We start from the raw sequence: 65,065 nt of genomic DNA, 5'->3' as shown, positions 1-65,065 counted from the left end.
TGTTTCCTCAGCTCCAGATTTCCTCCACTCCTGCCCTCCCCTCAGTCTGTTTCTCAGTCTCTCTCTCTCTCTCTCTCTCTCTCTCTCTCTCTCTCTCTCTCATAACCTCATGTAGAGAAGTGCTCAGTTTCTGCTCACTTCAGACACAAGGGGGAAGATGTTGATGCAGAGACAGATAGAGTTCCCAGCTCCAGAAAAGTTCTCGGCCACCCCTGTCCCCTCTTTGCCCTGTTCCTGCCTTTCATGGTCTCTTCACGATGTCCAGGAAACCAAGGCCAGTGGACACTCTCTCCCTGGCTGCTCACTGCTCCCGAGTCTATGACTTCCCTGGGCTTCTCGTGATCGTCTCCCTCACCTCCACAGTGACTCCAAATCTACTCCAGTTCCTGAAGGAGCCTCTCTGCCTCCTACCGTCCTTATCACACACTCAGAAGAGGATGCCGAGCATCAGAGGAGCCCTGGCACATGTCACATGACTGGCACATGGGGGGTTCAATGGACATCTCTTCCTTTAAATACTTATAGTCGTTCTCTCCACACAGACTTCCGGCTGCCTGCTGGTGCAGCCTCTGAACTCCCCTCAAAGGCAGGGATCTGCTACTGGGCTCCCCTGAGGCTGATCCCAGAAATTATTTAGTGACTCTTTCTAGTTGTGGCTGTTCTTCTTTGGATGAAGTAGGAAGGGACAGCTCAGAACAACAACGTGTCACTCTTGACATTTCCCCTAGGACATCTCTGACAGTGGCCACAGCTGGCCCATGATTAAGGTGGAGGTGTGGAAAGTGGTGGCAGTTGCTGTGTGGCCTCAGGGCTGGTTCTGTAGGAGGCTCATCCTACTATTCCCAATGATTAGTTTCCCTCAGGTCCCCAAAGGCCAGGAAGACATGATTGTACCAGAGGAGGTGGCATCCTTCTCCTGAGTGACCTGTGCAGACACGACTCTCCATTTCCTTTGATTCCCTGCATGGAGTGCCTTCTCCACGCTTCGCTGGAAGTGGCTATGCAGCCCACCCTCCCTCATTCTCTGCCTTCCTCACAGTCATCATTGTCCTCAGAGCCCTCAGCCTGAGCCAGACACAAACTCTCGTGGCCTCAGGGGCAGTTGCACATGGACACACTTCTTACACTTCTTCATCCATCCACCATGCCCTTGGAGACACCAAAGTCCAGAACCTTTGGGATAACTTTACCAGAGATGGACAGTCAGTCAGGAGAGGGACAGGCCTACTGCACCTCCCAGAAAGCCTCCCCTCTTCTATTGGGTGTGGTCTCGAGTAGCCCAGGCTGGGCTTTGGACTTGTTATGTAGCCAAGGATGACCATGAACTCCTACAGGTCTTCCTCTCTGCCCTCCAGTGTGCTGGGGTGACAGGTGTGCTCCATCCATCGGGCTCTGTGTCTCCTGCTGGAGACAGACCCCGGGGTTCTGTGCATGCCAGGCAGGTAAGCGTTCTAGGAGATGACCCACATTTTGAGCTCCAGTGAGGTCAGAGAGGGGGCCCTCCTGGTCACAAGTGCTCACCTGCAGACTCTCCTGGCTTTGACCTACTGTGTGTGGTCTTTGGGTGAAAGGTCACCTGATTTGTCTGTTACCCAGGATGGGCTGGACCTGATGTTGCCGCCATATGACAGTTGCTGGACCCCAGCACTTTACACAGCAGGCTCTTGTTGGTGCCTCAGGATCCTGGCTGCCCCTTGCTCTCAGACTCACTGCTGCCACCTGCTGGTCCCTTAATCCTAAGTCATGGGCTCTGTTCTAGTTTCAAGTCAAGGACTCAGCTGGATCCCCATAGGGACCCTCTGTGGGATGATTACTGTCCTGGATGCTGCCATCAGTCTCCTGCAGGGACAACCATGTTTCTCCTATAGCAGTGACTGGGCTCTGCCCATGATGCTGTCACAGGGGAGGGGCACTTTCTGTGGAGGAGCAGCCTGGGCTGTGCTGTGCACACATGGGTCTTGTATACATGTGACCATGGAGGGTGACAGGCTGCAGGGTTAGAACCTGCTGCTGCTCAGCTGTAGCAGGAGTGTGCCCTGTCCCCACAGAATACAGAAGTAGGGTAATTTTAAAAATTGAAAGCTAGGGAGGGTAGGCGTGGTGCTGTATGCCTTTAATTCTAGTTTTGGGAGGTAGAGTCAGAGGCAAGTGGGTCTCTGTGAGTCTGAGTACAGCCTGATCTACATATCCAGTGATTAGCCTGCAATGGCTACATTGTCCATGTGCACTGAAAACCCCCAAACAAACAAACAAAAAACAAATCCTGAAATCAAAACAAACAAAAAACCCAGGGTGATTTGTGTTCTGAGTTGTAATGCCTGAGTTTGTCTGATGGCCTCCACGAGGATAGGGCACACTTCCACATACATGCACCTGAATGCAAACACACACACATATCATGCAAAGAGATTTGCATAGCTGATGTGCCAGCACATGCTTACCCAGTCCTCCTCCTGAGTAGACATGGCCTCCTAGGAGAGGCACTGTGACTCTTCAGACTCCTGTTCCTGACAGTGTCCCCAGCAGTCAGACTCTGACTTTATACCCAGCTGTGTTTTCCCATGACAGTAGTGGCAAAGAGCAGGGTCAACCCTTCCTATTTCTGTCTGAATCAACCAATTCCAGAAACTTCCATCAAATAACCTGCAGTAGAGGCCCTGTGGGCCCTGACTCAGCAGATACTCCCTTTGATGAAAATGTCTACTTGGAGGGACTGGTCCCTACTCCAAATGACTTGACAGGTTTTGATGATCCCTCCTGGAAGGCATCACCCTCCCTGTGGAGTGGATGGGGAATGGGATGGGAGGGGGGTGAGGGAACTGGGATCGATATGTAAAATAAGAAAAAAATATATATATATATATGTATGTATTATGTATGTATGTATATAAAAACAAATGCCAAAGTTGAAATTAACAGTGAAATTTGAGCCCCACTATAACATGTGGCTTTAAGGGGTTCAAGATCGCGTAGATAGAAGTGGATGTAGATGTGGTTGTAAGAGCAAGAATTTGAATCCTCATTGGGGTGTGAAGATATAACTGAGTTGTTTCCATCTGGCGATGAAGTGTAAACAGGGAAGGTGCTCCTGCTCTTGGGAGAGGTGGGAATGTGGTTTCTTGAAACCACAGTCTACTCATGATGAAGAAACTGGGTTCAGTGAGCCGTGGGTTGCTTGAGAGGATTTATTGTTTTATGTGATGGCTTTAACCACCAGTTAAGCAAACACACAAGCCATAAGATTATTATTTTAAGACATTGCCATAAACACCCTCACTCAAAAATCATTCTCTGTAGACACTGAAGCAAGAATAATACCAATAAAAATATAACACTTACTGAAGCTGGAAAACTTTAGCTAATAATGTATTTTAGTCAGTATATTCACACTGTTTTAGATACAATGTTCCTACATAAAAGAAGATTGTGATGTGCAGGAAGCATAAATTTCATGTGTACTTGGAAGACAAAAATGAATGTGATTTGCTTTATTGAGATACACATTTTTAACATAGTATTATAGATATTGCAATGTGTTGAACTATGCCTGTTGTAGATAAAAATGTCTGTAATAGTTCTAAAATATGTGTTATATGCAAGTTTTAAAAACCATATAATGGAGCAATAAAGCAAAAATCATGGTACCATCGTTCTACCTATCCCATAACACCACCTACTCTCCCACTGCTTGAAATTTTTTCTCTTTTGACAACATAAACCCCAGATTAACCCATGCAGATTGGACCAAGCAGAAAGTGGAGGGAGATGCTAGAGTCAGGGTGTTAGAATCGAGGCCTGTGGTGTAGACAGGACCCTCAGGCTGCAACTGCAGTTTTACAATATCACAATTGTCCCAGCTCCATTTGATCCCATCTGTCTCCCAAGGATGACACCACCATCTTCATCTCCTTCATGTGGTGCCCAACCACAGCATGAGCACTCCCTGTACCCCTGCCTGGGGGAGCCCCAAGAAGAGGCTCTGCAGTGTGTCCTAAAGGCCCAGTGGGTGGGTCTGGGGGACCAGCTCAGTCTTCTGGTGCTCAGGTATGAAGTGTCTCAGCCTGTGCAGATACAAAGGTCAGAGGAAGAAATTCACACATCATTGAGTGTGAGGTCACAGAAATGGAGAAACTCAATTTCCTCTTCAACATTATATATATTGTTTTAAAGAAAATATTCAAAGTCGCAAAGTTTGCATACGTGTATCTAATGAGAAAACTCTGGGCATCTTCAAGTTCTCTGCCTCCAACCAAAGTGAAGTAACACATGAGCAGCCTCTATGGCCTCTCTGTAGTGTTTGGAGCTTTGGTGAGCTTCGCTGTTTGTTTGGTTTTAAGACAGGTTTTCCTGAAGCTCAGGTTGGCCTCAAATTCAATATGTACTAATGATAGTCTCTAATTCAAGGTCTTGCTCCTGTCAATCATTGGGATTACAGGCATATGCCACAAAGCCTGGGTTTCTCTAGTACTTCTTTAAACTGACTAGCTGAGTCCAGGGGACACAAATCACAAACAGTGGCAGCCATGCCTGAAGTGAGGTGTGCTGTGATGTGGGAATACAGTGTTCCTTCACCCTGAGGTGATCTGATGTAAAAGCTGAGATTGTGGGTTCTGTGTGAGTCTTTGCTGTGGGCCCCTTTGTTGTTCCCCCCTTTTGAACAATGGAAACTGACACGACACATCACATGACCATCGAGTGCCATCCATAATGTCCCATTTCCGTGACAAGCTGTCTGGACGGAGGAGCTGATGAAGGAACCCTGCTTTAGATGATACTAAGGAGTAGGTTTTTCTGCCCGCCATGTCTGGTCCCGCAGCCACACCTGCCCCAATTAATGCACAGAGACTCTGTATTAGATATAATGCTGTTGGCCAGTTACATGTTTCTTATTGGCTAGCTCTGTCATTTCTGTTAATCTAATATTTCCACGTGCTCTTACCGGAGAGCCGGCTGGCATCCAACTCTCTCCAGACTCTCCATCTTGACTCCTCCTTCCTACTTCCTCTTTCCTCCTGGTCTTCTAGTCCCACCTATCTAGCTTTCCTATTGCCCAACAGTGCTTTATTCATTAACCAGTATGAGAAACATATTTACAGAATGACAACTCCCATCAGATGACTGGCAGTCTGCTTGTGTGAACACCTCAGAGATGCTCAGAGAAGACAACCCTCAGCAGCCAAAATCACTGTGACCATGGCTGCTGCGGAGTACAGTCTCAGGAGGCTTGGATCCAGTGACACCTCTGCAGACATCTCACAGCTGCCCGAGGAGCCTTCACTTTAGCCATGAGAGGCCTTGGTGACTTCTCCATGACCCCGCCATCTCAGCTAGTCTCATGGGGATGGAACCTTTACTCAATGACTCAGTAAGGCCCATGATTGATAGACATTTGAGGATTGTGATTGGTGGGAATAGAGCTGCAACTATGCAGGACTCTGATGGGTGGATGTCAATCAAGCATTTCTGTCTTAGGGCTCTAATGCTGTGAAGAGACTCCATGAGATGACAAATCTTACAAAGGAAAAGATTTAACTAGGGCTGGTGTACAGTTTCAGAGTTCTAGTCCATTTTCTTCATGGTAGACATGGCAGCATGTAGTCAGACATGGTGTTGGAGGAGGATCTGAGACCTATATCTTGATCCCTAGGCAACAGGAATCAACTGTGTCTAACCTGAGCATAGACTGAGCATAGAAGACCTTAAACCCCATCCCCAAAATGACACACTTCCTCCAACAAGGCCATACCTACTCCAACAATTTTATGTCTCCTATAGTGCATTCCCTGTGAGCCTATGAGGGCCAGATACAGGCAAACAGCCACAATGTCCGTGTGGCTGTCAAAGCAGCATGGTTTTCATTCTTTTCTTTTTAAAATATACTCTAGAAACAATCTTATTTTACATATCATTCCCAGTGCCCTCTCCCTCCCATCTTCCCATGGCCCTCACCGACTTCCCCCATCTCACCCCCCCATTTACTCTCAGGGAGGGTGAGGCCTTCCATGGGGAATCATCAAAGTCTGTGACATCATTTGGGGCAGGGTCTGGGCCCTCCCCTCCGTATCTAGGATGAGAGATTATCCCTCCATAGGGAATGGACTCTGAAAGTCCATTTGTGCACTGGGGATAAATACTGGCTCCAGTGTCAGAAGTCCCATCAACCGCCCAGCCCTCCTAACTGACATCCACATTCAGGAGGCTTGGTTCAGTCTTATGCTGGTTCCCCAGATGTCTGACTGGAGTCTTGTTCAGGCCAGCTGTTTCTGTGGGTTTCCCCAACTTGGTCTTGACTGCATTGCTCATCACTCCTCCCTGTCTACACCTGGATTCTAGGAGTTTGCTCATTGCTTAGCTGTGGAACTCTGCTTCTGCTGCCATCAGCTACTGGATAGCATTTAAAGTAGTCATCAGTCTCATTATAGGGGAAGTGCATTTAAGGCAGCCTCTCCACCATTGCTTAGATTCTTAGGTGGGTTCTTCCTGTGACTCTCTGTTCATTACCCTAATGTCAGATATCCCTTTAAAGCTATAAAGGTTGTTATTCTTATTTGTCAGGCTGGAAGCTGTCCTCATGTCTCAGAGGCTCTTTGGTAGAAGCTGACCCTCTGACTATCAAATGTGAAGACAGACCATCCTTGAGAAGGAAGTCTTATGCTAGAGGAGACCCCAGAGGACAGAATATGAACATGGCAGGAATCAAGGAAAGAGACTGCATGTAGATGACCTGTGAGGAAAGGAAGCTCAACATGGAACCCAAGCAAGTCCCAGTCTGTCACCTGAGGAGGAGCATGGAGGGGTCAGGGGCTGTGGATGACATGGCGGTGACCATGGAGAAAGGAAGAGAGATACCAGGACCCTCATGCAGTGGTTCTCAGTGTGGACTCGCTGTGTGCCTTGTCCTGGACACAATCTGCAACTCTCTAAGAGGTCTCGTGTGTGTGTGTGTGTGTGTGTGTGTGTGTGAGAGAGAGAGAGAGAGAGAGAGAGAGAGAGAGAGAGAGAGAGAGACAAGAGCCACACTGAGATGATTGTTGGGAGTAAGACATTTATTGAAAAGTGTTATTACTTCTCCAGACAGACAGAGAACAGCACCATTGTGTTCTCAGGACCAGAGTAGACAAGGCGACCTTGGTTCTGAGGAGAGGATATCAGAGTCCACATGTCCAAAGTGTGGCTTCTCTTCTTGTACCTGTCCAAGGAAAGGATCTATCACAGCTCCCTCCTGCAGCCTCTCTGGTCTTCACTAAAGAGTCAGGGGAAGGGAGGGGATGCAGGATGTGTGGCCAGCAACCCATACTTTTAAGTAAACTCACTTCCCTGGTGACAGATGCTGGTCTGGAGTCTGTTAGCAGGGGACTAACAGACAGTGTCTCATCAGGTGCCTGTGGGTGACCCTGAGATGGAGAGGACGATTTTCCAGTTTTCTCCTTGTATCAGTTAGGTCCCCAGAAATGGAAGCCAGGTTCTTTGGGCTAGGCGGCCAACATCATTCCCACTGAGCTATCTTGTTTGCCCACACTATTTTTTGTTCTTTAATAAGTAATTTAAAAATTCTTCATTTAAATAAGAATTAGAAAATGTTGTTAATATGATTTATCTTTTTGGGTTTTTTTTTTTTTTTTGTGACATAGCCTCTCACTGGCTTGGAACTCTCCTATTAGTGTTGAGTAGCTGCACATCGAGCCCTATGACTCTGCTCTGTTCTCGCTTGTCCAGGGCTGAAGGTACAATTTCCTGCCATCTGCTTTGCTAATAATGTGTGTTTTCTGGATCAATCTCAGGTCCTCCTGTCCATGTTCGAGGGTTTCCTGACTGAATCATCTCTCTACTCCCTTGCATGTCTCTCAGAGCAAACATCCTGAAAGGCCCCTCACCTGCTCGCTGGGATGACGGGGCGCCCACCTGGCTGGGCTTTGGCTTTAGGGTGCTGGCCTGTAGGAGAAGAAACGGTGTCAGTGTGGCAGCCATGCTGACCCTCCCTCTGCCTCTCAGCTGTTCTCTGTGTTCAGACAACATTAGGGGCCCAGGGCAGCAAACAGCTCTGCAGCAGCCATTCAGGGACAGGATGAGAGTCACCAGGACCTGGGGCCAGTCCTCAGCTGTCCTTCAGCACAGCACAGCCAATCAGGGGAAAGCTCTCCTGGTCCATTGCTCCTTGTCCATCCCCTTTCCCTTTACTTCCTTCCCCCTGCCTTGAACTCCTGTCCCTTCCCTGCTTTCCCTCTCTGCACTCACCATGCCTCCCCTTTGCCTCCCTGGGAACCAGCTCTGTAGCTTTCCCTGTGAGTGCAGCCTGCTGCAGCCCTGCCAGTTCAGCCTCAGGGCTGGAGTCACAGTCAGACTTGTGCTGTGTCTGAGGCTGCTGCTCTCCAGAGCTCAGTTCCTCTTCTTCCCTCATTGGAGGGCCGGGCCCTTCTGAAAACCAGGGGCTACATGGTTAAGTCTGTATTTCTGCACTTTCTAGTATATTCTAGTCTTTACTGATCTCACTATACATCTGTAGTCTTCTACTCACTGTAGATTTAAATCTACACTGAACACAGTCCACACTTGGCTCTTGTTTTATGTGTACAAGGTCAATATGAGCCCAGGTTGGCCTTCAACTTTCTATGTAACTGCAGATGGCCTTGAACTTGGGATCCTTCTCTTTCCATTTCTCAAATGCTGGGATTAGAGATGTTCCTAGGTGTGTTCCCATATTTATTTTTTAGAATCCTTAAGAATGTTAGAAGACAAACCATTTGTCTTCACAAAAATGCAGTTGGAAATGAATAGGGATTGCAATGAATTTCTTGATTGTTTTGCCTTGTAAGGACTTACAGTATATATTTTACAGTATGTAAATATCCTTACATATTTTAGTGTTTCCCAAAAAATTTTAAAAGATTTTTGGGCAGTATATATGTGAGTATGTATATTTTCATATGTGAAAACATGTGTATGGCAGAGGACAACCTTAGACATTGACCTGCAAGAGCTGGACCACCCAAATGCCCCCTTGACTTCCACAGGAACAGGCTCTGTGTATATCTGTACTTGATCCACATGGTTTCTAAGGCAAGTAGGTGCCAATTTAGTCTTTGTTGAGTTCAGCCATTTTACTTTACTTGTGTCCCTTGGACTCTGCCCTGCACAAGCTCATCCTTCCCCATCCCCCCACAGCTGAGAGAACTCAGAGGGGAAGCTCAGGTGAGGGCCTGTCCTGGACACTTACCTTTGCTCCCAGCACAGGAAGATCATCAACACACAGACGGGGGTTATGAGCACAGCCGTGGCCACCACCACCCCGACTGTGGCTGCCAGGTTCACAAGTGAAGGATTGCTCTGACCCTCTGTGTCCTCCAGGCCAGCTGTGGTGACTGCAGAGGTGACTAAGGAGGGAGTTTTCATGGTGGTGCTGACAGCTGGGGAGAGACTAGAGTTAGCACTTCTTCCCTGGATGAGGGAGGGATGGGGTGAGTCCCACCTTGTCTCCTCTGTGGGATGTGGGACGGGAACAGCTCTTAGAAGTTCACACAGAGAGGGGCACAAAGGCTGAGACTCTAGGAGAGCAAGGTCAAATGCACGCTCTGCACCTGTCCTGGAGGTGTGTCCTCAGATCTTCATTTGGTCACAGGTAAATAAGTCACAGAAGTAGTTGTTTTGTTCTAAACGTAGGTAATGTACACAGATCTCTAAATCCATAGAGTGTTTGGTCTCTGCAGTTTAGAACCTGAGATTAATCCCAAGAACCCATATGCAGAGCCTGGTGAACCCGACATGGCCTTTACTCTTAGCCCTGGAGGCAGAGGCAGGACATCTGTGAGATAAAGCCACCACCCTGTCTGTGTATTCAGTTCCACACCAAAACAGCTGAGTGAGCTGTGATCCCAGGACTGAGGAGGTGGAGACAGCATGTCCCTAGACTCACTGGCCATCCAGCCTAGCCTACTTGGCAATCTCAAAGCCAATGTGAGACCCTGACACACACACACACACACACACACACACACACACACAAAGGTGGATGACACCTGAAGTTGTCATATAGTCTCACATGTGCTCATGAACAAATGTGTACATTCCTGCATTCACAAACACAAACACACACACACACACACACACACACACACCTGTGTTAACAGACCCACATCACACATACAGAATACACAAAAATGTATAACAGAAAATATACAATTCTGGCTGTAAGTGTATAGCTCAGTGCAGAGCAGAGTACATTAATTTCCTCTACAAACATCACTGAGGTCAATTTCTGTAACATATTCCTATTGGGAAATCCTAACCCAGCTGTTCTCTACTTGTGTGTCCCTAAGCTCACAAGGGCCGGATTATCAGGTATCCTGCATATCATGTATTTACATTACAAGTCATAAGAGCATCAAAATTAAAGTTGTGATGCAGCAACAAAGAAATTGTATGGTTGGGGATCATCACAATAAGAGGAACTTTTAAAGGGTCACAGTAAAGAAGGTTGGGAACTCCTGCTCAAGAACCATGAAACAGCTCCTTCCCTTTTCTGAGCTCTGGAAACTACTGTTTGACAATACACCAGGTCAACATGGCCATCACAGAGACTGCACAGAGAACTGCGCTCAGGGCGTCCTCTCAGAGGTTGACCTCAATATAATCAAGAGCCACAGCTGGGCGTCGCAACATATGACTATCTCAGCACTTGGGAGCCAGAGGCAGACAGATTTATGTGAGGTCCATGCCAGCCTGGTCTACTTGTGAGCTTGGGGACAAGCAAGGCTAAGTGGTGAGACCCTGTGCTATAAAACAAAAATATAAATAAAGAAATTAACATCTACACAGCAAGGTTGTGAACAAGAACCAAGTACATCGACTCCTGCGGCTCCAGGATGGCCATGTTCAGGACCACACAGTGACTGGGTTGGGTATCAGTACTCCCAGTGCATGGGCCTGCAGTCCCTTCTGCCTCGGATGAGCTGCTCTGTCTTCAGACACATCATGAAGGAGGCATTATTTTGAAAATCCCAAGGGCTTCTGTGGGAAAGGTGAGGGCAAGGGAAGGAAGGAAGGGGGTTGGGAAACCGAGAGGAGGGGGTTTGTAGGGCTGAGGTGAGGGATGTGTCCTGGGAGCTAGCAGGACTAGTGGGCACTGTGGTGACGGGTGGCAGTTTACAATTGGATTGTAGGACATGAAGAACATCCAGTGGGCACCTACTGTTTATTCTGGGCTTAGGTGGGAGCTGTGTGGAGACCTGCCACAGGACCAAGTGAGTCAGCTACATCCTGGAGACGTCAACCCACCTGGAGGTCATGGGGAATGGGGGCAGTGGGCAGAGCCGTGGTGTTAGACTTGGAACAAAAGGGGATGAACTAGGGTAGAGGGCCCATCATGAAGCCTAGTTAGGTGTGGGGTTCTCTCTGAGCAGAGAATGGCAGACAAGGTCAGAGACGGCAGCAAAAGCTTGTCACAACTACTAGGACAGAGGCATGGGCAGAGCCAAGGAAAAGGAATATGAAGCCAAGCTCAGAGGTGTGGAGCCTGAGGTGACATCTAGTGGAGAGGAAATCAGAGGCATCAAAACCTAAGCCAGCATGGCTCACCACGGGTGATGGTAAGTTGAGTCCCTTCAATTGACTGCCAACTCTCCGTGCCTTTTGTTGTGTTCAGATGAACTCTGCAGAAGTACACTGTCTGGTCCTCCTCCTTCAAGTCCAGGATTCTGAGGACTCCGGATGTCTGAGGCTGTGTCCAGTTCAGGATGAGCCGGTTCTTGAAATGTTTGTGTATGAAAGGTGGGGAGGAGTTGTAGATAAATTCCCCATGGAAGACTTTCCATCTCCAGAGAATCCTCATCTGCCGAATCTTTGTCAACTCCCAGGGGAAGTAGAAGGAGAAGGGGATCTCGATGGAGCCGTCCTGGACACCGGAGAGGCGTGTTGGTTGGTTAACCGCAAAGGATCTTTCTCTGTTGGATCCTGCTGAGTTACCTGGGCAGGATGGGGAGAATTTGGAGCCACTGCAGGACATGGAAAGAACAACTCACAGGCAGGTGTGGGACACAAGAAGGACTGTCCTATGGCTGGTGGGACAGAAAAGATAGAAAGGTTGGGTTGGACCAACTCTGAAGATGAGTACTCTCTTGGGGCAGAGAAGACTGGCTGCTTGCTAGGGCAGTCACCAATCCACATGGCAGTCCACTCTTCCCAGCCCCACTGGCCCACCCTGTGGTTAAGGCAGATAGCAAAGTCCCTCCACTCACCAGCTTGCAGGCATGGTGCTAGCAGCAGCAAAAGCAGGATCCAAGCCATGATCTGATTCCCTTCAGGAATCGAGAGCAGCAGAGCCATCAGGCAGGGGAACAGGCCCTGTGGAGGGACCCTGGGGTGCTCAGGACTCAGGAGAGAATCTTGTTAAAATGACCCACACCCTCCAGGCCTTCTCATGTGGAGAACTGAATGGGGACAGGACCTCCTTATCTGCACCTCCTTGTGGCCACCAATTTTTTTTTTTAATCATCTGACTTCCTCTTTCTCATGTTGCAGAAGATCTGCCCTCTGATCACTGACAACATGACTGCGCCTTGAGCCCAGCCCCCCCATTTTTGGCTAGAAGATATGGCCTTGACATCACCATGGAGGCCTCTTTCCCATCTTGACCTCCTGTCTATCCAGGCTGTCTTTCTCTTCCTCCCTCCTTATCCTGCCTCCCCTCCCCAGTCTCTCATATCTTCCTGTCTTGATGGTTCTCTGTTCTCTGTGTCTCAGCCTCCATCATCTCAAGGAAGGGGCTTCCTGGACGAGCATGTGCTCTTTCCGGGAGAGAAAAGCTGAGCAGCTGAATCCCATACTCAGCTAAGAGATGCTAATGATGGAGATGCTGGAGTGGATGCTTCCTCAGTTCCCAACTCTAGAACGTGGTTTCTTCCTTCCTTCCTTCCTTCCTTCCTTCCTTCCTTCCTTCCTTCCTATTTTTCTTATTTTTACATATCAATCCCAGTTCCTTCTCTCCCTCTCTCCCACCCATGCCCCCTGACCACCCTCCCATCTCACCCCCTCCACACACACACACACACACACACACACACACACTCCACAGGGAGGGTGAGGCCTTCCAGGAGGGATCATTAAAATCTGTCAAGTCATTTGGAGTAGGGCCTAGGCCCTCCCTCCTGCCTCTAGGTTAAGGGAGTATCCCTCCATGGGGAATGTGCTCCCAAAGTCCTTTTGTGCATCAGGGATACATCCTGGTTCCACTGTCAGAGGTCCTGTAGACTGCCCAGGCCTTCTAACAGAGACCCATGTTCAGGGAGTCTGAGTCGGTCCAATGCTGGATTCCCAGCTATCTGTCTGGGGGTCCATGAGCTCCTCCTTGTTCAGGTCAGCTGACTCTGTGGGTTTCTGTAGCCTGATCTTGTTCCCTTTTCTTATCACTCCTCTCTCTCTCTCTCTGCATTTGGGTTCCAGTTCGGCTCAGTGTTTAGTTGTGGGTGTCTTCTTCTGTTTCCATCAGCTACTAGATGAGGGCTCTATGATGTCACATAATTTAGTTATCAATCAGGGAAGGGCATTTAAGGTAGCCTTTCCACTGTTGCTCAGCTTGTTAGTTGGGGTCAGTCTTGTAGGTCTATGGACATTTCTCTAGAGTCAATTTTCTATTCAAACCTATAATGGCTCCCTCTTTTATGGTATCTCTTTCTTTCTTTTTTTCTTTCTTTCTTTCTTTCTTTTTTTCTTCTCTTGTCTATTCCTCCTCTGACTCAATCTTCCTAGTCCCATGTAGAACATGGTTTCTTATTCTGCTCTTTGAGCCCTTGCCCTTCTTCAGCAACTCCATATAGTCCTCAGGATGAACCAAGTCATGGTAGACCAGCACTTCCCTGCCCTGCCCTGCCCTGCCCTGCCCTGCCCTGCCCTGCCCATTTCACAATGTCCCTAGCCTTCCCAGACATGGATTTTAAAGCTTATTCTGTTTCTGAAAGAGCCTGCTGCCCTCCCGCCCACAGAAAGAGCCCTGGCTCCGGTCATGCCAGCATCAGATGAAGGACCTCACTAAGTCCTTGTAGGGTTCTGCTCTGCACTGAGTTGTCAGCCTGGCCAAAAGGCATCACTCAGCCTTACCTTAAAGGCCAGGAACAGGTGACACCTCCCTTGAAGTTCTAGAGATGACTTGGTCTAGCTGTGGTCATTCCAGAACATTCTCTGCACTAATTGGGAAAACAAGGCTCTGAGGAGCAATGTGTCACTCATGACATACTTCATGGGACATCTCTGAGAGGCAACACAGACTGTGACTAGGATGGAGACATGAGAGATGGGGGTAGAGGTTGTCGTGGCCTCTGGGCTGGTTCTGTAGAAAGGTCATCCTACCCTTCCCTGTGACAAGGCTCCATCAGTTCCCTGATGAGCAAGAAGACATGATTGTACCAGAGGAAGTGGCATCATTCTTCCTGAGTGACATGTGCAGAGGTGAATTCCCATTTCCTTAGGTTCCTGGCATTGATAGCCTTCTTCCCTGTAGCTGGCTATGCAGCCTGCCATCTGTCATATCTGCTTTCTCTGCCTTCCTCACAGTCCCCACAGCCCTCTGATCCCTTGACCTGAGCTCTTATGGTCATGGACCTCATTCTCATGGCCTCAGGGCTAGCTGCACATGGACACACTTCAAGATGCATCCATTGTACCCTTAGAGATGCAGGCAGAGCCTTTGGGATGAGTTGGCCCCAGATGAACAGTCAGTCAGGAGAAGGGACAGGGTATCTGTCAGGAAGTGGTCCCTCTTTATTGGGTGGGGTCTCAAGTAGCCCAGGCTGGACCTTGAACTTGTTATGTAACCAAGGATGACCTTGAACTCCTACTGACCCTCCTGTCTGCTCTCCCAAGTGCTGAGGTGACTTGTGTGCCCAACTGCACACCTTTGTGTCCTGAAGCAGATGGAACCTAGGGTTCTGTGTGTGCCAAGCACACACAGACTCTACCAGATGACCCACATCTTTAGACTCCATGAGGTCAGAGACAGGGGACCTTCTGGTCCTGAGCATGCCCCTCCAGGCTTTATCTGGCTTTGCCCTACTGTCTGGGGTCGATGGATAAAAGGTCGCTCAATTTCTAAGTCACCAAGGATCATCTGGCCTTAACAAGACTGTCATATACTAGTGTATGGGAAGTATAATTTAAAAAATTAAAAGCCAGGTGGTGTAGGCATGGTGTTGTACACCTTTAATTCTAGCATTTGGGAGGCAGAGGCAGAGGTAAGTGGGACTCTGAGTTTGTGGCCAGCCTGGTCAGTATATTCAGGTCCTGAACTGGAGTGGCACAGAATGAGATCTTTTCTCAAAAAGCCAAAAACCCTTTAAACAAACAAACAAACAAACAAGCCAAAAAATCAAGCTGGGTATTGGTGGTGCACGCCTTTAATCCCGGCACTCGGGAGGCACAGGCAGGTGGATCTCTGAGAGTTAAAGACCAGCCTGATCTACAAAAGCTATTTTCAGGATAGAGTCCAAAGCTGCACAGAGAAACCCTGTCTCGGCTCCAACTAACAATCTGAGCAACAGTGAAAAGGCTACCTTAAATGCCCTTCCCTGATAATGAGATTGATAACTAACTTATATGCCATCATAGAGCCCTCATCTAGTAGCTTATGGAAACAGAAGCAGACACCCACAGCTAAACACTGAGCTAAACTCCTGGAATCCAGTTGCAGAGAGGGAGGAGTGATAAGAAAAGGGGTCAAGACCAGGCTACAGAAACCCACAGAGACAGATGACCTGAACAAGAGGGAACTGGGATCGACATATAAAATAGTAAATTAAATAAATAATTTTAAAAAGCCAAAATTCAAAACAAACAAAAAACCACAAACAACAAAAACCTGCAAACAAACAAAAAACTCAAAGTAGATGGTGTTCTGAGTAGTGAGTGATACCTGAGGTTGTCCTCTGGCCTTCACATACATGCACACATTTACTTACACACGCGCCTACACAAACACACACACACACACACACACACACACAAATCATGCAAGGCACCTTTTACATTGGATCCACCACCACACATTTACCCAGTCCTCCTCCTGAGTAAACATGGTCTCCAGGGCAGGCTCTGTGACTCTTCAGACTCCAGTTCCTGATGCTGTCCCCAGCATTCAGACTGATTTTATATCCAACTGTGTTATCCCATGAGAGTGATGAAAACCAAACCATCTAATTCCAGAAACTTCCCTCAAATAACCCACACTACAGGCCTTGTGGGCCCCAACACAGAAGATAACTATTGATGTTTAATAAGGATCAGGAGAAACAAACAGGCCGAATAGATGTTTATTCAGGAAGAAATAACTTACAACATAGACAGATGAACACCAGCAGGTTCCTGGTCCCAAGGATGCCTCCGGATGTTCTCCTATCCCTGTGCTGCAAGCAAGAGAGTGCTCCAAGCCCCCTCCTAAGACTTAGTTCCCCCAGGTAATGTCCAGCCCTGTCTCCACCCCCCAATGGGCGTGGTATATGCCACAGGTGCAGACAGATAACCTCATTGACACTACTTCCGATCCATCTGCCCACCCCTCCTGTCACACCATGTATCCTCCTACTCCTTGATTTCTCTTGTCCCATGACAACATACAGACCCAGATTAACCTTCCCAGCCTGGGGCCTGAGGGATTGCCAGAGTAGAAGGATGGTGGATGAGGGTGTAGACAGGACACTGCAGCTTTATAATAACAAGTTGCCCCACCTCCGCCTGACCTCTTCTTTGTCTCCTAGGATGGCATCATCATCATCTTCATCTTCATCTCCCTCACGTGCTGCCCAACCTCAACGTGAGCACTCCCTGCACTCCTGCTCAGGGGAGCCCCAAGAAGAAGCTCTGCACTGTGTCCTAGAGGCCCAGTGGGTGGGGCTGCGTGACCAGCTCAGTCTCCTGCTCCTCTGGTAGGAAGTCTCCCAGCCTCTGCAGATACTGAAGGGCAGAGGCAGGACTTCACACATCATTGAGTTTGAGGTCACAGAAACTGAAACACTACCAATTCCCTTTTCAATGTTATGTCTGTTGCTTTAAAAAACATAATTAATACTTACAAAATATGTACCAGTGACTTTCAAGACATAACTGGTGACATCTTCAAGTTCTCTGTCTCCATACAATCTGATGTATGGAGCTGATGGACAATCTACCTCCACGTTCTCTCTGTACTGCTTGGAGTTTTGGTTAGCTTTGTTGTTTGTTTGGTTTTGAAACAGAGTCTCATAGAGCCCAGGCTGGCCTCAAGCTTAATATGTAGCAATGATAACTTTCAGTTCATGATCTTCCCATCTCTGATGTCAATTATTGGGATTACAGGCATATGCCACCATACTCAGCTTCCTCTAGTATTTTTTGTTACTGACTGGCTCAGGCCAGGGAACACAAATCCTAAACACTGGCAGCCATGTTTGACTCATGTCTACCATTTACTTGAGCAGTAATGTTCCTTTAAGGGCATTTGGCCAGAAGTGAAGTACCTTAATGATGTTCCAGGATAAGCTTTTGCTGCTGGACCATTTGATGTTTCTCCCTTGTGGACACAGAAAACTGAACCGGTAAGTCACATGACCATTTGAGTAACAGCTTTGAGGTCCCTTTTCTGTACCCAGCTGCCTGTGGGGAAGAGATGAAGAACAGACACCCTTTAGGTGACTGGCAGCTTGCTTATGTGAACACCTCAAAGATGCTCAGAAGAGACAGCACCTCAGCTGCCAAAATAACTGTGACCATGGCTGCTGCAGAGTTCAGCCTCAGGAGGCTTGGATGCAGTGACACCACTGCAGACATCTCTCTGCTGCCCCAGGAGACTTCACTTTAGCCAGGAGAGGCCTTGGTGACTTCTCCATGAGTCCTCCATTTTGAGCTAGTCTTATGGGTTTGGGGACAGTTTTCCCATGACTCAGCAAGGCTGATGATTGGTAGGTATTTGAGGATTGTGATTGGTGGGAATAGAGCTACACCTATGCAGGACAGTGATTGGTGGATCGCATTCACCCATGCCTGCCTTGGGGTTTCTATTGCTGTGAAGAAACACCTTGAGCATGATAGCTCTTATAAAAGAAAAGATTTAATTGGGGCTGGCTTACAGTTTCAGAGGTTTAGTCCACTATCATCATGGTGGGGCGTGGCAGCGTGCAACCAGACATGGTGCATCTTGATCCCCAGGCAACAGGAAGTGAATGAGTCTAAACTGAGCATAGACCGAGCATAGGAGAATTCAAACCCCATTCACACAATGACACACTTCCTCCACCCAGGCCATACCCACTCCAACAAAGCTAAGCCACCTAATAGTGCCACTCCCTATGAGCTTAAAGGGAGCCATTTACATTCCAACTGCCACATTGCCCTTAATTGTCTTCCGGCTTTGAAAGCAGCCTAGTTTTCATTGATCAGTCCTTGGATGCTGTCCTTATATCGCAGAGGCTCTTTAGTAGAAGCTAACCCACTGACAATCAAATGTGAAGACAGACCGGCTTTGGGAAGGAAGTCTTGTGCTAGATGCGGCCCCAGAGGTCAGAATATCAACATGGCTGGAAATAAGGAAAGCAACTGCATGTAGATGGCCTGTGAGGAAAGGAAGCTCAACACGGGACCCAAGCAAGCCATGTCTGTCACCTGTGGAGCAGCATGGAGGGGTCAAGGAGAAACAGATGGATTGCTGGGAGTAACCCATGTAATGAAAGTGTTATTAATTCCATAGACTGAAACGGCTTCATCCGGTTCTCAGGACAGAGGAAGATATTATGACCTGGGCTCGGGAAAGGCCATCAGAGCTCACGTGGCAGAACTGTGGGGTCTCTTCTTACACCTTTCCAAGGACAGGGTGTTTGCATGGCACAGGCCTGCAGACATGCTCTCTGATTCCCAGCCTGGGGCAGGGAGGACAGTTGGGAGCAGGATGTGTGGTCACTACTTTGCTGTAAACTCTCCTCCCAGGAGAGAGGTCCTGGCTCCTGGACATCTGTAATCTGGGGTCTCATAGACGATGTCAGGTGTGTGCAGGTGTCTGTGAGAGGGAGAGGACAGTTTTCTTGCACCCACTTGTGTGCCCTGGAATTGAACCCAGATTCTTGGGCCAGGCAGCAGGCTCCTTTTTCCTACTGAGCTATCGCTCTTCTCCTGGTGTTTCTTTCATCCATTAACATATAACTTTAAAATAATTGATCTAAAATAAATTTAGGAAATGTCATGACCATGTTTGTCCCCTTGGGAATCCACAGGCTATTACATAGCCTGCCGTTGCTCTGGAACTCAGCAATTAGGCTAGACTAGCTGGACAGACAGCCCATGACTCTGGTTGACTCTTGCTTGTCCAGGGCTGGGATTGCAAACATATGCCACCTGCCAGGTTCATAATGTGGGTTCTGGAGATCAAGCTAAGATCCTCATGTGTCCCCCTACCCCCCCCCCCAAAGCGTTGCTGGCAGAATCATCTCTCTAGCTCTCTTGCATGCCTCTTACAACAAATTTCCCCAAACAGCCTGTCTGAATCAAAGACCATTGCTGTGAAGAGACACCATGACCACAGCAACTCTCACAAGGGAAAACATTTAATTGGGGCTGGCTTACAGTGTCAAAGGTTTAGTTTATTATCATCATGGTGAGAAGTTTCGTGGTACACAGGCAGACATGGAGCTGTAAATGTACCTAGGATGCTGTTCATTCTACATCCAGATTGGAGGCAGCAGGAAGAGGGAGGGAGACACTGGTCCTGGCTTGAGCATTTGGAATGGCAAAGCCTAACAGCAATGACCCACTTCCTCCCCTGTGTGCCATTGCTGGAGACACAGCATACACATGCTTGTCCTTATGCTGACCACCACACCTGCTCGCTGGGATGACGGGCGCCCACCTGGCTGGGCTTTGGCTTTAGGGTGCTGGCCTGTAGGAGAAGAAACGGTGTCAGTGTGGCAGCCATGCTGACCCTCCCTCTGCCTCTCAGCTGTTCTCTGTGTTCAGACAACATTAGGGGCCCAGGGCAGCAAACAGCTCTGCAGCAGCCATTCAGGGACAGGATGAGAGTCACCAGGACCTGGGGCCAGTCCTCAGCTGTCCTTCAGCACAGCACAGCCAATCAGGGGAAAGCTCTCCTGGTCCATTGCTCCTTGTCCATCCCCTTTCCCTTTACTTCCTTCCCCCTGCCTTGAACTCCTGTCCCTTCCCTGCTTTCCCTCTCTGCACTCACCATGCCTCCCCTTTGCCTCCCTGGGAACCAGCTCTGTAGCTTTCCCTGTGAGTGCAGCCTGCTGCAGCCCTGCCAGTTCAGCCTCAGGGCTGGAGTCACAGTCAGACTTGTGCTGTGTCTGAGGCTGCTGCTCTCCAGCTCTCAGTTTCTCGTTATATCTCATTGGAGGGCTGAGCCCTTCTGAGAACCATGGGCTTAAATAGTTCAAATCACTACTTCTGAGCTTTCTATAACTCTCCACTTTTCTTTGTACTTATCCTGCAGTCTTCTTACCATGCAATCGAATCTCCTCTGAAACCAAACAACACTTGGTGTTTTGTTTGTTTGTTGTGTGTGTGTACAAGGTCTCAATGAGCCCAAGTCACTTTTAACTTACTACATTACTGCAGATGGCCTTGAACTCCTGATCCTATCTGTGTACTTCCCTAGGGTTGGAATTACAGGGTTCTTCTAATGTGTCTGCAGTTTTATTTCTTAGAGTCCTTATGAATTTTAAAAGATAAGTCACATATCTCTACAAAAATGAAATTGGGATTTGTATAGGAGTGTGTTGGGGGACGTCCTTCTGTTTATATGTTTCTCTTATTGTTTGATGAATAAAACATTGATTGTCCAGTAGCCAGGCAAGAAGCATAGGAGGGCTACCAGACCAGGAAAATTCTGGGAAGAGGATGGAGAGAGAGGTTTTGGGGGGAGAAGCTATGTAGCTGCCAAAGGAGTAACATGCCGGATTATGGGTAAGCCACAGCCTCGTGGCAATACATAGTTCAATAGAAATGGGTTAATAATTAAGAAAGAGCCAGCCAATAAAAAGCCTGAGCCTTTGGTCAAACAGTTTAAAATTAACATGCCTCTGTTTGCTTGTTTGAGGCTAATCGGCTATGGGACCAGGCAGGAAAGAAACTCAGACTACAGGTGTGTATTAAAATTTTAGAGAATTTTGCATTATAAGGACTTAACGTCTAAAATTTTCAATGCTGAAAATACCCTTATATTTATTTATCTAAATTTAAAAATTTATTTTTGTGTAGTACTCCAAGAACACATGTATACATTTGCATTGTGCACACTCTTGTGGATGTTAGAGTACAATGATGGCTGTGGTTGTGAATGGCAGGGGGCTCAGCAATTATGCAGGGCTGGCAGCACAGTGAGCCTCAGGGATCCTAATGCATCTGCCTATCCAAACATCTGCAACATGGCCAACTTTTTACGTGAGTTCTTGTGTTTGTGTGGCAACCAATTCATCACCAGAGCTACCCTGCAGGCTTTTCTGTAATTTCTCTCAGCAGGGTTTTGTTTTTAGGGCACGTATTTATGCCTCTTTTAGTGTAGGTCATTTCCATACATGTTCTTTCATCTGTGGGTTTAATATTCACCATTGTCTTAATTCCCGTTATAAGACCGTATCCCCAACACAAACAGTTGTCACACAAACAGTTGTCTCATTTTAACCCATTTCACTTCCTGTGAGCTGTGGTCCTTGAATGCTGGTCTACCTCAGACCTTGTATAGAAGCTACAGGTCTTTCCAAATGAGCAGCCAGCCCCTGAGGCTCCCACATGCCCCATGAATTCCTCAGGAGCAGACTCTGTGTCCATCTGCACTTGATCCTCTAATTTCCAGCTGGGACTCTGGGACAGTGGGCACAGATTCAGCCCTGGTTGAGCTCAGCCCCCTTCCTCCTGCCCTTGTGTTCTCTGGACTCTGCCCAGCACAAGCTCATCCTTCCCTATTGCCCACAGCTGAGAGAACTCAGAGGGGAAGCTCAGGTGAGGGCCTGTCCTGGACACTTACCTTTGCTCCCAGCACAGGAAGATCATCAATGCATAGGCAGAGGTTATAAGTGCAACTGTGGTAACCACCACCCTGACCATGGCTCCCAGGTTCACAAGTGAAGGATTTCTCTGGCTCTCTGTGTCCTCCAGGCCAGCAGAGGTGATGATGGAGGGAGTTTGTATGGTGGTTCTGACAACTGGGGAGAGATGAGAGTTACAGATCTTCCCTGGATGCGGGAGGGATGGGGTGAGAATCACATGTTGACTCCCCTGTGGGATGTGGGATGAGGAACAGCTCTCAGAAGTTCCCACAGAAAGAGGAACAAAGGCTGAGACTCTAGGAGAGCAAGCTCCAATGTACGCTCTGCACCTGTCCGTCCTGGTGGTGTGTCCTCAGATTTTCATTTGGTCACAGACGGCTAAGCCACAGCAATACAGATGTTCTTGTCATAAACGTCAGTAACTTTCATAGATGTCTCAGCCCACAATGTTTGCTCTTGGGAACTTAGAACCTGATATTGATCCCTAGAATCCATGTGAAGACCCTGGTGACCTGGGCATGATCTTTAATCTTAGCCCTGGAGGCAGAAGCAGCAAGATCTCTGTGAGGAAAACGCACGCGTGTGTGTGTGCGCGCACACACGCGCACACACACACACACACACACGCACACATGCACATACTCACACACATACACACATGTGCACATACACACGCACACGCATGCATGCATGCACATACATGCACACACACACACACACACACACACACATTCAGTTCCACACCCAACACAGCTGAGTGACCTGTAATCCCAGCAGAGAGGAGGTGGAGACCGCATGTCCTTGGGGCTCAAGGCCATCCAGCCTATTCTACTTGGCAAACTTGAAGCTAGTGAGAGACCCTGTCTCACAAAATAAGGAAATGTCACATGAAGTTGTCCTGTAGCTTCCACATGCACATGAAGAAATGTGAACACACACACCTGAATAACAGACCCTCATGATCACATACAGAGTATAAACGTGTATAACAGAATATATATAATTTGTCCTTAAGTGTACAGCTCAGTGCAGGGAAGAGGGCATTCATTTCCTCTACAAACATCACTAAGGTTAATTTCCACAAAATGTATCTATTTGAAAAACTAGACCAGCCATTCTGAACCTGTGGTTTGCCACCCCCACAGTGGTGGGACATAAGATATCCTGTATATCAGATATTTACAGAACAAATCGTAACAGTGGCAAAAGTATAGTTAAGAAGTAGTAATGAAATAACCTTTTAGTCTATGTGTGTGAGGGGGAGGGGACTACCATGAGGAACTGTTTTGAGGGTGACAGCATTAGGAAGGGTGAGAGTCACTGCTCTAGATCCTAGAGGCAGCTCCTTTCTCTCCCTGCCCTGAGCCCTGGCCGCTGCTGTTTGATGTGACATCAGGTGAACATGGCAGCCACAGAGACTGCACAGGAACGGGGCTGTGGGCGTCATCTCAGAGGTTAGCATTAGTCCAGTCAAGAGCCACAGCTGGTTGTGGTGGCGTGTGACTCTAATCTCAGCACTTTGGAGGTAGAATCGGACAGATTTCTGTGAGTTCCAGGACAACCAGGGCTAAACGGTGAGATCCTGTCTTCTAAAAGCCAAACACCAATATATAAAGAAATAGCCACAGAGCAAGGCTGTGATGGACAAGGAAGCACACAGAGCCCCCGGCTCCTGTAGGGCCACACGAAGAACTGAGGAGTAAAAGCCACTCAGTGTTCCCAGAGCACGGGACTGCAGTTACTTGTGTCCCAGAGGAGAGGCAGGGATCAGAAGACAGAGCAGTCACAACATGACAATGTGGACATGATTTCCCAAGACATTTGGAACTTGTGTGGGAGTGGGGAGGGCAAGAGGGCAAAAAGAAGAGAGAGGAGTTGGGAAATGAAGAGAAGACAGGAGTGGGTAGGGAGAGGTGAGGGGTGTGTGCTGTGGAGCTAGGAGGGGGAAATGGGGGGCTGTGGTGACAGGTGGCATTTCACACTTAGACTTCAGGACATCAAGAACACCCAATGGGCACCTAGTGTTCATTCTGGTCTTAGGTTGGAGCTGTGTGAAGATGATCAACACAGGGACCAGTGGAGACCTGAAACAGGACATAGTGAGTCAGCGACATCCTGGAGAAGTCTACCCACCTCAAGGTCATGGGGAAGGACAGAAGTGTTCAAGACTGCAGTGTCAATGGTGAACAGAAAATGGTGAACTGAGGGGTATAACACAAGATAAGGATTAGAGAGGGGGTGGCGTTCCATCTGAGCAGAGTGACAGACAAGGTCAGAAGAGACAGCAAAGGCTTGTCCCAACTACAAGGAAAGATTTTGTTGGCAGAGCCAAGGAAAGAAATATGAAAGAAAGCTCAGAGGTGTGGAGCTGAGGTGACATCTAGGGGACAGGATGTCAGAGGCACCAAAGCCAGAGCCAGGGTGGCTCACCATGGGTGATGGTAAGGTGAGTCCCAACTACAAGGAAAGATTTTGTTGGCAGAGCCAAGGAAAGAAATATGAAAGAAAGCTCAGAGGTGTGGAGCTGAGGTGACATCTAGGGGACAGGATGTCAGAGGCACCAAAGCCAGAGCCAGGGTGGCTCACCATGGGTGATGGTAAGGTGAGTCCCGCCAATCGACTGCCAGATCTTCATGCCTTCTGTTGTGTTCAGATAAATTCGGCAGAAGTACACTGTCTGGTCCTTCTCCTTCAAGTCCAGGATTCTGAGGACTCCGGATGTCTGAGGCTGTGTCCAGTTCAGGATGAACCGGTCTTTGAAATGCTCATGTATGAAACCCGAGGAGGAGTTGTAGATAAATTCCCCATGGAAGTGCTTCCATCTCCAGAGAATCCTCATCTGTGGTTCATCTGTCAACTCCCAGGGGAAGGAGAAGGAGAAGGGGATCTTGATGGAGCTGCCCTGGATACCAGGGAGGTGCGCTGGTTGCTTCATCCAATAGACATGTAATCTGTTGGATTCTGCTGAGTTACCTGGGAAGGATGGGGAGAATCTGAAGTCTCTGCAGGGGATGGAAAGGACAACTAAGAGTTTTCCGAGCCATCATCCACAGGTGGATGTGTGACACAGGAAGGACTACACCTATGTCCCACTGTCCCATTTGGGATAGGACGGACAAGGACGGCTTGGTCTGGACCAATGCTAGGATGAGCTCTTTCTTGGGGTCTTAGCACTGGCAGGCTCCTCTAGCATACGCCTGTCCTCATGACAGCCTGTTCTTCCCAGCCTTATGGGTCTCTCCTGTGTTTAAGGTCCCAATATTGAGGTCCCCATCACTCACCAGCTTGCAGCCATGGTGCTGGCAGCAGCAGAAACAGGGTCCATGTTATGATCTGGTTTCCTCTAGGAATCAAGAGCTGCAGAGCCATGAGGCAGCAGAACAGGCCCTGTGGAGGGACCCTGGGGTGCTCAGGGCTCAGGAGAGAATCAGGGTACAGAGGCTCACAACCTCAGGGCCTCCTCATGAGGAGGACTGAGTGGGGGCAGGACCTCCCCATCTCCACTTCCTGTGGTCAACAACTTCCTTTACCATTTTTTTCTTTCTCTTGTAGCAGATGATCCACCCTTGTGGTCACTGACAAGATGGCTGTGCCCTTGAGCCCAGGTCCCATTTTTGACAGGTAGAGCCTTGATCACAGCGTACCAGGATCTCCTCTCTTCCACCTTCACCTCCTGTCTGATCCAATTCTGTCCACGTCCTGTGTGGACTGTGATCACTGATTCCTCACCTCCACATTTCCTCCACTCCTGCCCTCCCCTCAGTCCATTCCCAATTGTGTCTGTGTCTCTCTAAAAACCTCAGAGAAGTACTCAGTTTATGCTCACCTTGCTATCAAAGTGCCCTCTTCCTGCCTTTCATGCTCTCTTCACGATGTCCGGGAAACCAAGGCCAATGGACACTCTCTCCCTGGCTGCTCACTGCTCCCGAGTCTATGACTTCCCTGGGCTTCTCGTGATCATCTCCCTCACCTCCACAGTGACTCCAAATCTTCTCCAGTTCCTGAAGGAGCCTCTCTGCCTCCTACCGTCCTTATCACACACTCAGAAGAGGATGCCGAGCATCAGAGCAGCCCTGGCACATGTCACATGACTGGCACATGGGGGGTTCACTGGACATCTGTTCCTTTAAGTACTTATAGTCGTTCTCTCCACACAGACTTCCGGCTGCCTGCTGGTGCAGCCTCTGAACTCGCCTCAAAGGCAGGGTCCCAGGAGGCTGTTCCCACAAAGCACTGAGTGACTTCCTCTGTGGCTGTTCTAGAACCTTCTTTGAACCAAATGGGCAAAGGAAGCTCAGAGCAGCAATGTGCCACTCATGACATATTGCCTGGGACATCTCCGAGAGTGGACACAGCTGGCCTGTGACTAGGATGGAGGTCTGAGAGGTGGGACTGAGGCTGTTGGTGACCTCAGACATAGTTGTATAGGATGGTTGACACACTCTTCCCCATGACAAGATGCCATCAGCTCCCTGAAGAATAAGAAGACATTCTTGCCCTAGAGGACCAGTCGTCAATCTCCCTGAGTGACATGTGCAGAGGTGGCTTCCCATTTCCTTAGGTTTCCTGGTATTGACTGCCTTCTCCACGCTTTCCTGCCATAGTCCCCCATTCTGTCATATCTGATTTCTCTGCCTTCCTCACAGTTCCCATAGCCCTCTGATCTCTTGACCTGAGCCCTCATGGTCATAGACAGAATACCCATGGCCTCACTAACAGCTGGACACAGACACGCTTGTACATTCCTTTTACGTTTTGACACACCAAGGCACAGAATCTTAAGCATTAGGTGGCCCCAGTAGTACAGTCAGTCAGGACCCTGGACAAGGCTATCGTGCTAGTCTAAAAGGGCTTCCTGGGGGTGGGGTGTCGGGCTTTGAACTTGTTATGTAGCCCAGGATGATCGTGAACACATACTCATCCTCCTCTCTGCCCCCTCCCATGTGCTGGGGTGACAAGTGTGCCACATTGTGCCCTATATTCCCTACTTCAGATAGAACCTAGTGTTCTGTGTGTGCCAGATAGGTAAGGGCTCTATTACATGAACCTTGTCTTTATACTCAGTGAGGTCGGAGAGGGGACCCTCCTGGTCATGAGTACTCACCTCCAGGCTTCATTCGCCATACTGTCTAGGGTCTGTGAATGAAAGTTCACTGATTTCTAAGTCACCTAGGAGGGGTGGAACCTGATGAGGCTGCCATATGTCAGTTGTTGGACCCCAGCATTTTTACACAACAGGCTCTGGTTGATTCCTCAGGATCCTGGCTGCCCCTTTGTGCTCAGACTCACTGCTGCCACCTGCTGGCGCCTTAATCCCAAGTCACCGGGCTCTGTTCTAGTTTAAAGTGCTGGACTTAGCTGGATCCCCATAGGGACCCTCTGTGGGATGATTTCTGCCCTTGGTGCTGTCATCAGTCTCCTGCAGGGACAACCATGTTTCTCCTATAGCAGTGACTGGGCTCTGCCCATGATGCTGTCACAGGGGAGGGGCACTTTCTGTGGAGGAGCAGCCTGGGCTGTGCTGTGCACACGTGGGTCTTGTATACATGTGACCATGGAGGGTGACAGGCTGCAGGGTTAGAACCTGCTGCTGCTCAGCTGTAGCAGGAGTGTGCCCTGTCCCCACAGAATACAGAAATAAATGTAATTAAGAAAATTAAATCCCAAGTTAGGCAAGGTGGTACATGCCTTTAATTCTACCATTTGGTAGGCAGAGGCAAATGGGTGTCTGTTAGTGTGAATGTACCCTGGTCTACATATTGAGTTCCAGGCCAGCTAGGGCTACACAGTGAGAACTTGTCTCTCCCACAAAAAAAAAAAAAAAAGATCTGCCCCCACATGTTTACGCAGTCCTCACCTGAGTACACAGGGTCTCTCCAGGCATGCTCTGGGTTTCTTCAGACTGCAGTTCCTGATCGTGTCCCAGAGGTCACACTCTGATTTTATACCCAACCTATTTCTCTCTGAATCATCCAATCCCAGAAACTCCACTCAAAATATCCACAGTGCAGTCCCTGTGGGTGCTGACCCTGCAGACACCATCATCCATGAGAACTGTCCATCTGTCCGCCCATCCTGTCTCACCACCCACCCTCCCACTCACTCCTTGATTTGTTTACCCCAGAGACAACATGCAGACCCACAGTAACCACCCAGACTGGGGTCTGGATAGAGTGGAGGAGAGGCTAGAGAGGGTGGTGTAGACAGGACACTCAAACTGTAGCCGTGGCTTTACAATAGCACACAGATGTCCTGTCCCCATATGGCACCTTCTTTGTCTCCTAGGATGACACTGTCATCTTCATCTCCCTCATGTGCTGCCCAATCTCAGCATGTGCACTCCCTGACACCTGCCCAGGGAGCCCCATGGAGAGACTCTATAGTATGTCCAGTAGGTGGGCCTGGGTGACCAGCTCAGTTTCCTATTCTTCTGGTGGAATCTTTCAGCCTCTGCAAATACCCAAGGCCAGATGGAGAAATTCACAAGTCATTGTATTTGAGGTCACAGAAATGGAGAGACTCTCAATTTCCTCTTCAACATTATATATATTATTTAAAAGAAAATATTAATAGTCACAAAATGTGTTTAAATGAATCTAATGAGAAAATGCCGGACATCTTCAAGTTCTCTGTTTCCAACCAAAGTAACACATGACCAGATCTATGGCCTCTCTGTAGTGTTTGGAGTTTTGGTGAGCTTTGCTGTTTGGTTTGAGATAGGGTTTCATGTATCCCAGGTTGGTTTCAAACTCAATAGCTACAATTAATAGCCTCCAGTTCATGGTCTTTCTATGTCTACTGTCTATCACTGGGATTGCAGGCATATGCCACCCTACCCAGCTTCCTGTAGTACTTCTATTAAGTGACTGGCTCAGGCCAGAGGACACAAATCACAAGCACTGGTAGCTAGACTAGAACCCAGGTCTGCTCTGCAATCAGACTATAATGTTCCTTCTCCTGAGGGGATTGACCTAAATGTTGAGATTGTTGGTTCTGTGTGAGCCTTTGCTGTGGGCCCCTTTGTTGTTCCTCTTTGAACAATGGAAACTGACATGACAAGTCACATGACCATTTGAGTTCCACCCATGAGGCCCCTTCTCTGTGCCCAGATGTCTGGAGGAAGAAGATGATGACTAAACCCTTCTGTATATGACTGGCCAGACCATCAGCATGGCATCCTGCTTGTGTGAACACTTCAGGGATGCTCAGAGACACCACCCCAGCTGCCCATATCACTGTGACCATGGCTCCTGCAGAGTTCAACCTCAGGAGGCTTGGATCCCGTGGCAACCACTGCAGACATCTCACAGCTGCCAGGAGACTTCACTTTAACCATGAGAATTCTTGGTGACTTCTCCATGACCCCTGGTATTTTCAGCTAGTCTCTTGGGGAAGGTACACAGTCCCTTCCCCACCCCAATGACTCAGAAATAACCCTGTGATTGATAAGACATTTGAGGCTTGTGTTTGGTGGAACTAAAGCAGCATCAATGCAGGATGGTGATTGGTGGATCTCATTCATGCATGCCTGTTGCTATTTCTGTCAAGAGGCACTATGACCAAGGTAACTCTTACAAAGGAAAAGATTTAATTGGGGCTGGCTTACAGATTCAGAGGTTTAGTCCATTATCATCATGGTGGGACATGGCAGCATGCAGTCCGTCATGGTGCCGGACGAGTTGAGAGTTCTACATCTTGATCTCCAGGCAAAAGGAAGTGAACTGTGTGTACCCTGAGAGAAGTCTGAGTAGAGGAGAATTCAAAGACCACCTCCACAATGACACACTTCCTTCAACAAGGTCATACCTACTCCAATAAAGCTAAGCCCCCTAATAGTGCCCCTCCCTATGAGCTTATGGGGGCCAGTTGAATTACATTCTAACTGCTACAATGCCCATTCATCTTTTCTGTCTGTGAAAGCAGCCTGGTTCCATTCTTTTTGGTCAGTCTGGATGCTGCCCTTATGTCCCAGCAGGCACTTGGTAGAAGCTGACCCACTGATGATGATCAAATGTGAAGACAGACCGTCCTTGGGAAGGAAGTCTTGTCCTAGAGAAGACCCCAGAGGTCAGAATATGAACATGGCAGGAAATAAGGAAAGCGACTGCATGTAGATGGCCTGTGAGGAGAGGAAGCTCAACATGAGGCCCAAGCAAGCCCCAGTCTGTCACCTGAGGAGGAGCACGGAGGGGTCAGGGGCCGTGGCTGGGATGTCAGTGTCCAAGGAGTATGGGAGAGAGGACCTAGGATCCTCATGCAGTGGTTCTCAGTGTGGACCATGGTCCCTGACTCTCTCCCTGTCCCTGCTCTCTCTGTCTCTCCCTGTGCAGGACACAGTCTGCTACTCTCTAAGAGGTCAAGATAGACACCGAGGTGGAGTGCTATGAGGAAGACCTTCATTAAAAAGTATTAACTCCATGGGCAGAGAAGAGCACACACAGTTGGTCTCTCAGGACCAGAGCCAGAGAACATGACCTGGGTTCCAAGGAGAGGGCATCAGAGCTCCCATGACGGGAGTGTGGTTTCTCTTCTTGTACCCATCCAAGGATAGGATATTTTACAGTACAGTCCTGGTGCCATGCTCTCTGGTCTTCAAACAGGAGGCAGGGGATGGGGTGGGATGCAGGATATGTGGCCAGCAAACCCATACTTTCAAGTGAATTCACTTCCCTGGTGCGAGATCCTGGTCTGGAGTGTTAGCAGGGGACTATCAGACAATGTCTCAGCAAGTGCCTGTAGGTGACCCTGAGATGGAGAGGACAATTTTCCAGTTGTTTCCTTGTATAATTTGAGTCCCCAGAAATCGAACCCAGGTTATTGGGCTAGGCAGCAGACACCTTTTCCCCACCAAGCTATCTCACTGGTCCACTTGAATTTTTTGTTCGTTAGTATGCAGTTTTTTAAAAGATGACATTTTAAAAAATTAGAAAATGTGATGATCACGATTTATCATGTTGGGGAGTTCACATCATTTTTTATGGTATAGCCTCTCACTGCTTTGGAACTCACCAATTAGGCTGGAGCAGCTGGACAGACAGCCATATGGTTCTGCTTGGCTCTTGCTTGAGATTACAAAGTCCTGCCACCTGCCTTGCTTATAACGTGGGTTCTGTGGATCAATCTCAGGTCCTCCTGCCCACGTGGCAGGGTTTCCTGACTGAGTCATCTCTCTACTCCCTTCCATGTCTCTCAGAACAAGCTTCCCCAGGCAGGCCCTCACCTGCTCCCTGGGATGACGGGCGCTCACCTGGCTGGGCTTTGGCTTTAGGGTGCTGGCCTGTAGGAGAAGAAACAGTGTCAGTGTGGCAGCCATGCTGACCCTCACTCTGCCTTCAGATTCAGGCTCAGGTTTCAAATCCAGAATTCTGCTTCCTCTCAAGTCTCCTGCTCCGTTCCTGCCCTGTAGTCTTCTTCTTACCATGGATTTCAATCTGCTCTGAACACAGTCCATACTCAATTCCTGTTTTGTGTCCCTTCAAGGTCTCATGGAGGACAATTGACCTTCTACTTTCTGTGTCACTGCATGTGGCCCTGAACTTCAGATCCTCCTGTTTCCACTTCCAAATGCTGGGATAGAGATGTCCCCAGCTGTGTCACAAAACTCATGTCTTAGAATCCTTAAGAACGTTAGAAGACAACCCATTTCTCTTTACAAAAACGCAATTGGAGTTGTTTAGGGATTACACTGAATTTCTATATTGTTTTTCATTATAATGACATAAATTTCTCCACTGCAGCAGGGTGGTGGCGACACATGCCTTTAATCCCAGCGCTAGGGAAGTAGAGGCAGGTGGATTTCTGTGAGTTTGAAGCTGGCCTGGTCTAGAAAGCTACACAGAAAACCCTGTCTCAAAAAACAAACAAACAAAATTTCCATTGTAAAGGTATATATTTTTCCATTGTGCATAGCCTTACTTTTTTTTTTTTTTTTTTTTTTTTTTTGGTGTTTCCATAGGGTTTTTTTTTTGTGATTTATTTTTGGGCAGTATGTATGCGTATATTTACATACGTGCACACACATGTGGACGGCAGAGGACAGCCTTGGGCATTGACCTGCAGCAGCTGTCTGCTTTAGTTTAGGATTCAGGCTTGTATTTAGCTTGGGACTCATTGATTGGGCAAGCCTGGCACCACATTGAGCCTCAGTGTATTACTGTCTCTGCCTGTCCAAGTATCTGCCAACTTTTTATGTGTGTCGTGAACCCATGTCCTCATGTTTGTGGGACAACCAGTTGACCAACTGAGTATCTTCCCAGCTCTTCAGTGAGTTTTCTCGGCAGTGTTTGGTTTTTGGTGTACAAATCTTTGACCAGTTTTAGTGTAGGCTCTTCCTAGACATACCGTGATTGTAATTTCCGTGTTTACACCATATCTTCAACTCAAACAGTTGTCTCTTTCCATAGGTTTCACTTCCTGAGAGATGTTGTCCCTGGATGCTGCTCTGCCCTGAATCCTGTTTAGCAGTCACAGTTCTTTCCCATGAGCGGTTAGCCCCTGAGGTACCCGGATTCCCCTTGATTTCCTTAGGAGCACGCTCTGTGTTCATCTGCACTGGACCCAGCTGGTCTCTAAGGAAAGTAATCGCCAGTTCAGTCTTTGTGTTGAGCTCAGCCACCTTCCTGCCCTTCTGTTCTCCTCACTTTCCCCTGCACAACCTCCTTCCCCATCCCCCACAGCTGAGAGAACTCAGAGGGGAAGCTCAGGTGAGGGCCTGTCCTGGACACTTACCTTTGCTCCCAGCACAGGAAGATCATCAACACACAGACGGGGGTTATGAGCACAGCCGTGGCCACCACCACCCCGACTGTGGCTGCCAGGTTCGCAAGTGAAGGATTGCTCTGACCCTCTGTGTCCTCCAGGCCAGCTGTGGTGGCTGCAGAGGTGACCTGGTTCTCTGTGTCCTCCAGGCCAGCTGTGGTGAGTGCAGGGGTGACCTGGTTCTCTGTGTCCTCCAGGCCAGCTGTGGTGGCTGCAGAGGTGACCTGGTTCTCTGTGTCCTCCAGGCCAGCTGTGGCGACTGCAGAGGTGACTAAGGAGGGCATCTGTTTGGTGGTGCTGGCATCTGTGGAAGAGAAGAGAGTGAGCAGATCCTCCCTGGATGAGGGAGGGATGGGGTGAGAGTCACACCTTGTCTCCTCTGAGGAGTGTGGGATGGGAATAGCTCTTAGAAGTTCACACAGAGAGGGGAACAAATGTTGAAGGCTGAGTTTCTAGGAGAGCCTTGTGGTGTATCCTCAGTCTCTACATGGTCACAGATAACTAAGTCATAGAGATACAGTTCTTTTGTCATAAATATATAAAACACACACAGATGCCTCAGTCCATAGAGTGTTTGATGCTCAGACCTTAGAGCTCAGGATTCATCCGTGGTATTCACAGGAAGAGCCTGTGGAACTGGGTGTGGCCTTTAATCTTAGTCCTAGACTCCAGAGGCAGAGGAATATCTGAGTTAATGCCATTCTGCCTATATATCTAGTTCCATACTAAACTGAGTTGACTGGGCTGTAATCCCAGTACCAAGGACGTGGGGACAGCATGTCCCTGGGGCTCACTGCTCATGCAACCTAAAACTTGGCAATCTCAAAGCCAGTTGAAGACCCCATCTCAAAAAATGAGGTGAATGAGGTTATTCTCAAGCCTTGACAGGCACATTGAACAAATGTGAACACACACACACACACACACACACACCTGAATAACAGACCCTCACTATCATACACAGAATACAAAAATGTATAACAGAAAACACATAATTCTGGCTGTAAGTGTACTGCTGAGTGCAGGGCAGGGTACATTCATTTCCTCTACAAATGTCACTAGGTTAATTTCCATAACATTTACATATTTGGTAACACTAGTCCAGCAGCTCCCAACCTGTGGTTTGTCACCCACAGTGGACATAAGATATCCTGCATATCAGATATGTATAGTATGATTCATAACAGTAGTTCAAATATAGTTATGTACTAGCAATGAAAATAATTTTATGGTGGGGTCTCCACCACATGAGGAATTGTTTTGAGGGTGACAGCATTAGGAAGGGTGAGAGTCACTGCTCTAGATCCTAGAGGCGGCTCCTTTCTCTCCCTGCCCTGAGCCCTGGCCGCTGCTGTTTGATGTGACATCAGGTGAACATGGCAGCCACAGAGACTGCACAGGAACGGGGCTGTGGGCGTCATCTCAGAGGTTAGCATTAGTCCAGTCAAGAGCCACAGCTGGTTGTGGTGGCGTGTGACTCTAATCTCAGCACTTTGGAGGTAGAAGCGGACAGATTTCTGTGAGTTCCAGGACAACCAGGGCTAAACGGTGAGATCCTGTCTTCTAAAAGCCAAACACCAATATATAAAGAAATAGCCACAGAGCAAGGCTGTGATGGACAAGGAAGCACACAGAGCCCCCGGCTCCTGTAGGGCCACACGAAGAACTGAGGAGTAAAAGCCACTCAGTGTTCCCAGAGCATGGGACTGCAGTTACTTGTGTCCCAGAGGAGAGGCAGGGATCAGAAGACAGAGCAGTCACAACATGTCAATGTGGACATGATTTCCCAAGACATTTGGAACTTGTGTGGGAGTGGGGAGGGCAAGAGGGCAAAAAGAAGAGAGAGGAGTTGGGAAATGAAGAGAAGACAGGAGTGGGTAGGGAGAGGTGAGGGGTGTGTGCTGTGGAGCTAGGAGGGGGAAATGGGGGGCTGTGGTGACAGGTGGCATTTCACACTTGGATTGTAAAACATCCAGTGGGTACCTACTGTTTGTTCTGGGCTTAGGTTTGAGGTGTGTGGAGATGCTCCACACAGGGACTCATTGGAGCCCTGCTCCAGGACCAAGTGATTCAGCTATATCCTTGAAACTTTAATCTCCCTGCAGGTCCTGGGGGAGGGGGAAGTGGCCAACACCACAGTGTTAGTTTGGGACAGAAAGGGCATGAATTAAGGGGAAGGTCACATGATGAAGCCTACTGTGGGCTTGGCATTCCCTCTGAGCAGAGGATGACAAGCAAGGTCAGAGATGGCAGCAGAGAATTCACAACTGCAAGGGAAAGATTCATTTGGCAAAGGCATGCAAAGAGCCAAGGGAAAAGAATATGAAAGAAAGCTCAGAGTTGTGGAGCCTGAGGTGACATCTAGGGGACAGGATGTCAGAGGCATCAAAGCCAGAGTGGGGTGGCTCACCATGTGTGATGGTGAGTTGTGTTCCATCAACTGACTGCACAATCTCTGTCTTTTTTCTCATGTTCAGATGAACTCTGCAGAAGTACACTGTCTGGTCCTTCTCCTTCAAGTCCAGGATTCTGAGGACTCCGGATGTCTGAGGCTGAGTCCAGTTCAGGATGAGCCGGTTCTTGAAATGCTCATGTATGAAACCTGAGGAGGGGTTGTAGATAATGTCCCCATGGAAGTGCTTCCATCTCCAGAGAATCCTCATCTGCCGAATCTTTGTCAACTCCCAGGGGAAGGAGAAGGAGAAGGGGATCTCGATGGAGCTGCCCTGGACACCGGAGAGGCGTGTTGGTTGGTTGACCCCCAAAACATTCAATCTGTTGAATCCTGCTAGGTTACCTGGGAAGGAAGGAAGGGGAGAAACTTAAATCTCTGCAGGGGATGGAAAGGACAGCCCAGAGCTTCCTGACTCTTCACCCACAGGCAGGTGTGTGACACAGGGCAGAACTGTCCCTATGGCTGGAACAGGAAAGACAAGGAAAGCCTGTGTTGGACCTAGTCTGAGGGCTGGTCTCACTTGGGGACAGAGATGAGTGTCTGTTCACTTGACAGTCCATTCTTCCTAGCCCCACTGGTGTCTCTTGTGGTTAAGGCAGAGTCCCTGCTGGCAAGGTCCCACCACTCACCACCGTGCAGGCATGGTGCTGGCAGCAGCAGAAGCAGGACACATGTCATGACCTGGTGTCCTCCAGGAAATGAGAGCAGCAGAGCCATCAGGCTGGAGAACAGGCCCTGTGGAGGGACCCTGGGGTGCTCAGGACCCAAGAGAGAATAATGCAAAGGAACACACAACCCCAGAACCTTTTCATGTTGAGGATTGATTCAGGGAAGGACCTCCTCATCTCCACCTCCTTGTGGTCAGAAACTTCCTTTGTTATCTGGCTTCTTCTTTCTCACGTTGCAGAAGATCCACCCTTGTGGTCGATGAGAACAAGGCCATGCCCTTGAGCCCAGCACCCATATTTGTGTGGAAGATGTGGCCTTGACCTCACCATGCCTGACCTCCTGACTACCCAGTCCTTCATATATACCATGTTGTCCCCCTCTCCCTCCCTCCCTCCCTCCCTCCCTATCTCTGCCTCCCTCTCATACCTCCTCCTCTCTTGCTGGTTCTCCTTGAGTCTGAGCCTCTCTCAACCCAAGGAAGAGGCTGCCTGGACCAGCACGTGCTCTTTCAGGGAGAGAAAAGCTGATACAGGTCTCTGAGCAGCTGAATCCCATGCTCAGCTAAGAGATGCTGATACTGGAGATGCTGATGCGAGAGGATGCTCCCTCAGTTCCCAACTCCAGAACGTGGTTTCTTATCCTGCTCTTTGACCCCTTCCTGTTCTTCAGTGGCTGCTGATTGTTCTCAGGCTGAACCAAGTCATGGCAGATCCTCTTTGCCCTGGTCTGCTCCATGCTCCCCATCGACATTGTCCCTAGGCTTCCCAGGTGACAGTCCCCCTCACCCGACATGGGGTCTGGAGTTTATCCTGTCTCTGTGAGAGCCTTGCTGCCCTCCAATCCGCAGAGGGAGCCCTGGCTCAGGTCATGCCAGCATCGGATGGCAGGGGACTCCAGTCTCACTAAGTCCTTTGTTCAGCACAGAGGTGTCAGCATGGACCCAAGGCATCACTCAGCCTTACCTCAAGGGCCAGCAACAGGTGATACCTCCTTGAAGTTTTAGAGATGACTCTGTTCTGCCATGGTCATTCCAGAACCCTCTTTGTTCTATAAGCAAAGAAGGCTCAGAGCAGCAATGTGCCACATTTTTGAGAGTGGAGGCAGAGGGACTGTGATTGGGTGGGGACATGAGAGGTGGGGACAGAGGCTGTGGTGGCCTGAACACTGGTTCGTCAGGAGTGTCACCCCACCCTTCTTTAATCGTCAGCTATGGCAGAAAGACATGATTGTACCAGAGAAAGTGGCATCATTCTCCCTGAATGACACACGCAGAGGTGACTTCACACTTTTGACACAGATTGCCTTCTCCATACTTCCCTGCAGGTGGCTATGCAGCCTGCATTCTGTCATATCTGCTTTGGATACCTTCCCTCACAGTCCCCATGATTCTCTTATCCCTTGTCCTGAGCCCTCATGGTCATGAACCTCATTCTCATGACATCAGTGACAGCTGCACAGGGATACACTTCTATATCCTTCCATCCTGCCCTTTGAAAGGCAGATGCAAAACCTTTAGGACAAGTTCACCCCAGATGGACAGTCAGTCAGGAGAGGGGACAGGCCTACTGAACCTCCCAGAAAGCCTCCCCTTTTTATTGGATGGAGTCTCAAGTAGCCCAGGCTGGGCCTTGAACTTGTTATGTAGCCAAGGATGACCTTTACTCCTACAGATTTTCATCTCTGCCCTCCCAAATGCTGGGGTGAAGGTGTGTTCCAGTGTGTCCCTTTGTCCCCTGCTGGAGATAGAACCCAGGGTCCTGTGCATGCCAGGCAGGTAAACACTTTACCAGATGAACCACAATTTTAGCCTCAGTGAGGTCAGAGAGGGGGCCTCCTGGTCATGAGTACTCACCTCCAGGCTTCATCTCAACGTGCCCTACCGTCTGGGGTTACGTGTAAAAGGTCACCCATGGTAGGGCTGTACCTGACTATGACTGCCTAATGTCAGGTGCTGGACACCAGTGTTTGCTTTGTTTGTTTATTTTTTTAAATTAATTTATTTTATGTCCTGACCAAAGCCTCTCCATCCTCTTCTCCTACCACTCCCTACCCCACTTCCTTGCCTCCCCTCAATCCACCCCTCCCTTGCTCAGTAGAGGCAGGCTGCCCATGAGTGTCTGCAAAGTATGGCACACCAAGCTGCCTTAACACCAAGAACCTCCCCCTGTAGTTGGGTTGTGCAAGACAACCCAACATGAGGAATAAGTTTGGAAGAGCCAGCCAAAGCACCAGGGACAACACCTGTTCCCATTGCCAGGAGTCCCCCAAACAGACCAAGCTACACAACTGTCACACATATGCAGGGTGCCTAGGTCAGTCCCATGCAGGCTCCCTGGTTGTTGGTTCAGGCTCTTCTGTGGGGTTTCCTTGGATGTCTTTGACCCGGACCCCACCCCAGCCCCTGCTGTCAGAACCTTTCCCCTTCCTCAGCAGGACCCCCCACCCCCAAACTCAGCCCAGTGTTTGGCCTTGGGTCTCTGAATTGGCATCCTTCAGTCACTAGATGAAGGTTCTACACTGCCAACAAGGCTAGTCACCAATCTGATCACAAGGGATGGGAACACTGGCATTTTTACACAAAAGGTTATTCAGGTGTTCAGCCTCGCTGCTGCCATCTGCTGGCGCCTTAATCCCAAGTCATGGACTCAGCTGGAATTCCATAGGGACCCTCTGTGGGATGATTTCTGCCCTTGATGCTGTCATCAGTCTCCTGCAGTGACAACCATGTTTCCCCAGAAGCAGTGAGTGGGCCCTGCAGCCATGATGCTGTCACAGGGGAGGGGCACTTTCTGTGGAGGAACAGCTGTGCACACGTGGGGCTTTGTATCCATGTGACCATGGAAGGTGAAAGAACCTGCTGCTGCTCAGCCTATAGCAGGAGTGTGCCCTGTCCCCACAGAATAAATAAGTAAATATAATGAAGAAAATTAAATCCCAAGTTAGGCAGGGAGGTACATGCCTTTAATTCTACCATTTGGTAGACAGAAGCAAGCTGGCATCTGTTAGTTTGAATGTAGCCTGGTCTATATAATGAGTTCCAGGCCAACTGGGTTACACGGTGAGAACTTGTCCCCCCAAAACAAAGAAAAACAACAAAGGAACAAACAAACAAATGAAATGAATCACAAAGAAACCAAGCAAAACATCCAAGGCACATGGTGTCCTGAGTGGTAGTGATGTCTGAGCTGTCCTTGGCCTCCACATCCATGAGCACACACTTGCACACACATGACCTGCACACACACACACACACACACACACACACACACACACACACACACAGTCATGCAAGGCACCTTTCACAGCTGCTCTGCCCCCACATGTTTACGCAGTCCTCACCTGAGTACACAGGGTCTCTCCAGGCATGCTCTGGGTTTCTTCAGACTGCAGTTCCTGACCGTGTCCCAGAGGTCACACTCTGATTTTATACCCAACCTATTTCTCTCTGAATCATCCAATCCCAGAAACTCCACTCAAAATATCCACAGTGCAGTCCCTGTGGGTTGACTCTGCAGACACCATCATCCATGAGAACTGTCCATCTGTCCGCCCATCCTGTCTCACCACCCACCCTCCCACTCACTCCTTGATTTGTTTACATGACAACATGCAGACCCACAGTAACCACTCAGACTGGGGTCTGGATAGAGTGGAGGAGAGGCTAGAGAGGGTGGTGTAGACAGGACACTCAAACTGTAGCCGTGGCTTTACAATAGCACACAGATGTCCTGTCCCCATATGGCACCTTCTTTGTCTCCTAGGATGACATTGTCATCTTCATCTCCCTCATGTGCTGCCCAATCTCAGCATGAGCACTCCCTGACACCTGCCCAGGGGATCCCTAAGAAGAGACTCTGCACTGTGTCCTAATGGCCCAGTGGCTGGGATGGGTGACCAATCTGTCACCTGCTCCTCTGGTGTAAAGTCTCCCAGACTCTGCAGATAGCCTAGGCCAGATGGAGAAATTCACAAGTCATTGTGTTTGAGGTCACAGAAATGGAAAGGCTGCCAATTTCCTCTTCAACATTATATATATATTATGTGAAAGAAAATATTGTCACAAAATTTGTTTAAGTGAATCTAAAAGATTTGTTTAGTGAACAAAGAGGAAACTCATTATATCTAAGTTCCCTGTCTCCATCAAAAATGAAGTAACAGAGATGACCAGCTTCTTTGACCTTCTGTAGTATTTGCAGTTTTGGTGAGCTTTACTGTTTGTTTGGTTTTGAGAGAGGGTTTTCTGTAGCCTCGGTTGCCTCAAACTCAATAGGTACAAATGATAGCCTCCAATTCCTGGTCTTCCTAGCTCTACTGTCAATCATGGGAATACAAGCACATGCTACCATGCCTGGCTTCCTCTAGTACATTTTGTTATATGACCATTTGAATAACAGCTTTGAGGTCCTTTCCATGTGCCTGGCTGCCTGGAGCCTGGAGTGTATTAACAGTCATTTATTTAGATGACTGGCCAGACAATCATCATGGCAGCCTCAGGGATGCTCAGAGACACCACACCAACTGCCAAAATCACTGTGACCACAGCTGCTGCGGAGTTCAGCCTCAGGAGGCTTGGATCCAGTGACACCACTGCAGACATCTCTCTGCTGCCCAGGAGACTTCACTTTAGCCAGGAGAGGCCTTGGTGATTTCCCCCATGACCCCTCCATCTTCAGCTAGTCTTGTGGGGTTAGCATAGTTTTCCCAATGACTCAGCTCAGGCCCTTTATCACTACACATTCAAGGATTGTCATTAGTGGAGTAAGAGCTGCACCTGTACAGGGCTGTGATTGGTGGATCTCAATCAAGCAAGTCCATGCACCTTCTCTGGCTGTGAAAGCAGCCTGGATTTCATTCTTATTGGTCAGTCTGGATGCTGTCCTTATATCCCAGAGGCTCTTTGGTAGAAGCTGACCCACTGACAATCAAATGTGAAGACAGACCGGCTTTGGGAAGGAAGTCTTGTCCTAGAGAAGACCCCAGAGGTCAGAATATCAACATGGCTGGAAATAAGGAAAGCAACTGCATGTAGATGGCCTGTGAGGAAAGGAAGCTCAACATGGGACCCAAGCAAGCCATGTCTGTCACCTGTGGAGCAGCATGGAGGGGTCAAGGAGAAACAGATGGATTGCTGGGAGTAAGCCATGTAACGAAAGTGTTATTAATTCCATAGACTGAAACGGCTTCATCCGGTTCTCAGGACAGAGGAAGATATTATGACCTGGGCTCGGGAAAGGCCATCAGAGCTCACGTGGCAGAACTGTGGGGTCTCTTCTTACACCTTTCCAAGGACAGGGTGTTTGCATGGCACAGGCCTGCAGACATGCTCTCTGATTCCCAGCCTGGGGCAGGGAGGACAGTTGGGAGCAGGATGTGTGGTCACTACTTTGCTGTAAACTCTCCTCCCAGGAGAGAGGTCCTGGCTCCTGGACATCTGTAATCTGGGGTCTCATAGACGATGTCAGGTGTGTGCAGGTGTCTGTGAGAGGGAGAGGACAGTTTTCTTGCACCCACTTGTGTGCCCTGGAATTGAACCCAGATTCTTGGGCCAGGCAGCAGGCTCCTTTTTCCTACTGAGCTATTGCTCTTCTCCTCGTGTTTCTTTCATCCATTAACATATAACTTTAAAATAATTGATCTAAAATAAATTTAGGAAATGTCATGACCATGTTTGTCCCCTTGGGAATCCACATTGTTTCTTATTACATAGCCTGCCGTTGCTCTGGAACTCAGCAATTAGGCTAGACTAGCTGGACAGACAGCCCATGACTCTGGTTGACTCTTGCTTGTCCAGGGCTGGGATTGCAAACATATGCCACCTGCCAGGTTCATAATGTGGGTTCTGGAGATCAAGCTAAGATCCTCATGTGTCCCCCTACCCCCCCCCCAAAGCGTTGCTGGCAGAATCATCTCTCTAGCTCTCTTGCATGCCTCTTACAACAAATTTCCCCAAACAGCCTGTCTGAATCAAAGACCATTGCTGTGAAGAGACACCATGACCACAGCAACTCTCACAAGGGAAAACATTTAATTGGGGCTGGCTTACAGTGTCAAAGGTTTAGTTTATTATCATCATGGCATGAAGCTTGGTGGTACACAGGCAGACATGGTGCTGGAGATGTAGTAAAGTAGCTGAGCATTCTACATCCAGATTAGAGGCATCAAGAAGAGGAAGACACTGGGCCTGGCTTGAGCATTTGAAATGTCAAAGCCCACCCCCAGTGACTCACTTCCTCCTACTAGGCCACGCCTACTCCATCAAGGCCACACACCCTTTGTGCCACTGCCTGCTGACCAAATATATAAATCCTTGAGTCTATGGGGCCATGCTTATTCAATCCTCCACACCTGCTCCCTGGGATGACAGATCTACAGGGCTGGGGTTTGGCTTTAGTGTGCTGGCCTGTAGGAGAAGATCCAGATCTACCCTTGCGGTCACCCACAAATGGCTGGGTCCTTGGACCCAGCCCTCGGTTTTTTGACTTGACCTCACTATGCCTGCTAGGCTCTCCTCTCTTCCAGCCTGACCTCCTGACTACCCAGTCCTTCATATATACCATGTTGTCCCTCCCTCCCTCCCTCCTTCCCTCCCTCCCTCCGTATCTCTGCCTCCCTCTCATACCTCCTCTTATCCCGCTGGTTCTCCTTGTGTCTGAACCTCTCTCAACCCAAGGAAGAGGCTGTCTGGACCAGCAGTGCTCCTCTTGGCTTCAGACCTCATTGTTGCTACCTTGTGTCTCCTTAAAGCCAAGTGATACATTCTTTTTTCCTTTCCCTGCCCTGAACCCAGGTGGTTCCCCATAAGGATCTCCTAGGATGGGCTTGCCAGGGACACTAGGTACACGACTTCCCTAACTGTTAAGGGTATTTCCCCAACATGAGATACACGACCCAGGAGTCACCTGCAACCTTGGTACTGTCATATAGGAGGGACTTTTTGGAACACAAAGGCCTGGGGGCTTTGATGATCAGACAATGGACACCTGAAGGGATAGGGTCTGTTCCCAGGGTGTCCTGAGGCCATCCTTATCCTTTCTGTTCACAGCCAAAAGTGTTCCGCCAGCAACACAGATCTTTAATCCACTCACTACTCTCTTTCTGGTTCTCCCATCCAGGCTTACACACAGTCTTTTCTAACTGGAGCATTGCAGGAACCTGCTCGATGTGCCCTTGTCCCTTACTGTCCCCTCACTCCAGTGCACCCAGCTTCTCTCCACAGGAGTTAAAGTAGTGGGGTTCTTTTGGTGGGGACTGTGAATCTCCTGCCACTGCTTTGCTTAAAAACAAAAACAAGTGCCATAAAGGACTTGTGGCAAAGCCAGATGCTCTGTGTTCAGTCCCAGGGACCCATAGTAGAAAGAGAGCTAATGCCCTGAAGTGCCATAGCAGGCTCAAGTACATACACAAGCTTTGTAAGCCACACCTAATAAAAAGTAAATACATACAGGGACAGAGAGATGGTAACGAGGTTATGATTTGTATTGCTCTTGGAGAGCCCTGGAGTTTGCTTCCTAGCACTCACTTTAGGTAGCTTACAAACCAGGGTTTTGACGTTTCCTTTCTGACCTTGGGCCAGATCAAACCAAACTCAAGACAGGTCCATTCAGGCAACAAGGGACCATCAGCTCCAACCTATAGGATGGCCGAGGATAACACTGAAATATAAGACAGGATATTATAGAAACATGTGAACATGGCCAGATATAGAATGGAGCTGCTCTTGTCAATGTACCAAAAGTGAACACACTTGGAAGAAGCAGATGTATTTTGTTGCCTGAGGGTAACCGCCAGGCCACAGCCTCACATAGAGATCTGTGAAGAAATCTTACAGGGTGGGAGAGATGGCTCTGTGGTTAAGAGCACTGGCTGCTCTTGCAGAGGACCTGAGTTTGGTTCTAGCACCCACATGGCTCTCAACCACTGTAACTCCTATTCTAGGGGATCCAATGCCCTCCTCTAGCTTTTGCAGGCATAACACATATGCAGTACACATATATACATTCCATCAAAACACTCATACGCATACAATAAAGAGGAGGAAATCTTACAAGAGAAAATTCCAGATGTGTGGGCACATGGAAGCCCAGGACAGGCACACATAGTGAAGCCTACACACATTTGATCTTGTCCTGAATCAAAAATTCCAAGCGTGAGTCTAATCTAACATGCTTGCTTTGGAGAATACAAGTATCATGGATAGGAAACATTTTGTTGTTGTTGTTGTTTGGGTTTTTTTTTTTAGTTTAAAATTTTACTTTATAAAATTTTGAACTCATTTTTTAAAATTCTGTGTATGGGTGTTTTGCTTCCATGTATGTCTGTGCACCACATACATACCTGCTGCCTGTGCAGGTCAGAAGAGGACACCTGATCTCCTGGAACTTAACAGTTGTGAGCCACTGTGTGGGTGCTGGGAATTGAACCTGGGTCCTCTGCAAGAACAGCAGGCTCTCTTCACTGCTCAGCTGTCTTCCAGCCCTAGTGGGAGTGCTTTTAAGGACCAAGGAAAACTTACACTGATGTGTGATGGGAGCCCAGAATAAAGACACCGGACAGAAGCAGAGGCCCTTCCTCCAGGCTCTCCCACATAGAAGGTGGGCAAGGGTACTGGGCTTAGTGAAGAGAAAAATGACTGTCTTTCACTGACTCCAAATAGATGTTGGGGGTCCATGCCATATGAAAAAGTCAGAAGGCCACAAGCATGCTATGTTTATTTTGAGCCTCCTTTTTGTGTCTGCTGTATAGTTTATACATCGCTCATTTAATGAAATATCTGTTTGCCTCAGCCATTGTTGAAGGAATCAGATCACCTCACTCATGCATTTTTGTTCAGTCATAAGAGTAAGAGGACAGTCTGCAGAAATCTGTTCTCTCCTTCCACCATGTGGATCCCAAGGAATGAAACTTTAGTCATCTAGTTTGGCCACAAGCACCTTTTACCACTGAGCCATCTTGCCTACCCAGTTTTACTCCTCTCGTCCATAGCTACGTGTTGGTTCAGCAAAGTGCAGAAAGATTGGCAGAGATTGAGAGACTGAATAATGGAAAGAAGGAGAAAGGGGAGAGTGGTAAACCTAGGGAGCACCAAGAAAAACCTCTAATTTTGTTCAAGTTTAATTGTTCTAAAAATCACAAACTTTGGGCTGGGCGGTGGTGGCACATGCCTTTAATCCCAGCAGAGGCAGGTAGATTTCTGAGTTCACGGCCAAGGCCGGTCTACAGAGTGAGTTCCAAGACAGGCAAGGCTACACAGAGAAACCCTGTCTCAAAAAAATCAAAAACAAAACTAACAACAACAACAAAATCACACTTTGGAGGTCATGCAGGCAAGCAATGTGCTCTTGGTCTTGCATCAGCTTGGATCTGTCAATGAGCTTGGATCTGTCAATGAGACCTCCAACTGAAGCCACCTTATAGCTTAAAACAGTTGTCCAGAAAAATGTACCCTTTGCTATGCTCTCTTCCATCAAAGGGTGCTTCTTGTCTCTGAATGATTAAGTATATTGTTAGAGGCACCTGGAAAGTGAACCAGAAAGGCCCCAGTGTTAAGAATCACTCATCAATGTCTTCTCTCCATGTTTAGTGCACCCAGCAGCAGCTACGGTCACTTGGCAGCTGGGGTGGTGTCTCCTCTGGGCATCCCTGAGGTGTTCACACAAGCAGGCTGCCAAGATGACTGTCTAGACAGTCATCTACAGGAGGGTTCATTCATCATCTCCTCTGTCCAAGTATCTGGACACAGAGAAGGGGCTTCAAAGTTGTTACTCAAATGGTCATGTGACTTGCCAGGTCAGTTTCCAAAGGAAGACTGAGCCTTTGCCAGGTTGTCCAAAAAGGGAGAAACATCAAAGGGGCCTATATCAGACTTACACAGAAATCACTATTCTCAACAACATTTAGGTGCTTAATCCTTGCCAAATACCCATAGGGAGTGTTGAGTCTTTCATTTGTCTCAAAAGAACATTATGATTCCCTTAGGGGCAGACATTGGCTTCTAATCTGATTACCAGTGTTTGAGAATTTAGGTTGCCTGACCTGAGGCAGTCTTTGAAAAAAAAAGAGAGAGAGAGAGAGAGAGAGAGAGAGAGAGAGAGAGAGAGAGAGAGAGAGAGAGAGAGAGACTAGAGAAAGCGCTAGAGGAAGCCAGGTGTGGTGATGCATGTCTATAATTACAGCAGCTGGGGGAAATGGGACAATTTGCAGTCATCCTTGGCTATATCTTGTGTTAAAGGCCAGCATAGATGACTTAAGGACCCATCTCAGAAAAACAAAATAAAAATACCAAGTACTTTGAAAAAGTACTAGAGGGGAGGTGATGGATAGGAGCTCTCTGTCAGAGTTCACTTTGGTTTGGAAGGAAGTTGAAGGTGATAGAGTTCTCACTTAGGCTTAGTCAACTTTTGTAGGTACCACTGTTTTTGTTTTGTTTTGTTTTTAGTAACATATAGACAGTTGAAGAGGGAACTGGTAGTTTGGGGCATTCAGATTCACTGACCCTGGAGTTTCTTCAGTAGGTAAGGGTATTGTAGAAGCTGGGAATCTCCCTACCACAAGCTTAGATGACTTTAAGAGCATCACTCACTCCCACTTTGGAGTAGGCAGCCTCTTCTTGGGGGCTCCTGTGGATGGGGAGACAGGCAGGTGGTCCAGGCACAGCTGGGCTGGAGAGGGTGAGGAGAATGTAGGTGGTGCTGTTGTCCTGGGTGGAGACAAATGGCCACTGCAAGGCTCTCATAAGCAGAAGCATGGCTTGCTTAAGCATCCTCTCTCATGGCAGGCCTTCACATGTCTAGTACCATCTCCAACCTCCCTTTACTTCCATCAGGGTGGTATCTGGGAGTGGCTTATCTTGGTGTTTTATTTGTGGTCTGGGCTGAGGGAAGTGGTGCACAGAAAGGGTGAAGAAATGGACAGGGAGTAAAGGACCACAGGACCTGCAGTATGTTATCCCAAGGAAGCTTCTGGTAGTAGATGGTTCACAGGAGAAATAAGAAGGCAGCTCTGTTGTCTGCCACGACTGTGGAAAGACCAGCTGCAGAGACTCAGGTCTGAGCAATGCTGTTATTATGAGCAGTGTCATAGTGCCAGGTTGGAACAAGAGAGAGAACTTGGAAGTGAGGTGCAGCTGGGTCTGAGGGCAGAGTGAGGGACATAGGCAGAGGAAGCAGCTGAGACTTGGGGATGATTGTCAGGAAGATAATGTTGTCAGAGGCCTGGGTGACAGGCAGAGGCAGGAGAGAGAAAGCAAGGGTCAGAGTATGGAGCCTGAGGTGACTTCTAGGGGACAAAGAAGCCAGGGGCATCAGAGTCTGAGCCCAGTGTGCTCACCATGACAATGAGCTTCGTCCCCTTGGGTGACTACCATTCCTCCATGCCTTCTCTATGTGTTCAGATGAGCTTGGAAGAAGCACATAGTCTGCCCCTTCATCTGCAAGTTCAAGATTCTGAGGAAGATGGGTGTCTGGCCTGGTGACTAGGTCCTTCAAACGCTCTTGTACGAAAGGCAGGGTGGCATTGTAGATAAATTCCCCATGGAAGTGCTTCCATCTCCAGAGAACCCTCATCTGCAGATCCTTTGTCAACCCCCAGGGGCAGTAGAAGAAGGGGATCTCAACACAGCCTCCCTGGACAGCAGAGAGGCATGGGAGTTGTTGAGCCTCCACCCCACCCCAAGACATTTACTCTATTGGATCCTGCCAAGTTCCCTAGGAAGGATGGGGAGATCTGAAGCTGTGGAGGGGGATGGAAAGGACAACCCAGAGCTTCCTGAGTCATCGTCCATAGGCAAGTGTGGAACACAAGCCAGGACTGTCCCTATGTCCTTACGTCCCCCTATGGGACAGGAAAGACAGGTAAAAGTTGGGTTGGACCACTCTGAGGGATGAGCTCTCTGGGGCTCAGAGGCCTGTCCACATGGCAGTCCACTCTTCCCAGCCCCACTGGCCCGCCCTGTGGTTAAGGCAGAGTCCCTGCTGGCAAAGTCCCACCACTCACCAGCTTGCAGGCATGGTGCTGGCAGCAGCAGAAGCAGGATCCAGGCAATGTCCCGATTCTCTCCAGGAAATGAGAGCAGCAGAGCCATCAGACAGGCAAGGAGGCCCCGTGGAGGGACCCCGGGGTGCTCAGGAGGCAGAAAGTTTCGTAAAGTAACCCAATCCCCAGGGCCTCCCCAGGACCACTAAGAGTGGGACCTCCCCATCAGTCAAATTCTTCTTTTCCTATATTGTGGATCTTCCCTTGTGGTTGCAGACAAGATAGATGCACCTGTCTTTCAGCCCAGCCCCCCACTTTCTGCTGGGAGATGTGTCCTGGCCCTCCCTCCCACTTTAACCTTCTGCCTTGTCTCATCCTTCACATGACCTGTGATGTCCCCTTTACTCTTTTGGATGGTGGTTGTGGCTTAGTAACTCTCAGGCCCTGGACCCTTTCCAGCCAGACCTGTCTCATGAGCGAGTTGATGTATTTCACAGATGCTAAATCTTTTTTTAAGAGAGGATCTGTGAAATTCATTTTGCTATTGACCGCTGTTCTGCAGAGCTTGGCTGGAACTTCAGTTTGGGAACCCTTGTCCCCTTCCTATAACTTTGCCAACAGACATAATGTCCTGTGCTTTTGGGGATGTGGCCACAGACTGACTCCCTCATGGGGCTTTGGAAAAATCTCAGGCAATAGGAAGGAGGAGGCAGGTCCCACTATTCCAGTCAGACCGCTCCTACCCCATAGCGTCCTGATTAGGACCATCTCCCTGGTCCTGTTGGCCAAGCTCTCAAAGTCTGATTTGGTTTTCAGATCCTATAGCTTGTTGTCATGGTTGGCAGTCTTCCAGCCACTTCCTGTGCCTGGTGGCCCCATGAGACTGGAGTTGAGACCCTGAGAACAATGCACTAGGTGATGGTTCGAAGCCCAAGAGCTAACCATTGATTTGAGGTCCTACAATCCCTTCAGTCTCACAGCCATTGTAGCTAGTCCCTGGTGCAAGGCCTTGGGTTGAGGAAGAAAGGTCTTGGGCACAGGCTTCAAAGGGCGTGGCAGTGATGGGACTGGGCTGCCAGGAGGGCAGTGAACCCTGAAAAAGACAGGAGGAGACAGCCGGGCTATGCTGGGGTACAGATATCAGGGTTAGATGCAGGGGCCTGCTGGGGTTGGGGGGGCAGACAACAGGAACAGGGAAGGTGAGAGACTAGGGACACACTCAAGCGGTGTTGTCAAGGGAATGAGGCTGAGGGTAGCAGAGGCTGCACTGAGGAAGCCAGGTTTGGGGTGACTGGAGGCAGAAGGAGATAGTGGGGGATTCTTGGGGATCTAATTGCTGGTCCTGCCAGATGTGAGTAGGCATGGAGAGGAACAACTGTTGGTAGCTTCTGGACAGTGGCTGGGGATGGCCCAAGTTACCCATCCCAGTCGATGGCAGGGCTATGAATTCCAGGTCACTTTCCCCACTCATGGATCCTTTTGAGGATATTCCCTAACCCATGGCTTCCTGGGCTACGGCCCCTCGGGGACCATCTGAGCCCTCAGCAGGAGTGTTACTTGTCACCTGGTAGAGACAAGGCCATTTATAGAAGTTCCAGGGGTGCAGTAGAAGCCAGCCCCACCAGGATTGCTCAGGCTGGTTTTTTTCCCTCTAAAAGACCTCCTGCCTCTCTCCCAACCTTCTCTGTATCTCAGGCTCTGTTCAAGGGTGGCAAAGCCTACACGTGCCAGACAACACAGCTTCTCAGGCTCCTGGCTTGCCATCTCTCTCCTTAGGCTTCCTCACCTTCCTTACCCACCCTGCAAGCAAGAGGAGCCTCACATAATCAAGCTATGTGGCTCACCATGCTAGAGTGACCCAGAAATCTAAACCCGAGGTCCTTATGGCCCACAGGGTGTCTCACTCATTTTGTCTCCTCTGCAGATGATGTGAAGGCCTAGGGTGCTTATCTCATGCAGAGGAACCCAGTTCCTGGATGGAACGACTGGATTTGGGTAAGCCTGTGTTCAGTCCCTGTGTCTACAAGGCCTCTGCCTGCCTCTGAGTGGCCACTGGGGAGCAGCGTCTGCTTCTCTGCTCATAAAGAAGAGCTAGAGGAGCAACAATGGCATCTGGAAGAGGGTGTGAGGGTGCCACTCCAGCTATACAGGGAGTTGAGCATGAGGAGATCAGGTCAGACAACAGGGGTTGAAGGGTCCCTCAGCAAGGACCAACCACAGGTTCAGCCTGGGTCTTAGTCCCAGTCCCTTCTGGTTTCAACCTGCTTCTACCTCCTGATTGACTGAATCTGCCTCTGACTTCCTAAAGAAGCAAAGTCTAAATAAAGCTAAAGCCCCAAACAGAAGGACCACTTTAATGACATTATTAAAATCATCTGGGAGGTTTGAAATGTGCAAAACAGGATGTAATGACCTTTGTCCTGCTCCTCCACTCACACCTGTGACCACACGCTCATACACTGACCACATTCTAGCTTATCAGGGGCCTAAAAGCAAAACAAGATTCATGAAGAGGCCTGGTGCAGAGTGATGTCCCAAATAGCTGGAGGGAACCGAGGGTGTCTCTCATTGAACTCCCAAGCATCTTTCCAGGCTACGGTGCTCCAGAAGGTCTGTGGAAGCAAGGATGTTGGAAACTGTGTGGGGCAGTCTCTCCCCTGCCAAAGCATACAGTCCATTCTCAGTGGAGATGAAGCTGCCAGTGTGCAGAGACTTGGGGAAGCTGGGAAGACAGGACCAGGGACTGCTTGGTGAGTGTGGGTCATCAGTGGAGAGTGGTGTACACTAGGGCAGGTGCTGGTCAGGGTGAACCACAGCCTCATACAGAGGAGCTGAACAGGGTGGTGGGTGGTGGAAAGTGTTCAGGGATGCTTGGTTGGCAGACTATGGGGGACCACTGGTGCCCAGAGACCATCCTTCAAGCCTCACCTGAGCTTGCCTCTGTGCCTGGGTGCTGGTGGCAGATGACTGAGATTTACTGAAACACCTGGGGAGACAGAACAGGAGGAGTCAGGGGCAGAGGGCAGCTAGCCAAGTGGGGTGGGGATGTTACTGAGCCCATTCTCACCAATGCTTCTACCACCACAGGAGATATAGTATAAAGACGAAACCAAGCAGGAGAAACCCTGAAGTTCCCAAGATCCTAGCCAGGTCTCCTTGAAGAGTCAGAACAGAGAGTCCTAGAAACAGAGGAAGGTGCCAGATGGGCAGCTAGTGTCAAGGTCCCCCCTTCCTCCACTCCTCAAGATACATCTGGATCTGAGCTCTGCAGATCTCCACAGGTAACCCTGGAGCTATGGGGGAAGGTAACAAACTCGCAGCAGAATGTGGTGTTGGCCAGGGAGTTTCTTGCTTTCGATTGTTCCAGGGTCAGAGTGAGGAAGACACTGTTGGAGGTTTCCCAGCTGGCCTGGGAGTCAGGGACCCACTGCTGGGTGGCAAGTTCTGGATGTAACACAGCTAGTTTGGTCCTTTGGACATCAACAAATCCTTCCCAGCTCACTGTTACCAGAGAGATGAGGTCAGTTCCTAAGACCACAGCGAATTGAGAGAGAGAGAGGGATAGGAGCTTGGTGGCCTCCATCTGGACTTGCACCCATACCTTGGGACTTCCTGAGGGAAGACAGGAAGGTCAGTGGCTGTGTCTCCACCCCCATGGCCCAGCATTTCTCTGGCCTCCCCACTCACCTTCAGAGACATAGAGGGTCAGCAAGGACGAGAAGAGAGCCAGGGCCTGAGCCTGGGCCATATTTGCTACAGGGGCAACCTATGTTCCTGTTTTCATGCTATCAGCAGTTAGAGCCACAGTAGTGGCTCCCCACAACTTAACACTATTTCCTTCTCAAAGGCCCTCAGGGTAACCAGTTCCCCCTCTTAAAGTTACAGTGCCAAGATTTGCTTGCCTTTCCCTAGACCTGCAGTGGTGGGGAAGGCTGCAGGGGTTGCTGACTTCAGTCAGGGAGAGGAGGGTGCATGGCTAGTCATGAGGTGCTTAGCCCAGATTCCATCCAGCCTTACCCAGGTAAGGGGCTGCGAGCGGAGCAAGTGGAGAATGGGAGACCCTGCATTCAGGAAAGCCACTGGGGGGGGGGGGTGGCGCATCCAGGAGCCAGCCTGAACAACCTAGCACACTCTCTTTATTATACATTAGTAGTCCCCACTTTGAGTCTGCAGCCCACCACCATCCTTTCCTGCTCCTGTCCCATGCCCACCTGGAAACCCAGAGGTAGAGTTCACTTGCCCCATGCAGAGCTCTGCTTGTTGGTGCCTGACTTCAAGCTGCCTGGATCCAAAGCACGTTTCAAGGCTTTGGCCCATCTCCACCATCCTGTTGACTCCCATTCTAACCAATTGGCTTCCCTCTGCTGCTCTTACCACCATCCACCTATTCCTCATCTGCTGGGAAGAGCAAGAAATAACAATTTGGCTGGCTTGTCACCCCACATGGCCCTTGGCTTCACTGCCGCAGCCTAGGTAACCGGACAACACACAGGTCAGTCCTTCACTTGCCCGCCCCGATTTCACATGGAGCCAAAGCTTGCTGTCTCTGACCTGTTCTGCCTCCCTGCTTGACTCTCCCCACCCATTGTGTGGCAGCATGCCCTGTGTTGAATTTGGAGGTCCCAAGAACAAGTTGGCTCTTGCCCATGAATTCTATCACAGGCAGTAAGTGGCCCTACCAAATTGTTTTTCTTTCATTAAGTGTTGCTTCAAATCACTGTCCTGTGCAAGACTGTTTACAGAATGCCACAAACTGACCAGAGTGCTTCCGTGCATGTGGTGACAGGTGACCCTGCCTAGGGATCAGAATGTCATGTACGGAGCCTGGATCCCAGGTCTGTACCAGAGCCCAGGCTATTATCTGGGGACTATCTTGTCATTTCATGCCTCTCTAAGCATAAAAACCAGCCCTCACAGGTGCCAACCAGTGTGGCCTCCAGGCCACTGCCTCCACAGTTCCCAGCCTAGCCAGCATTCTCTTGATCCTTTGATTGCCTCTAAAGCCCAGAGGACAAACCTGACAGAGACCTGCTGTCTCCAGTAAATGTGACAAAGCTGACTCAACTCAGAGAGGCCAGGAGTGTAGGACACAGGACCTTTGAAAGTTCCCATAACAACGCTGCACTTTCCCTTGATTGTCCACAAGGCTAATTAGATAATTAACTGTAACTTCAGAGCCTGTGTTTGCAGTTTTAATGGCCATCTTTACCAGTCTTAGAAGCAGTTAAGTTTCAGATCTGGGACAAATGGTTGAGGTGTCCATTAAGCTATCAAAGCAGACACGGCCCCTAGGTTCTCCTTGCATCCCTTAGACCCTACCTGTTACAGGGCCCTTCTGGCTGGCACACCCCACTCCCTACCCTAAACTTCTCTAGGCCAGGGGCTGGACTAACCTTCCCTGTATAATGCAACCATATTGGTTACCTGATTCCTTTTCTCTACTCTCTTTTGAGCTCCCTGGCTGCTCCATCTGCTCCCCCTCTGTCCCCTCTCCTTTCCCTTCCCCACTTTCCCCACATGGCTCAGGGGCATGTCTACTCTGGACTCTCCCAGATGTCTCTGCCTCTGACTATGCTCTGCCACATGTCTGTAATAAACTTTCTCCTTTACCATATCTAAAAGCCGTCACTGTCGACAAAAGTTTCTGTCCTGTCTGGTCCTACAGGCATTTAGTCCCAAATAAATACACTGAGGCTTATATTGATTATAAACTGTTTGGCTTATTGCTCAGGCTTCTTAACAGCTAGCTCTCTCTTAATTATTAACCCATTTCTATTACTCTGTATATCTGTACATGATCTTGGCTTACCGGTGATACCCAGACCTCTTGCTTCCTTGGCAGCTGCTACATGGCATCTCCTTGACTCCACCTACTGCTTTCTCTATCCCTGTTTGGATTTCCTGTCTGGCTAAATTCTGCCTGCCCATTGGCCAAAACAGCTTTATTCATCAGTCAATAAGAAAACATATATTCACAGCATACAGGACATCCCCCATTGAGTCATGTTCCCCACCCCCCACCCCTTTCACATAGAACATCATGATCTTTCCTGTACCTTCTGGGTAGATGGGATGAACATCAATCAACTCTTCAGTTCAGGCATGGAAGTCTTCCCATAAACACTGCTTCTACCAGAAGCCCTGACCACCACATCCTGTCCTCCTTGTGGAGGCAACCAGCTCTTTCTTGGGGGCCCTTTTTTCTTTCTAATGGCTTGACCTAATGCAGAGAGAAAACCAGGCAGTGGCTTTAACAAGAGTCAGTTCCTAGGGTCCAAACACAGGGTTCTGTATGGCCAAGTCCATTAAAATCCAGAATATTGGGGATTCTGGTAACAGCACTTGATGCCTGAGTTCAGTCACTGGGCCCTCACAGGGTAGAAGGAGAAAAAGACTTGTGGCAAGTTGTCCTCTGACTTCTATATTGTATCGAAGTAAAGCAACATAAAGCAGAAAAGTAACTGCTGCAATGGCTGCCCCATTAAGGAAGGTTTTTATTATAGATAAGATGTGAGGGCTAAAGTTATGTTTTAAGTTTGTTACTGTGCTTAAGAGATCTATAAAACAAAAATGCCTCTAATCTGTAAGCCCCACTTGCCGGAGGACAGATAATTTCCTGGAATGCTGGAGACAGCTGTTCATGTAAGCAGTAAGCCACATTTTCACTTTTGTACCCCCACTGTACAGGATGTACTTAATCACATGTAGGCAGGAAGTACATCAGGATGTATGCTTGCCCCCCCAGTTGTATGAAGGCAGGAAGTACATAGCTGATGGGAGATGTCATTCTATAAATAGGTTTCTCTATTGGTTAATGAATAGAGCACTTGCATAGGAATGCAAGATAGGTGGGACTAAGAGACAAGGAAGATTCTGGGAGATGCAGTGGGAGAGTCAAGATGTAGAGACTTGAGAGAAGAAGCTCTGAACCCTCTCTCCGGTAAGATAAAACCATGTGGAAACATTTAGACTAATAGAAATGGGTTAATAGTTAAGACAGAGCTAGCCAGTAAGAAATGCAAGTAACTGGCCAACAGTTTTATATCTAATCTAGCATCTCTATGTGTTACTTGGGGCTGACACGGCTATGGGACCAGGCTGGTGGGAAAACTGCTCCTAACACATAGGCTTGTGTGTTTCGCCTTTATAATAAGCACCTAACTAATGTAATTCGAGACCATTCTGTGGGCATCCCAGATATGGACCTGGCCAGTGTCCATCATTTTGGCCAGTATTTAATAAAACCTGCTTCAAATTTGGTTCAAAGATTGTGGTAGTGGTCTTATTCTCCCATGATGGAATTAACAAAGAGAGAGAAAATGTCTAGAAGCATCTAGAAGAGTTCAGAGCAGAGAGGAAAAGTAGACTGGGTGTAGCCAGGACTAGGGAAATGTGAAAGCAAAGTGGAGATAACAAGAGACAGAGAATAGAAAGATTACAGGGGTGTAAAGGAAGCGGGGATCTGAGATTAGGATAGCCAGGAGGCATGGGGAATTTGAAGTGTGTAACAGGTACTTGTGAATAGGGACTGAGGGAGCTTGGAGGCCAGCATGGACTCTGATATGCAACCACACATGTATTTCAATAGAAAGCTATGTTTTTCCCCCCATCCCACCCCCACCCCCACCCCAAGAGGCAAGGGAAATGACTCCTTTTGGTGGACATGAATACATTTCATTTCTCAAATTCCTGGGGCATGCTGGTGCAGCTTGAGCTCATTTCTGGATCTATGAACTTCCCGAGACCTAACATATTTGTGTGCTGTTGCATGCATGCATGTGACCACACATACAAAATAAATAAATATGATATGTATGTATGTATGTATATATATACATACATATTTTTCCAGGATTTTGTTTTGTGCCAGTTACATGTAGACCAAGCTAGTCTTGAACTATGTAGCTGAGGATGACCTTGAAATTCCGATCTTCCTGCCTCCATCTACAGTTTGCTAAGGTTGTAAGCATGTGTTACTACCCAGGCCTTCATAAACACCCTGCACAAGCTCTCTGAACTGAGTTACCCTGCCAGCTCAGGATGCTTTTGAGATAATAACTAATTGTTATTTTCCTTGTGGTGTTTCTACTTTTCCTTCCTGTTAGGCAGAGCCTTCTCTGTGGAAAGCTGGCGACTTCAGGGAAGCAGTAACTGGGGTTAGAGTGAATTTGGTAATGTTGGCCTAGCGCTTGCTCTTGATTCAAACATTCAGTTTCCTTAAGGAAACCTACAGAAACTGTGGTTCAGACAAATGCTCATAAGAAGCCAGGGAGGGGGAAGGGAGCTCATGCTACAACTCAGCATTTGAAGGAAGAAGGTGTGCCAGAAAGGGGGTGGGGTGGGAGCAGATTCCTGAGGTCAGATCTGGCATATGCCCAGACCATAGTGTGTAGACTGAAACCCAAAGGCACCTCATTCTACATGCCTTGGCACAACCTTAGGGAAAACTGAGAAAGTGGGGAGGCTCAGAAGTTGAAATTTCCACTTTCTGGGCAGAAGGGCTTAAAGTCATGGAGGAAAGAAGCTATATGTTTGTCTGAGCTTGTGGACTAAAGCTTGTCATTTGTACATTTTACATATTTTTCCTTCTCTGTGCGTATGTATTTGTGTATGCACATGTATGCAGGTCTGTGCATGTAGAGGCCAGAGGCCAGAGGTCAGCATCAGGTGTCTTCCTCTGATACTCTCTATCTTATTATGTGAGTCAGGGTTTTTCCCTGGACCTGGAGCTGACCAAGGGCTGGTATTATAGGCACATGCACTCCATCTTTTCCTTTTATTTTAACATGGGTTTGGGGGCATTGAACTCAAGTCCTCATCCTTGTTCAGCAAGCAATTTATTAAGTAAACCATCTTCCCAGTGCATATTTTACTCTTTTATCAAATTAATGAGTGTATACTACTATGCTAAATCGGTTCAGGCTAACTTACTGCTCTGAAGCAAATAACTTTCCCAATGGATTTTCTGGGACCCTGACAAAAATGTTACCACCCTCTCAAACCTACAGCATTAACTACAATGGTAAGCTTCCTCCTACTCCCACACAGATAATTAAATAAATATATTTGGGCTTTTACTCTTTCTCCAAAGTATCCTTCTGTCATGGAGCTGACCTGCTGACTTCTGTTGCAATAGGCCTGGCTTTCTCTTTTCCTCTTCATCTCCTTCCTCCCAGCAGTTGTTAAAGTTCTCAGCCTGTCTACTCTGTTGTTCTTCTTTCAAACCAAGAAAACTGCTCTTGAGCTTACAAAAAACATTTTTTTAATGGCCCAAAGTGATGTCTCACACTTGTGATCCCACATTTGGGAAGTGGAGACAGAAAGATAATCATTCATTAGAGACCACCCTAGGCTACATAGTGAGTTCCAGACTATCCTCAGCTACAATATGGGACTCTTCAAAACAAGCCAAACACCAGAACAATTAAGGGATGCACAGACAGCAGTTAGGAGCATGTGCTGCTCTTATACATTGGGAGTTGGTTTCCAACACACATGTTCATCATTCACAACAACCTATAATTCCAGCTCCAGGAAATCTAGCCTCCAAGGTGCCCTCCTCTGGCATCTGCACCCACATGCTGCCCCCCCCATTAAAAAGTAAAATCATTTTACAGATAAGTAAAATTAGCTAGGTAAATGAACTACAAACGCTATGTCAACAAATGGTAAATAGTCGTAGGCAACATCAACAGAGAGCTGGGACTCAAACAGTATCCCTTAATCACTGAGACAGGCTACCTCACCATGTGAATTCTTAAAAGGCTGCTGCAACAACTTGGGACACTTGTTTGGCTTCTACATAATTCTCCACTGGTTCTTTTTTGAGACAAGGTTTCTCTGTGTACCCCTGGTTGTCCTGGAACTCACTCTGTAGACCAAGCTGGCCTCAAACTCAGAGACCCACCTGCCTCTGTCTCCAGAGTTCTGGGATTAAAGGTGTGCACCTCCACACTCAGCTCTTCCATTGGTTCTACTGAGACTGGGTGAGTAGGAATGTTTTCTAGTTTGTTACTTCACTCCTTCATAGCCACAGCCCCTTAGTGCTTTCTGTCCTAGTCATCTTGTTTCTCCACACACCCAGGACTCTATAGAGTCTAGAGTGATTTGTTTTGTGCATTCTAAGGAGTGCAGTGCTTCATGCTATCTCCAGGGCAGGGCTCAAGAGACCACAGTGAAGTCTTCAAAGATCTATGGACAGAAGGAAACTCTGTCCTTCCATTGCCTCCCCTCACTTCAAGACAGATTATTTTCTCTTTCTATAATCCCCGGATCAGGGAACTAGGGTTCAAAGACTGATAACTTTTACCCAGTAGCCAAAGACTTTCTCAGTGACCCAGACAATCTCTTCACCTTGTGACTCAGACACAGCACCATTAACTTTCCTCTTTGGCAGAACATAAAGCAATAACACCAGTTTGGGGTTTTGTCATCATCGTGTGTGTGTGTGTGTGTGTGTGTGTGTGTGTGTGTATTGTATATCCATGTGTATACAGGTGTGCACACCAGTACACATGTAGAAGCTGGAGATTATATTGGGTGTCCTGTTCTATCACGTGGTCTCTCATAGAACCTAGAGGTAGGCTTGTGGTCAGTAAGCCCCAGCTGTCTTCCTGTCCCTTCCTCCCATAGTGCTGGGGGTTAAAGATGTGTGGCTGCTGCTGAGAGACCTAGCCCTCCAGCAGGTCAGAGACTGGAAAGGTGTGAAGTAGGTGAACTACTAGGCAGCTGACCTGAACAAGGGGAGCTCATGGACCCCCAGACTGATAGCTGGGAAACCAGCATTGTACAGACTCAGACCCCCTGAATGTGGGTCTCAGTTAGAAGTCTGGGCAGTCTTAATGGACCTCTGACAATGAAACCATGATGTTTCCCTGGTGTACAAAAGGACTTTGGGGACACATTCCCCATGGAGGGATACTCCCTTAGCTTAGAGGCAGGAGGGAGGACCTAGTCCCTGTACCAAATGACTTGACAGATTTTGATGATCCCTCCTGGAAGGTATCTCCCCTCCCTGTGGAGTGAGGGATGGGATAGGAGGGGGGTTGGGGAGCATGGGAGGGAGAGGGAACTGGGATCAATATGTAAAATCATAAGAAAAAATATATAATAGTTTTCATTATGATCTGCAAGTAACTGCCCAGTGAGGAGTGGGTTTTCCCAAGAAACAATCACACTATACTAGATACAGTATGATCTTCTCATGTTAATTACACCATGCCAAATACACACAGCAGGAACACAGAAGCAGCAACCAAAAGGAAGTACAGCAGAATCAAGGGGTCATTATGGAGACAGTCCACCCTCCTACACACACACCCTACCCCCCCACCCCCCAGCTTTACCTCTCCAGGATTTAGTTTTGCTTGCTATTCAATGACTTGAACTCCATTTCTGATTGCAGCTCCTCTGACATGACCAGTGATGTGTGGCCATGCCTTGCTTTTCATATGAGTGCCAGTTTCAGAACTGAGGTTCTCATACTTGCACTCTTATCCACTAAGACTGAGATGCTTTTAAATGATAGGGCTTGAGATGAACACAGGCATTTGATGTATCTGCTTCCTGGGTAGTACTACAGACCAAACTTCTCCCATTACCTTGCCTTCCCCACCATGATGGACTGAATTCCTCTCAACCGTTGCACCAAAACTATGCCCCTCCTTTTGTTAGGTAGTTGGTTACTGATGAGAAATGTTGTTAAACCAGAAAAACTGGTGCCAGGAGTGAGGATAAGAAGTGCCATTTACCAAGTTTTAGTCTTATTCTTTTTTAATTTTTTTTTTTTTTTTTTTTTTTTGCTATGCCTGAATTTGCCCATTTTGGAATGAAAATATTTACTCTGTGCCATGTATGTTTTTAAAAATAGTTGTGTCTGTGTGGGAGTGTGCAGGTACCACAGTGTGCATATGGAGGTCAGAAGGCAGTCTTGAGTGTCTGTCCTCTCATCTTTCAGCTTGTTTAAGGCAGGGTCTGTTGTTTGTCCCTGAGTATGACTGGCTAGCTGGCCCCATTAGCGTCTTGGGAAGCCTTGTCTCTGTCTTCCAGCTTGCCTTAGGAACACTGGGATTACAGATGAACACTACCATATCACAATTTACTGTGTTCTATGAACCCAAACTCAGGTCCCTCTAGTTGATAAACTGTTTCTTGATTTTATATATGTTTACAGTTAAAAGAGTACCTTGGATTTTAAAGAGAATGAACTATGCAGACACTGGAGGCTCTTACAGAACTAAATGCACTTTGTATTATGGTAGGGGAACTTCCCAGAAATGGTGATGTAAAGTTGTAATCATAGCACGCAAGCAGAGGCAAAAGGGCTGTAGTTCAAGGCCAGCCTAGGATATATAGTGCAAGACTCTGTCTCAACAAAAATGAAGTAAAAAGGGCTGGGGACATAGTTCAGCGGCAGAAAACTGGCTTGGAATGGAACAGGCCCTGGGTTCTATCTTAAGTACCACTCACCCCCCATATAACTATACACAGGCCTTTCTGAATATTACATGATTTAAAAACAATTATTTAATATTGAGCTAACAGAATAGAGTTAGAACTCTAAAAAGCATTGTTTAGCATTACTCATAAACCCATGAAAAGCCTCCATATCTGCCTCTCAAGCTGGCCTAGTTCAGGGCTCAGCCTGGCATAGGCCTGGTCAGTCTGAAGTATTGTTGACAGATTCCCACCATGCCTTCACCAACACAGGCAGAGTTGAGCTGACTGAAATGGGTGAAGAAAACCCAGTGTTATCTAAGCCATCCACAAATGTTCAGGAGAAATGAAGATCATTTCTAACTTTTAAATTAAAACAGTGTGTTCAAGAGAGGTGACTCAATGGTTAAGAGCATGTGTTGCTCTTATAGAGGACATCAGCTTGGTTCTCAACATGTTTAGTTCTCAACATCCATTTCAAGTGCTCCAAGACATCCAATGGCCTCTTCTGGCCTCTGAAGGCACCTGCATACATGCAAACCACAGACATACATACAAACACCATACAAATAAGTCTTAGGGCTGAAAAGATGGCTCAGTAGTTAAGAGCACTAGCTGCTCTTCAGAGCTGCTGGGTTTGAGTCCCAGCATCCACATGGCAGTTTACACCTGTCTGTAACTTCAGTTCTAGGGGATCCAATGCCCTTTTCTGGCTTCTTAGAGCATTTCTCACACCTGGTTGGTACATCCATGCATAAGGACATTGTGGGGGCAGAACAGCCCCATCGTGCGGGCAAAACAGCCATATGTATAAAAATGAAAACAAAACAAAACTACAAGAGGTATGGAGATAGCTTAGTTGGTAATGTCTGCCATGTATGTAGGCAGACCCGAGTTCAAGTAACAACATATATATGTGTGTGTGTGTGTGTGTATGTGTATATATATATATTGGACATGTGCATATAATACCAGTATTGAGGAGGAGACAGGAGAATTCCAGAGGGCTCCAAGTTCAGTGAGAGACCCTGAATCAAAAGATTTGGATTAATGTTGAAATCCTTTTTGAAGTTAAAGAGGTTGTTACAACTATTTATCAAAACAGTTTTCAACAAGAACTTCAGAAAACGCAGAAGCCTTTTTTTACGTTTTTCTTTTTTTTTTTATGAGTTTCTTTTTGTTCTAAATCTTTCTTTTTAACCCAAAATGTACCTGTAACTACAAACTATTTCAATACTATGATAGTCTGAATGATAATGCCCCACAATATATATTGACATACTTAAACTATTTTTTATTGTAACTGGTTTTTGAAATTATAATTATATCATTTACAAGTAGTTATTTTTGAAACAGCCCAGGCTGATCTCAAACTCGTGGTCTGCTGACTCAGCCTCCCCAATGCTAAGATTACGCATGTGCCACCATACCTGGGAAAAAAGTTAAATGACAAAGACATCCCCAAAATTCTGGACTGCTATGTCTCTAAGGGTCTGTCCTAGTTACCATGGCAACACTGCAAACCTCTCTAGACTCTGCAGTGTAAAAACAACCTCTTATACTAATGGATTCTATGGTCAGGGCTTTGGGAAACATGACTACAGAATGGATGACTCATCTCAGCTTCCCAATGTCTGGGCCTTCCCTGAGGAAACTTTCAAGCTAGGCTTGGGGTCATCTATTCCTGTCCAGACCATATTTGGCAGCAACTGCTGGAACTTCTAAAAGGGCTATTATCTGGTACAACTGTACACAGCCTGGCCATGTGGCTGCTTAGGCTTTCTCACAGTAGGATACCTGATTCCAGAACTGCCCAGCTTAAGAAATTGGAAGCAGAACCAGGTAGTTTCCTTAAAGTCTAAGCTAATAAATGGTCTAGCATCTTTTCTACCATAGTGTTTTAGCCGAGCATTCAGAGCCCATCCTGCTTAGTTTTATGATAACTTGACATAAGCCAGAGTCATCTGAAAGGAAGGAACCTAAGTTAAGGAAAAAAAAAAAATACTTCCATAAGGTCCAGCACATTTTCTTAATTAGTGATTGGTGAAGGGAAGGGCCTCTTGGGTAGTACCATCGCTGGGCTGGTGGACCTGGGTTCTGTAAGAAAGCAGACTGAGCAAGTCATGATGAGCAAGCCAGTAAGCAGCACCCTTCCATGACTTCTGCATCAGCTCTTGCCTGTGGGTTCTGGCCCTATTTGAGTTCCTTTTCTGACTTCATTCAATGGACTACAATCAGTAGTAATGCAAAGTGTAAGCCAAATAAACCCTTTCCTCTCCTCTATTGCTTCACAGCAATAGAAACCGTAAGAGAGAACACATATTCAAAGGGGAGATAACCCACTCTACCAACATAGTGTCAATAAATTGGGGTCTGAGGGGTGGGAGGTCTAACACATCTGCAGATTCTGAGGCCAGGGATCAATCTACCACATTATTATCTGGATGTCCATATTTACAAAGCCTCCAAGTTTCTCTTTTCATTTCTGAAGTATCCTTAACTTGCTGGTATTTAAATACCTCAGGAATCTTTTTCCTCCTGAATTCATCTACCTCATATTTCTTGTATATTTTTACCTCAGTGTTCCATCTGATTCCAGATTCCATGAATCCCTGAATCTGCTGCACTAGGCTGCCTGCTTCCAAAGAGACCCCCATTCCAACCTCCTCTTTTATCTGGAAGGAGAGAGGAAATGGGGCAAGACCAGCAAGGTGGGGACAAGTAGAAACACTTTGGGCAAGCTGGCCTGATCACTGGAAGGCTGTTCTTTCCACACAACCACTGGCTGATGGTGATGCTCAGAAAAGGGAAGGAAATGAACCAGAATCATATCTCCACAGAAAGGCTGAAGAACTCTTTAAGCCACAGAAGGAAGTAGTGACATCAGTAAGCCACCCAGTTATGTTCACATTTGTGACAGCCTATCTGGTCCTATGCTGCTACAATAAGTAGAGCAAGAATGAACAAGTCCAGTTTCCAGAAGGCAGGTCTCCTGAGGCAATTTTGTGGCTATCAGACCAGACATATGCGTTTGAGAACACTGAAATAGGACTTTTGAGGCCCGGACAGAGTCACCTTCCTCCAGTTCTTGGATTTGGGGTTGAACATGTACAATAATTTCTGTATTTTTGTACTTTCAGCTATTGTGAGTATGAAAACTTCCACATCTTTAGGATTAAGGTATGAAAAGAACCACTAGGTGACAGCCACCACATGGCAGCCCATGTAACCTGGCTAGGTGGATAGAACAAGTTTCAAGAAGTCTCATCTCACTGCCTATCAGTGCCATCTTTTCTCACTTTGGCTCAGAGATAGCCAAACTCTTTTCAGCCATCTGCCCCACTCATCTCACTGACTGATCCACCTATACATGAGAACCTATACAGGAAATATCTGACGGTAGGTATAGAGGCACTTAAGTAGGGGGCCACAGTGTCAAGGAAGCCAAAGAACCCAATCTACATCAGCATTACAATCTCAAACCACATCTGGAAATAGCTGATATGAATATGTTTATTGAGAGCTTTGTATCTACAGCTTGGCAGTGTTTCAGGGAGAAGTACCAAATAGAAAACCAAAGGTTTACTGAAGTCCAGTGTTGAGATGAAGCCCCCACCCAACTCCAACCCAGCAAACAGGCAGAAGCATAGAGCTCTAATGCATTAAGGATGACAGGGCTCATGGCTTCTCTATATAGCCCCCACTTCAGAAAGAAATGGAGGTTTGAAAAATAAGGTCACTTTTCTTTGCTTTAAAGTACTTGGCTGGGACCCAAAGGAATACTTCATTGTACTCCTTCCTTCTGCTTACTCATGGCCTTGAAGTGGGAAGTGGAGAAGCAGAAGGGCCCAAAGTTCCATCAGAAATCCTGCAACCAGAAGGAGATAGAAGACATGGAGCCATGGGAAGAGATTAAATAGTAAACAGAATGTTGTGTATTCTGGGGTAGCCATTCTAGTTCCCCAAGAAGGCTACTGAAGACCATCAATAGGTGGTCTTTCCATCTACTGGATGTATAGACAGCTGGGTACCATCACTTCTAAGGACATACGCACTAGCGCTGGAACACTCACCTCCATGTTCAGCTCTGTAGTATCTAATAGGTCCAGCCCATGCTCACTGGGAGAAGGACTATGAAGTAGCTAGAGCAAACACAGTCAAAGGTTAGAAAGGCTTTTCTAAATTCTATCCATCAACAGAAATACAGTTCCTTCAGAAATCTTAAGGGATAAATCACAGAATTGATTCCTCTTTTGGCCTTCTGGCTGAATCCTATACATGAATTCAGTTCTGGAGCTAGAGAATGAGATTGTCCTAACACACTGAATGGATTATTTCAACAGAAGTATAAAGGTGCTGTTTGGATTTTCCTCTAAGCACAAAGCCTCCATTCTCCTGTTCTATCCATGCTCTCCCATCACAAGAAACAGCAATAAAAAAAATAGCATATAGTATTAGCTTAGTGTGGATTGACTGTCTGCAGGCTATCCTCCCCTCTATCTCCTATAGGACCTGCTTGATACGTATGTTGAGATCCTAATCTTTGGGGCCCAAAGAAGTAAGAGGTGAGTTTTGAAATGTGTTTAGATGAGAGGATAGAGTCTTACAACTATATCAGTGCCTTTGCAAGAAGCCAGTGTTAGCTTGCTCTTGCCTGCATGTGAGACAGCATGTAACTAGCACTGGGCCCTTACCCATCTATATTTACCAGAACTCAAGGCTTCTAGCTTCCAGAGCTGAAGGAATAAAATGTCTGCCATCTGTAAGCCTACAG

The 65,065-nt window shown here is 47.9% G+C and overlaps 4 protein-coding genes and 1 pseudogene across 4 annotated transcripts in view; all 5 read right to left on the bottom strand.

The window, feature by feature from the left end:
- Positions 1 to 7,126: 7,126 nt before the first annotated feature.
- On the bottom strand, positions 7,127 to 24,961 carry LOC127215256 (paired immunoglobulin-like type 2 receptor beta-2). The gene is made up of 4 exons (XM_051175640.1): positions 24,591 to 24,961; positions 21,983 to 22,160; positions 19,826 to 19,882; positions 7,127 to 7,189 (listed from the first exon to the last, which is right to left on the bottom strand). The coding sequence occupies exons 1-3, from the start codon at positions 24,937 to 24,939 to the stop codon at positions 19,870 to 19,872; spliced, it is 540 nt and encodes a 179-aa protein (XP_051031597.1). The 5' UTR covers positions 24,940 to 24,961; the 3' UTR covers positions 7,127 to 7,189; positions 19,826 to 19,869.
- Positions 7,893 to 12,396, bottom strand: LOC127215255 (paired immunoglobulin-like type 2 receptor beta-2). Its single transcript, XM_051175639.1, has 4 exons — positions 12,231 to 12,396; positions 11,572 to 11,958; positions 9,215 to 9,404; positions 7,893 to 7,932 (listed from the first exon to the last, which is right to left on the bottom strand). The coding sequence occupies exons 1-4, from the start codon at positions 12,316 to 12,318 to the stop codon at positions 7,920 to 7,922; spliced, it is 678 nt and encodes a 225-aa protein (XP_051031596.1). The 5' UTR covers positions 12,319 to 12,396; the 3' UTR covers positions 7,893 to 7,919.
- Positions 24,962 to 31,231: 6,270 nt separating the features above from the next.
- LOC127215254 (paired immunoglobulin-like type 2 receptor beta) lies at positions 31,232 to 35,978 on the bottom strand. Its single transcript, XM_051175638.1, has 4 exons — positions 35,847 to 35,978; positions 35,173 to 35,559; positions 32,733 to 33,066; positions 31,232 to 31,281 (listed from the first exon to the last, which is right to left on the bottom strand). The coding sequence occupies exons 1-4, from the start codon at positions 35,932 to 35,934 to the stop codon at positions 31,269 to 31,271; spliced, it is 822 nt and encodes a 273-aa protein (XP_051031595.1). The 5' UTR covers positions 35,935 to 35,978; the 3' UTR covers positions 31,232 to 31,268.
- Positions 35,979 to 46,438: 10,460 nt separating this feature from the next.
- On the bottom strand, positions 46,439 to 51,640 carry LOC127215262 (transmembrane protein PVRIG-like; annotated as a pseudogene).
- A 12,433-nt stretch (positions 51,641 to 64,073) lies between these two features.
- The window catches only part of LOC127215260 (cohesin subunit SA-3-like), a gene marked incomplete at its 5' end in the record, with an annotated part of 21,962 nt that continues 20,970 nt past the window's right edge, over positions 64,074 to 65,065 (bottom strand). The window contains 2 exon segments of the mRNA XM_051175642.1: positions 64,074 to 64,159; positions 64,365 to 64,433. Of these exon segments, the coding sequence (XP_051031599.1) occupies positions 64,151 to 64,159; positions 64,365 to 64,433 (78 nt within the window).

This window comes from Phodopus roborovskii, unplaced genomic scaffold (genome assembly GCF_943737965.1).
Source record: "Phodopus roborovskii unplaced genomic scaffold, PHOROB, whole genome shotgun sequence".
In the NCBI taxonomy this organism is placed as follows: Eukaryota; Metazoa; Chordata; class Mammalia; order Rodentia; family Cricetidae; genus Phodopus; species Phodopus roborovskii.
The sequence above is the reverse complement of the archived record's forward strand: the minus strand, read 5'-3'. Positions and strand labels throughout refer to the sequence as shown.

Coding starts and splice junctions, on each gene's coding strand:
- LOC127215254 (XM_051175638.1), bottom strand. CDS start 35,934: ATGGCTCTGCTGCTCTCATTTCCTGGAGGACACCAGGTCATGACATGT. Junction 35,560..35,846: donor AGCACCATGCCTGCACGGTG/GTGAGTGGTGGG, acceptor CTTCCTTCCCAG/GTAACCTAGCAGGATTCAAC. Junction 33,067..35,172: donor ACAACTCACCATCACACATG/GTGAGCCACCCC, acceptor TCTCTTCCACAG/ATGCCAGCACCACCAAACAG.
- LOC127215255 (XM_051175639.1), bottom strand. CDS start 12,318: ATGGCTCTGCTGCTCTCGATTCCTGAAGGGAATCAGATCATGGCTTGG. Junction 11,959..12,230: donor AGCACCATGCCTGCAAGCTG/GTGAGTGGAGGG, acceptor CATCCTGCCCAG/GTAACTCAGCAGGATCCAAC. Junction 9,405..11,571: donor TCAACTTACCATCACCCGTG/GTGAGCCATGCT, acceptor GTCTCTCCCCAG/CTGTCAGCACCACCATGAAA.
- LOC127215256 (XM_051175640.1), bottom strand. CDS start 24,939: ATGAAGCAACCAGCGCACCTCCCTGGTATCCAGGGCAGCTCCATCAAG. Junction 22,161..24,590: donor TCACCTTACCATCACCCATG/GTGAGCCACCCT, acceptor ATCTCTCCCCAG/TTGTCAGAACCACCATACAA.